Source organism: Saccoglossus kowalevskii, chromosome 5 (genome assembly GCF_978046115.1).
Source record: "Saccoglossus kowalevskii chromosome 5, keSacKowa6.1, whole genome shotgun sequence".
NCBI lineage: Eukaryota > Metazoa > Hemichordata > Enteropneusta > Harrimaniidae > Saccoglossus > Saccoglossus kowalevskii.
The window spans coordinates 35,867,730-35,939,818 of record NC_140645.1 but is presented as its reverse complement, the minus strand read 5'-3'; the positions used below and the strand labels follow the sequence as shown (position 1 = coordinate 35,939,818).

Here is a 72,089-nt window from a genome sequence, read left to right as displayed (position 1 = left end):
CTATCTCAACCGATAGGCTGCTTGTTATCCCTTTCTGAGGGCCTGGAAACTCTGATTGTTTTATTGTAGCATTATTACTATATATTACTACATTTTTTGTGTGTGACCTTCACAGCCATATTGGAAAATCGAAAAATTACAGAAAATGTTTTTCTTCTTCTTCAGAACCAATACATAACACTGTAATTCGTTTACTAGCTTCTATGTATAAAGGTCATTAAAGTTTGCAAAACCCATTGTCACATGGTTTGACCTCTATTTGAATTTATTCCAAACAGGAAGTAGTTTCTCACTGATGCTACAGTTATCTGATTGATTTGAAATTTGTTATGTTACATCTCCACACTGGAAAAAAAATGAAGAGTCATGTGGTTTAGATGCCAGTTTGGATCTCCAGCAAAAAATTTACAAAACGTTCAGCACAAGTGCTTAAACTATCAACTTCATTTTCTGTACATTACATTGATATCGGAAGCTTTTTGTGTGAAAAATAGGATGTCTATTCCTTCAGACAGAGCTTAAATTTTGTTATCTTGCCCTACAGGTTTACAGAGCAATAAACCATTTACTGATCTCGTACAAGGATGAAAAAAGAGGAGCTACGTACATTGCTATTCAGTCATCGTATGGTGAGTATTCTGTCAGATGTTATCATAGCCATGCTGCTTGAATGCAGTTAATAGTAGGACCATCTTATTATGCAGTGTAAATATACATAACATAACAAAACCACTATCAATTACTTTTCAGATAATGCTGATATCGTGAGTAAGATGTCATCTTTTGATGATTTTCCCCTGGTGCGTGTTCATGTTACTGACCCTGAATCACTGTATAGTGTGCTTGACTGGCAGAGACAAGGATCACGAAGACTTATACAGCATTATATGAATGTTGATTACATCGTAGCTGTAAGTAGTGGGCTTATTGGTAAGGTCTTGTACAGATTGATGTGGACTTGTTGGTAAGGTCTTGTGTAGGATGATGTGGACTTGCTGGTATGGTCTTGTACAGGTTGATGTGAACTTGTTGGTAAGGTCTTGTGTAGGATGATGTGGACTTCTTTTATGGTCTTGTGTAGGATGATGTGGACTTGTTGGTATGGTCTTGTGTAGGATGATGTGGACTTGTTGGAATGGTCTTGAGTAGGATGATGTGGACTTGTTGGTATGGTATTGTGTAGGATGATGTGGACTTGTTGGTATGGTCTTGTGTAGGATGATGTGGACTTGTTGGTATGGTCTTGTGTAGGATGATGTGGACTTGTTGGTTTAGTCTTGTGAAGGATGATGTGAACTTGTTGGTATAGTATTGTGTAGGATGATGTGGACTTGTTGGTATGGTCTTGTGTAGGATGATGTGGACTTGTTGGTATGGTCTTGTGTAGGATGATGTGGACTTGTTGGTATGGTCTTGAGTAGGATGATGTGGACTTGTTGGTATGGTATTGTGTAGGATGATGTGGACTTGTTGGTATGGTCTTGTGTAGGATGATGTGGACTTGTTGGTATGGTCTTGTGTAGGATGATGTGGACTTGTTGGTATGGTCTTGAGTAGGATGATGTGGACTTGTTGGTATGGTCTTGTGGAGGATGATGTGGACTTGTTGTTATGGTCTTGTGTAGGATGATGTGGACTTGTTGGTATGGTTTCTGATTGATTATGTGGACTTCTTGGTCTGGTCTTGTGAAGGATAATGTGATGAGATGTTCTTGTTGGGCTGCCTGTTCATAAACAGACACCATTAGTTTGAAACCAGTATATCTATCCATCCAAAATCAGATATTCATCAATAATTTTGTTGTTTTTACAAAAATTAATATGCTTATCATTTCTTTCAGAATTACTTGGAACAAAGTCGTTACTTTCATATTCCTGTCGGAAATCTTCCATCAGATGCAGGGTTATTTGGTGCGGATTTATTTTTTGCTCGATATCTTCTGAAACACAACCATATCTTATGGGCTTCACCAAGTGAAAGGCCAGATCTTGGTGGAAAGGAATCAGATGATAATAGGTTTGTATATTAACATGCAAATCTGCTGTATAACAACAAATATCATATGGCTCAACCAGTTATATGACCCAGAGTAACATAATTAACCGACTTTTGACCATTATAACGTAATTAACGACTTTTGACCATTACAATGTATAACCTAATTAACTGACTTTTGATCATTATAACGTAATTAACTGCCTTTTGATCCATTATAACGTAATTAACTTATACCACTAACCCAGGTGCACTTGGATTTTGTGCAAGATTGTGTATTAGCTTAGAGAACATTGCCAATTGATTGATCTGACAGGGATTGAAATAGAATTTTTTCCCTGCATGCACAGTGTGCATGTTGAATTTGAAATTTACCTGCACTAATTTGTTGTGAAATGTACCACTTTTAAAGTTTTAATAAAATTTATGGGTTCTCGATAGATGTTATCACGAAAGAATTTGCTTTTTCTGAGTTATCTTACAATATTGGTTGAACTTAATTTAGGCTTAGTGAATATAATGAGAAAATGTTAATTTCTATATGCACAGCATGCACATTGTATTTTGAGTTTACTTGCACTAGCTAATAATCTATGTGCATAGTGCAGTGTGCACATTATATTTTGAGTTTACTTGCACTAGCTAATAATCTATGTGCATAGTACAGTGTGCACCAGAGTATTTCAACCCCTGTCTGAGTAATAAATACATCTATTATTGAATAGGAAATATATAAAGCTATATATTGTCTGTGTCTGTGTAGACTTGTTATGGAGTTTGAAGAAAGCAGTGTTGAAGTTAACAATCCAGGCTGCTATCCTTCTGTATGTGTAGAATTGGATATTGCTAGTTTAGCTGTGAATACATTATTACAGGTGTGTTATGCCAACATATTTATATTAACATCCTGAAACAACAACGTGTAGATTTAAATCTGTGTTCATCTATACATTCATGCATGCCTCTGCACATGTATGTGCATGAATCCAATTCAAAATGGCTATTTGGCAGCCATTTTAGTGTAAAAAAATGCATACAAATTATATAGAAATTTATGGGATCTTGTTGGACATGAAAACAAGGACTTATAATTTCTTCTCTGTATGTACATGCTGATGTCCACACTTGTATCTCAGACATTGCTTGACCAATCAAATTTATTTTCACCTATATCTCAGACATGCCAGGGCCAATCACATTCAAGCTTCACGCATATATCATACATCTTCATGTGCTGAAATTTTCAGTGCTAAAATTTATTTTCGCCATTCCAGATCTTGGTCATGTATGCACACAACTCGCTAGATATATATTATGTGACTGTGATATGTGTCATTTTTGCTTTTCATGATAACAACAACTGGTACAAATACAATTGACTTCATTTTTACAGTCTCATCATATCAATGAAATGGAAGGTGGTGCTGGAAATATTGCTTTTGATGTCATTCCTCAAACGTCTTTAGAAGACATGGTAACTGGTGGCACCAATGCAGCAGCTCAGTTAGCCAGTTATGACGAAACTGCACTGTGTTCAGTGGCATTAAAGTAAGTACTGCACTGTGTTCAGTGGCATTAAAGTAAGTACTGCACTGTGTTCAGTGGCATTAAAGTAAGTACTGCACTGTGTTCAGTAGCATTAAAGTAAGTACTGCACTGTGTTCAGTGGCATTAAAGTAAGTACTGCACTGTGTTCAGTAGCATTAAAGTAAGTACTGCACTGTGTTCAGTAGCATTAAAGTAAGTACTGCACTGTGTTCAGTAGCATTAAAGTAAGTACTGCACTGTGTTCAGTAGCATTAAAGTAAGTACTGCACTGTGTTCAGTGGCATTAAAGTAAGTACTGCACTGTGTTCAGTAGCATTAAAGTAAGTACTGCACTGTGTTCAGTGGCATTAAAGTAAGTACTGCACTGTGTTCAGTAGCATTAAAGTAAGTACTGCACTGTGTTCAGTGGCATTAAAGTAAGTACTGCACTGTGTTCAGTGGCATTAAAGTAAGTACTGCACTGTGTTCAGTAGCATTAAAGTAAGTACTGCACTGTGTTCAGTGGCATTAAAGTAAGTACTGCACTGTGTTCAGTGGCATTAAAGTAAGTACTGCACTGTGTTCAGTGGCATTAAAGTAAGTACTGCACTGTGTTCAGTGGCATTAAAGTAAGTACTGCACTGTGTTCAGTGGCATTAAAGAAAGTACTGCACAGTGTTCAGTGGCATTAAAGTAAGTACTGCACTGTGTTCAGTGGCATTAAAGTAAGTACTGCACTGTGTTCAGTAGCATTAAAGTAAGTACTGCACTGTGTTCAGTAGCATTAAAGTAAGTACTGCACTGTGTTCAGTGGCATTAAAGTAAGTACTGCACTGTGTTCAGTGGCATTAAAGTAAGTACTGCACTGTGTTCAGTAGCATTAAAGTAAGTACTGCACTGTGTTCAGTGGCATTAAAGTAAGTACTGCACTGTGTTCAGTAGCATTAAAGTAAGTACTGCACAGTGTTCAGTAGCATTAAAGTAAGTACTGCACTGTATTCAGTGTGTGTTCCACAGGCCTTCAATCTGCACTACATTTTGAAGTTAAATTCAAAAATGAAATTCCGGTGTTGTGATGTGTTGTCTTTGCGTATTTTAGTCTGGGGTTTAACGTAGTCTGTTACCTACATTCAGGTTCATGAGCCACAGTGTCTTACACTATGGACTAGTTGGTTTTTGTTTGTAAAACATGCCCAAATATGTGATATCACATGGAATAAATACTAACACATTCTGATTGCAAATCATAATAACAATAATGGAGTTTGATTCTACATTCAATAATCGGCCTGTCTGCTGCTCTCACACCATCTTGCGTAGGATTAATTCCTAATCCAATATGTCGATGAGGGTTCTCCATTATTGTTATAAAAATGTTCTATTGTCTTACTTCAGAACTGTTGGTAGACTGCCATCCAGCATTAAATTATGTGTTCAAGCATTATAACTTGTTATATATATATATGAAACATTTTTATCTGACAGAATATTGAAAAGTATGGTGCATGGATGGTTGAGAGATGTTACAACGTACAAGAATGTTTTTGCCGATTATCAAATTATGCAGTTCTATAGGTAAGTTATCATCAGAAACGGTTTTAATTCAGATTCCAATAGTTCATTCACATATTTGTTGTTTTCTTACTAACTTAGGTGGTTGCGATCCCCTAGTGCATCATTATATGACCTTGCTCTTCAAGAACTATTAGTTCATTCACATATTTGTTGTATTTTCTTACTGACTTAGGTGGCTGCGATTCCTTAGTTCATTATTATATGACCTTGCTCTTCAAGAACTATTAGTTCATTCGCATATCTGTTGTATTTTTTACTGACTTAGGTGGTTGCGATTCCCTAGTTCATTATTATATGACCTTGCTCTTCAAGAACTATTAGTTCATTCACATATCTGTTGTATTTTTTACTGACTTAGGTGGTTGCGATCCCCTAGTGCATTATTATATGACCCTGCTCTTCAAAGAACTATTAGTTCATTCACATATCTGTTGTATTTTCCTACTGACTTAGGTGGTTGCGATCCCCTAGTGCATTATTATATGACCCTGCTCTTCGAAGAACTATGCATAGCTTGATGCAGAAGTTATTCCTACAGTTAGTGGCAGAATTCAAGCGCCTTGGATCAACAATTGTTTATGCTAATTTTAATCGTATCATCATCTGTACGAAGAAGAGACGCATTGTAGACGCTATTGCGTATGTTGAGTACATCACAAATAGTATTAAGAGTAGAGAATTATTCCATAGTGTGGATATCTCATTTCAACAGTGTTGGGAACATTTAGTATGGCTTGATCCAGTAAGTTTATTTATCTGTTGTACATTTACTCTCTTATATGCATCATTGAATGTCTTGGACATTATAACGTAATTAAATAATTTTTGACCATTATGACGTAATTAACTAACTTTTGACCATTGTAACATAATTAACTAACTTTTGACCATTATAACGTAATTAACTAACTTTTGACCATTATGACGTAATTAACCTAACTTTTGACCATTATGACGTAATTAACTGACTTTTGACCATTATAACGTAATTAACTAACTTTTGACCATTATAACATAATTAACTAACTTTTGACCATTATAACGCAATTAACCTAACTTTTGACCATTATGACGTAATTAACTGACTTTTGACCATTATAACATAATTAACTAATTTTTGACCATTATGACGTAATTAACTGACTTTTGACCATTATAACATAATTAACTAACTTTTAACCATTATAACATAATTAACTAACTTTTGACCATTATGACGTAATTAACTGACTTTTGACCATTATTACGTAATTAACTGACTTTTGACCATTATGACGTAATTAACTGACTTTTGACCATTATAACGTAATTAACTAACTTTTGACCATTATAACATAATTAACTAACTTTTGACCATTATAACGCAATTAACCTAACTTTTGACCATTATGACGTAATTAACTGACTTTTGACCATTATAACATAATTAACTAATTTTTGACCATTATGACGTAATTAACTGACTTTTGACCATTATTACGTAATTAACTGACTTTTGACCATTATGACGTAATTAACTGACTTTTGACCATTATTATGTAATTAACTGACTTTTGACCATTATAACATAATTAACTGACTTTTGACCATTATTACGTAATTAACTGACTTTTGACCATTATAACATAATTAACTAACTTTTGACCATTATAACGTAATTAACTGACTTTTGACCATTATAACATAATTAACTGACTTTTGACCATTATAACATAATTAACTAACTTTTGACCATTATGACGTAATTAACTGACTTTTGACCATTATAACCTAATTTGCAGTGCAGTGCAAGTTATCATGACTATTAGAAAAAATAAAAAAAATCAACATACTATCAGTGTAGTGCCCAACCCACATTACGATTGTAATTGTAATTCTAACTATAACAGCAATTAATGATAATAATGTTAATTAATTTATTCCTTTCAGGCTAACTATGGTGCAATTAAGGGGAAATTACCTAAGTCAGTTGGAGATGATGATGTCAAACCTAATGATGAGGAGGAAAATGATGAACTGGAATTAAAGTTGAATGAAGATGAAGAAGAAGAAGAGGACGAGGTAATAAATAAAATATATTATCATACATCTGTCACCGTAACGCCATAAGTTACAGTGTGCCATAATTTTGCGGTTTGCACTGAGTATTTTCATCCTACCATATTTGGAAATGCAAATTCCAAATATGGAATGATTATGTGCATAAGCATCTTTTAATAATAAAAAACAAACATGGGCTTCCCCAGGGTTTGACTGGACCCCACACAAAAAAGTTCGCTAAACTTTTTGGATTTCGGCATTCACTCGGTGTATTCCTGTGTGTCAGCCGATACTCCCACTGCACTGTCTTCGTGCATACTTTGCAGTATCCTCGTAATAATCTTATAAAGCCACACTCCACAAGGTAACTGTCATATAATAGTGTCTGTTATATATTTATTATTTTCTATTTTTAGTATGAAGTTGAGATGAATTGGAATATAATGCATTACCTTCCACAAGCTGGAGCCTGCCAGACTAATTTTAACGTAAGTCTTGAATGATTTCTATTTCTCATTTGGACAAAAACGGACTTCTAGATTGACAATTTACATCAGTCTATGTGTCAATAATGCACATCTACTAACTAGTGCTAAAATAAAGCATTTTCACATTTCTTGTACCAGTGCTCTGATATGTGACGTTGATAAATGTGTCCTAAAATTAGATTAGTACATAAACATCCCTGTGAACTGCACCAGAAACAAGACAATTGAGATGAATGGCCTCAACCATGTGATCGCCCTGGGGGGGTGACCCCTTAGGCGAGGCATTTGCTTGGAGAATATTACCCTACAGGGTCCATAGCATTGGGGAAATCCTTTGAAAATCTTTGGATTTTTTGAGGTCTGGAATGTCTTTGAGTTGTCTTTCAATTACAGGGAGAATAAAAAAATCTTTGAAAAGTCTTTAAATTTCTTCATAGTTATTAATTCATTTTAGAAAGGCCCGTTTTCTCCAGGGAACTACCATATCCTCAGAACTTTCATGAGCTTTGGTGATGATGTTGGCCCGAATTAAGGGTCAAAATGTCTTTGTAAAATGCAAGAAAGTTTGGGAAAAGGTCTGGAAAAGTCATGGAAATTATTTTGCTTTTGGTGCTATGGAACATTGCCCTAGGGTGTTCCTTTTGAACAAGGGTATATTCTCTAATAGTTTCTGTCGAGACTGTAATCTGTAATTAAGCCTAACAAGTAATGAATAAAATTGTTATTTCCACAGGTTTTCTGGTAGGTATATAAACAAACTGTTTTGTACAACCCTACTAGTTCATAGAGAGAAGCATAGACAATTCAAACAAACACAGAGGCAAATATCTCATTGAAATTATTTCTACATGTGTTGTTTTCAGATGATTATTGCAGGTTATATTTTAGCCGTTTACCAACATTCTAAAGAAGAACAACAACACCACACACCAGGTAATACACCTATACGTAAACGAGGAAATACTCAGACTCAAAAATCTTCAGATACAACAGCTACACCAAGTACGGTCAACTTTGCTCAAGACCTTGTTGCAGGGGAATTATCTCAGCAGCTATTTGGGTAAGCACACTACACTCACTATGTTTCTATACTTGGGAGATAATCTTTGTACATCATGGTGTGAAATTACATGCAGTTTCTTTAAAAATTAATTTCTAATGTCATTCAATAGAATCACACTGAAGATTCAGAAGAAAGTATCAGGTAATCGTAGTAACCATGGCAATGCAGCTGATGAATTTCCCCAGTTACCAGGCTCCCATCTGCCTTTAAATAATCCTGCTTTGGAGTTTATCAAAGCCATCTGTAAGGTAAATTTTTTCCTCATCATCTATTAATCCTGTTCATTCATTGTCTTCTGAATCCCTTTCCTCACTCCCTAAAACCCAAACCCCTCTCACCATCTCCTAAACCTGTTCACTCATTGTCCACTGAACCCCTTTTCTCACTTCCTAAAACCCAAACCCCTCCAAACCATCTCCTAAACCTGTTCACTCGTTGTCTTCTAAACCCCTTTTCTCACTCCCTAAAACCCAAACCCCTCCAAACCATCTCCTAAACCTGTTCACTCATTGTCCGCTGAACCCTTTCCTCACTCCCTAAAACCCAAACCCCTCCAAACCATCTCCTAAACCTGTTCACTCATTGTCTTCTAAACCCCTTTTCTCACTTCCTAAAACCCAAACCCCTCCAAACCATCTTCTAAACCTGTTCACTCATTGTCCACTGAACCCCTTTTCTCACTGCCTAAAACCCAAACCCCTCCAAACCATCTTCTAAACCTGTTCACTCATTGTCTTCTAAACCCCTTTTCTCACTTCCTAAAACCCAAACCCCTCCAAACCATCTTCTAAACCTGTTCACTCATTGTCCACTGAACCCCTTTTCTCACTGCCTAAAACCCAAACCCCTCCAAACCATCTTCTAAACCTGTTCACTCATTGTCTTCTAAACCCCTTTCCTCACTCCCTAAAATCCAAACCATCTCCTAAACCTGTTTACTCATTGTCTTCTAAACCCCTTTTCTCACTTCCTAAAACCCAAACCCCTCCAAACCATCTCCTAAACCTGTTCACTCATTGTCTTCTAAACCCCTTTCTCACTTCCTAAAACCCAAACCCCTCCAAACCATCTTCTAAACCTGTTCACTCATTGTCCACTGAACCCCTTTCTCACTTCCTAAAACCCAAACCCCTGTTTTTCATGGTATTTATGCTTGTTACTTATTCAGTATATTTGAATATACTTACCACATTTTGTCTGTGTCTATTGAGGATCATAGGGAAGATAAGTGAAAACTTATGTTACCCTTATCAAAAAGTTTCAATAAAGTCTATGCACATTAAGTCATAATGCAGATGATGAATGGAGCATTTTGGTGTACATGTACATGTGACGTGAACACTTAGTTCCACTACCTGTAAAACAACACAAGGACTGTGCATTATCAATGCTAGTTAATTTTTAGCTCCATAAATACATTAATATCTTCCCTTTTGTTTTTGTTCTGAAAATGAGGACTTTCTTTGCCTTTCTGTGTGTTCATGTGTCCGCCCGTTTCTAAAAATATCTCAAGTTCAAACTTCACATATACATCAGACGTATGCACATGCATTAGTTTCATGATCCATTGCACTCTGACATCCATTTGAAGCCTAAAGATGAATCAAAATAAAAAATGTTCACCATTCCAGAACCCAATCTTGCATGGATAGATTTTGAATGAATGTGGTACTCAGCAATATCCATAATATTAGCCTTCATTGTTGGTAATATTGATGCAGTATCCAGGGTTTGCGATAGTGTTGCGGCAAGACGAGTCCCACTTTAATACAAAATTTTAAGAGATAGAAATTTTATCCTGGATAACTATTAGAGATTGGACCCCAGCTTGCCTGAAAAACTGGGTCCCTCTTCAATAATTGGAGTCAGGGAAGCAAAATATGGGGTCAACGCAATCCCTGTGTATCTATAATACAAAGTCATTGTGATTGACAATGACTTGTCCTCATCAGTTCTGTACCCTATTCGTACCACTTGTGTGATCTTAAATACAGTCTGTTCATTCAATTTTATTGTAGGTATTATCCTTGGATACCAACATAACCATTCAAGTTGCTAAACTAAACAGGGATTTATTGAAATTAATCAGCGTTGGTGAGTTTAGCGAGGATTCCAACTGGCGTGATCCATGCTTGTCGTATGTCTTACCTGAGGTTATATGTAAAACTTGTAATCATTGTAGAGATTTGGATCTCTGTCGGGATCCCTTGCTTCTACAAGATGAAAACACAGCGTAAGTACAAATGGAAAGAACATAATTACAGACAGTTTACTGCTGTTTATGTAGTTCATGTATTATGTTTTTTAGCTCCGCTGTCGACTTTGTGCCGAGCGGAGCTTATCATATGAGTGATTGTCTGTCGGATTTGTTCATTTGATGATGATATTTTCAATTCTCTAATTTTAATAAATATTTAATTTTTGTCTTTTTTTGGTAAAAAGTGATATTTTCGACTTCTTGTTAAAAAACACAAGTCTGATTGCTTTGATACTATACATATAGGTATCTTAGGTAGACCTCTCTCAGATTTGTTCATTTTGTGATGATATCTTCAATTATCTAATTTTGATGAATATTTTTGTCATTTTTGGTAAAAAGTGATATTTTTGAATTCTTGTTGAAAACAGCAAGTCTGATTGCTTTGTTACTATACATATTGTTCATTTTCTAATGATATCTTCAATTCATCAAAATTGAAATGTGCATTGCTAACAGCAGAGCTATCTCAGCAGAGAGGCTGCTTGTTTATAGATTATGTTTATATTTAGGCAAGATAAACTAAATTATTTTTGATTTCCCTAAAATTTAACCAACTGTCAAATGTCATCTATCAATCATTTCTCAGGTACATGTATGACTGAACCGATTTTATTTTAACTTGTACGTCAGTCAGTTTTGTGGATTATGTCTATATCTCAACCATGATTTGACTGATTTTTGATGAGAGTTGGTACAAAGACCAGTCATAGTGTGTACATGTGCACATAAATTGGTTTCACATTTATATGACAATTGATTTACCGGAGGATATTTTTGTTCCCCAAAAATGCTAAAACAAAACTTAAACATGTCATGAACCGTTTTTTGTTTCCATCTTGTCTTATGTATATAGCAGATTCACATTTGATTAAAAATGACCAACTGGCAGTACTCTTACATTGTTTATAATTGACTGTCAATAAAAACTGACGTTGATAATGTTGTTTTTATTATTTTAAAAGGTCTCCAAAATTCTCTCACCAATTGTATGTGTATTTATTCAACTTTGTGAACAATTGTTGTGTTTTAGTGCTGTGTGGCAGTGTGTGCAGTGTAAGAGTGACTATGATGTTGATGAAATAGAAAGACTACTTATAGAAGCTGTACAGAGGCTATCAATGGCATATGTACTACAAGATGTCACATGTTCCAAATGTAATATGGTAAGTTGTGTATCCCATGTATTATGTCTGTTCCATGTGATTCACCCACATTTTAACTTTAATATCTCATCACAGATATCCTGTGGGTAGTCAACAATTGAAATTGACATGCTGTTGGTAGACATGTACATGTTATGTGTACTGAACACACAGTTCCACTCCCTGTAAAACAACAGGATTGTGCATTAACAAGTTGCATATCTCATCACAGATATTCTGTGGGCTATCAATAATCTGATTAAGACACAATTTGACATCATTTTCAGAAATGCCAAATATGGATAAATTGATGACTTGGTAATATTATATGGTGAATATACCATAAAATCTTAGTTAGGTGTCATTTTTCCTGGATTAGAGTCTAATTCAGGTTTTAAGAGTACCGGTATGATGTTTATTGTGGCTAAACATGAATGGATAAACTGTGTTTCAACACTGAGCTGTTATCACTGTAAAAAATGTTAAATTCTTCTTCAATGCTCAGTTAATCTCTTGATTTAATAACTACATGCCCTTTTCCAATAAAAATCGAAGCCAAAAGATATCACCTGACAACAATTAATTTATGTAAAGTGACACTTAAGGTGACACTTAAGGTGACACTTAAGGTGACAACAGGAGAAAACAAGTTATAAATTTACCTGTGCTTCAGATTTTCTTCCATAGCTACTAAGCATGGTACTATAGCAACCTATACATCATCTGAAAGCTTAGGTTGAAAGCAGAGTTCGTCACTGAATGTTTTCCAATTTGATATGCCAAGTACTTTGGATGGTTCTTTCTCAGATTTGTTCATTTCATGTCAAAATCTCAAATTCTTTATTTTTGGTGAATATTTTTGTTAAAAAGTGATATTTTTGAATTCTTGTTGAAAACAGCAAGTCTGATTGCTTTGTTACTATACATCTTGTTCATTTTCTAATGATATCTTCAGTTCTTAATTGAAATGTGCATTGCTAACAGAGGAGCTATCTCAGCGGAGAAGCTGCTTGTTAAATTTTTGACTTCTTTCTGAAAAGTGCAAGTCCAGTTTGAAACTCTAGACTTTGGGTTGTCTTTGACTTGTTCATTTTGTGCTGATTTAATTTTAATGAATTTTTGGTAAAACATTATATTTTTGACTTCTTCTCAAAAATGATTATTCCAATTGCTTTGACAATCTATATATAAACATACTGAGTGGACATCAAGAGTTGTTCATTTTGTGCCGATACCTAGAATTTAGTCATTGATAAATTTAGTCAACATTTTTCTCATTGTTCTTGAAAACTGCTTGCCTTGCTATTTTATATGTTGATGCCTTGGGTTGACCTCTTAGTTGTGTTGGCACTGGGCTCTTTCTGGAATTTGCTAGGTAATAGTAAATTTACTAATCAAGAAAAAAAAGTTTTATTGAACTTGGTCTGGGACTGCGGAGCATTTTCCCATGGCCGAGTGCAATGGGGGAGAGACAACGAGAGGGAGATGTCCCCTCTGTCGTCCACCAAAAAAAAGAACAGCATGCTGAAAATGGTGCTTGCTGGTGCAACCTGAGCTCTAATTTTGTGTGTAATTTCATGACATCAAATTAGGCAGTCTGCTACACAAAATGTACCATTTATGATGGTACAACAAAACATCACAACAAAATATGCAATCTAGACACCAGAACCTTTATTTGAATAAATCAGTATTAAACATATTCATGATAAGCTCACATTGTTAATAGTGGGAAAAATAGTCATCATTCAAAACTTCACTAAGTTCACTGCCTAGAACACAAGTCATTTTTGACGCAATTCTGGCATGCTTTGTGCAGTAATCTTTAGTCAGATCCACTAGTGAATGAATTCACCTTTCCACTTTTAATGCACCACTGACAGGTCATTACTTTAGTATCCATATTATACTCTAACCATGGAAAAGTAATCTAAAGAAATAAGAAATTTGGTAAATATTACCACATAAAACAATAACACAATAAAAAAAATAAGAATAAATATTTTTGAAGAATAAATACCACTGGCACTAGTAAGTACAAAATTAAGCTTTAATTATGTTTATTATCATTTCTTATAAAATATTTATCCAGCAAATAGTAGACATAAAATTTCAGAGTCACAAAAATAAATAGCAGATTACTGCACTGGACTTATTTGGGCAGTTAAATCCTGTGAATAAACTTTCACGGGAAATTTCTCTATGCCAATCAAAAAGTTGTATATTATTATGAAGTAATCTCCCGTGTTCATTATGCAAACCCGCATGTTGATGTTTATGATGACACAAAATAATTATTTTCATCGAAATTTCTTAATTAAATGAAAAAATAAAGTAACTTTCGGTCTTGTAACTCGATCTCAACTTCTAAGAATGCCCGGTAAGAATGTTACACAAATTATAGTATTTTTTGATCGATTCGCTAACATTGTCTCACCTTACATTATTTCTTGGTGCTGTCAGGGTTAGGACACCCATGGGTTTGTGGTTCTGAACACGATTTAGCGGTTTCTCCATCTCGTCGTGAAAAATACTTTTTTGACGTAGTCTCCATTTTCAATAATGAACAAATCACGTGTTTGATCCAGGGCGACATGAAACCGTCCCATGTTTAACTTTAAAATGGCAATCACTCAAACCGTAACATACGTGATGATCACAGTCGAGTTTTGGCAATTAAATAAGGGCGATTTGCAAAGGATATTTTGTACAAAATGTATTTGTAAATCCTACTAATATATATTTATTTTGTTCGTAAATCTTGTCCAAATTTCGTAATTTACGACATTTGCGAGCGACAGCGAGAGCACAGCTGTTGGCATCATGACGATAACTTTTGTTCCCTAATTTTAGTGAATATTTTTTTAAATTTCAGTAAAAAAAATATATTTATGACTTTTTTTTTTGAAAACCACCTGCCTGATTGTTTTTATATGTTATTGTAGGTACCTTAGATAGATCACTGTCAGACTGATTTATTTAGTGTCAATAACACAAACTTTCTTATTGACTCCCATGTGCGAAGCACAAAATGGGAGTCTTTGCAGTTAGTGTGTCTGTATGTGTGTGTGTATGTGTGTATGTGTGTATGTGTGTCCGACTGTTCCACTGCTATCTCAAGAACCATACATCGGTTTTTGGTGAAACTTGGTGCATAGATGCTCTGGGCCAATGCGCAGATTTGATTAGGTTTTGGTAAAAATCCATGCTCGTTAATTACCTAATTTGCATGATAATTAGCTAATTTTTAGCTGTTCTATGACTGTTCCACTGATATCTAAAGAACCACTCATTGGATTTTGATGAAACTTGGTACATAGATGCTCTGAACATATGCGCAGATTTGATTAATTTTTGGTAAAAATCCGTGCATATTAATTACCTAATTTGCATGATAATTAGCTATTTTTTAGTGGTTCCATGACTGTTCCACTGATATCTAAACAACCACTCATTGGATTTTGATGAAACTTGGTACATAGATGCTCTGAACTAATGCTAGGTTTTGATTAGTTTTTGGTAATAATCCGTGGATACTAATTACCTAATTTGCATAATGATTAGTCAATTTTCGGTTTTCCCACTGATATCTCAAGTACTAATCATCACATTTCAATGAAACTTGGTACATAGATGTCATACGACACTGCACAGACCTGATAGTTTTTATGGTAATATCAGTACATATTAATTACCTAATTTGCATAATTAATTAATTTTCAGCATTTGATACAAGTAGTTAGCATTACATTTCAATGAAACTTGGTACTTACATACTCAAGGACTATGCAGAGATTGATTGTTTTCGATAAATATTTGTGCATATTAATCACCTAATTTGCATAATTAGTTAATTTTCAGCTTTTCCACGGGTATCTCAAGTACTAATCATCGCATTTCAATGAAACTTGGTACATAGATCCTTTAGGACTATGCAGAGACCTGATTAGTTTTAGGGTAAATAATTGTGCATATTAATTACCTAATTTGCATAATTAATTTTCAGCTTTTCTACTGATATCTAAAGTACTAATCATCACATTTCAATGAATCTAGAATTATGCAGACCCAATTAGTTTCCGGTAAATATTTGTGCATATTAATCACCTAATTTGCATAATTAACCAACTTTCACACTGATATCTCAGGTACTATACATCACATATCAATGAATGTACATGGATGCTGTAGGACAATAGACAGACCTGAATAATTGTGGGTTAAAATCTGTACATATTAATTACCTAATTTGCATAATTAACCAATTTTAAGCTTTCACACTGATATCTAAAGTACCGTAAAAACTCCAAAATTTCGACCGGTTTTAAATAATTGGTGTTAGATATGTGACGTGTTTTTAGAGTCAAAATTAAGGTGCATTTTCGGACGGTCGAATTTTTCAGAATAGAAATCAGCAAATGAAAAAATGGGGATGATAGACAGTGTGCTTCATTAGTTTTTAAAAAATGCAATGTCCGTCAATTGACGTAAACTTCCTCATGTTTCACGGTAAAAGCAAAGGTCGTGGCCGAGTTGTAACTCAAAATCTAAACAAAGTCATCAATCAGTGAGTATTATGACAAGCAAAACAAAACATCAAGACGCGGAGAAGAGGTCAGCACAAAACTAATAGGTCAAAAGACAAAGCTGTCTCGCACTACCTAGAAAAACTTGCGAATGTTCGAAGTACAGGTACCCATTGGACAAAAGATGCATGGAAGTTTAGCAAACTATCTCCCCGACCCAGTGCAATGTATCCGGTTAGAATCAAAGCTCACGTGTCCCTTATTTGAGGGACCAAATTCTGCCGTAAATTCGCCCTTGGATTAAAAAATAAAATGGGATTTAAGAAAATAAAATGGGACTTTTAAGGTGTATTTTGGCGTCATTTTTCGGACATTTCAATCAATCCTGCCAGCTAAAATAGTCTAAGTTTTACCGTAGTCATTGACGTTTGTCTATTCAAGAGTACACGTGTATGATTTTTATCGTGACTAGCGTGAGCGGGTAAGCTTCCTTTCGAGAATGAGCTGTTATCACTGTGAACAATGTTAAATTATTCTTCAGATGACCAGTTTATTTTTTAAAAACAACTAATTTTTTTATTTAAAAAAAATCATGCCGTTTTCGCATCCAAATCCAAGCCCAAATATCGTACTACAACATCAATCTCTTCCGCATTGCGTTCAATAACATTAACATATTTAAATAAGCTATGGTAATTTGAACACGTTGGCATCATCCAGCTTTTTGATTGGTTAATTAGCGATTTGACCTATTTGACCTAAGAGAACATGGCGGATATCCTACAGCATCAAACGTTTATACGAGACCGGAATCATTCGCTTACGATGAAACTAAGTTGACTTTTATTTGTATTTCATAACCATTCAACAAATTTATTTTGTGTACATTATTATAATCACTACTGAGTACAGTAATAATCAACAATTCAGAAACACAGCATGCCGAGATTTTTGTGTTCGTTTTTATTTGAAACTTCGTTTATTTAGAATATATTTTCGTTACCAATAAAATAAAAATCTCAGTCAATCAGAAACCCGGATTCATGCCTTCGAGGAAGGTCCCGTTTGAACGCTCACATCGTTTTTTTTTTTCGTTTGGGGGAAAACTAAAACTGGTCGCAATTTTCGAATAAGAATGAGTCGGCAATTTTTAGTGGAGTCGACAATTTGGAGGTAAATAAAACGTCGAAACCCGGCAAATAAATAGGAGGGCGAATTTTTAGAGGGGTCGAAATTTTGGAGTTTTCACGGTACTAATTATTCCATTTCAATGAAACTTAGTACAAAGATGCTCTAGGACAATGTACAAACCTAATTAGTTTGGGGTAAAAATCTGTTCATATTAATTCCCTAATAAGCATAATAATTCATAATTTTTTGGTTCTAATCACATTTCAATTAAACTTGGAGACATAGATTTTCTGTTACATTGCGCAGACCTCATTAGTTTTACACTCAAATCTGGTCATATTAATTTTCTGATTTGCATAATTAGTTTTCAGCTAAGTAATTTCGAATTATATTTAATGTGTCTCCAATACTCTCAGCACATGGGAGTTCTTTCTAAGCTTTCTTTGATTTTAGTGAATACTAGTTATCTTCAAAATGGCTAGACTAATTGATTTGATATTTGTTTCTCTTTATACTTCTTAACAGCAGTGCTTTATCACCCAACATTTAGCGATATGGCTGAGACATGTTCATTAGTGACTCGATATTTAGGGCATTTCACAGCACATACAAGTTGTTTTTATAACCAGAATTCATTCATAGATTTCAAATTTCATGTACGAAGTGACAAAAGCCAGACCTCTGCTTCCCTTCAATTGCACAGGACATTTAAAAGCTGAAGGCCAGATGATTGTCTTTTTTTTCTTACTATGGACATGCTACATACTCTATATATCATTTCAGATAAAAGCCCTCAATATGTCGGCTCATTGTGAATGTGCTGGTGATTTTGATGTTACCATGGCGATATCAAAGTTTGCTGAGAAGATGAAAGTTTTCAGAAACATTGCTATGTAAGTGTCTCTTTGTTATATAGTCCCTGTTCATACTTGTAATCTAAAAACAGAAACTTATAATTTCAACTCTGTGTCTGTCTTTGTCCATCCATTGCTCAGACATGACTGGGTTAAATTAAAAACTTCACACACAGATCACACAAATGCATTTGGCCAAATTAGGGCTGAACAAAAAGCTGAATCAAGCATTTCTGCCATTTCACAGTTTTTATCTTGACCAATCATATTAAAACTTTTTCCTTTTCATAATTCATGATTGACATTCATCATGTCAATTATATGCTCATGCATTTTTCTCCCTGATCACATTTAAAATGATTGACTTTCGTCCATTTTGTTTTAACGAATGCTGTTCCAGAGCTGGAATACTGACATGCCTTGACTGATGACCTCATTCAACAACAAAAAACAAGATAAACTGGATTATGTTTATCATTTCTGTTATACAAGTGTCAGTCATAAACGCTAATAAAGACATTTGAAATCTTATATGCTCTATCAGAGGTACATTACTTGGGGTTTGCAGTGCACATAGTTCTGTATGGTGACATCATGTCAAGATCCCATTCAAGTCTCATTTCGTAGATAGCGAGACTGATGCTATGACCTTCTGACATGACATATATCAATGTTCAAGGTTTGTATTAAAACAATAAAAACTTGTCTTGCCACTATCATAGTGAAAAAATGTAATACATCGAAAATGTGCAGAAAACATAGTTCTTGTAATCCGTCATATCGTGAGCAGCTTTTTTGATCACCTGGACCTCCCAGTATCCTAGTTACCTGGGGCATGCACATTTGCATTGTTCTGAGCTTATGCGAGAGCAAGATTGAAACAGGATTTTGGTATCATGTCATGCTACTTGCAAACCCCAAATAATGTACCTCTGTTTCCATATAAGAATTATTATTTATTATATTATTAAAATAATTATAATAATTTTTTTATAATAATTTTTTTTTTTTTTTTTTAATTAAAATTATTAAAATTATTATTAAAATATAAATGTCTTGTTTTGGCCACTATACCACCAGCAATAACTGTAACACCATTCTACATGTATAATCTAATAACCACACTAACTTCAATTGGCACATTTAAATAGGTTTCTACTAGCTTTCTACTGCAATTGCATGAAATTGTTTTTTTCCTGTTCATACATATACAACCGTATCGGATGTCTGGTGTTTAGCTCATAATAGACCACTTTAAAAAAGTACTTAGTTGGTTTTTCAATTAGTTGTTTTTATACTATCAATAATTGTTACTTTGCATGGCTATGTTCTTATGAAGATGCAGTCTGAAAACTTGAATTTGCTTATGGAGTGACCTCTACATGTATCCATCCCCACCTGTATCTTTCACATGCCTGGTCACAACACATTCACACAAACATTATACATCTTAGTAGACATGCGTGTATAGTATTTGTTTCAAGATCTGATTTAAGATGGCTGCATGGTGGCCATATGTATTCCTAAAGATCATTTCTGTCAAAAACGACTGTAGAACTTTTTGTATTTCTGGTAAATCCAAGGCCATAATCTTCGACATACCATGACTGATTGGAATCAAACTTCTACAACTTCATTTTGCTTGTGTCACATATATTAATATGCATTTGTTCAGATTTTATTAAAGTTTTTTTTTTCGTTTTTTTTATATAGTCACTACAAGATGTCTTTATTAGAAGAAACTGTTACTTGGATATTGCAAGGGAATCCACAGATCACATATTGAAGTTAAGATTATAGAGAATATATTAAAGTGTGTTTATCAAAATAATGATTCATAACACAGCCATCATATGTATTTGTATAAAATGATTTTTTAGTTTTTCCATAGTTATTTATCCTCTTTTTCTTCTGTAATATATTTCAAGACTTTTAACCAGAGATAGATGAAATCTCTTTCAGCTTCGTCCGCTATCGTCGATGATGCCAGAGTGGAAGTAACTATGAATACTGACAAGCATTTTTTTTTAAATTCATTAAAACAACCAGCTGATATATATATTTACCAGCCACAATTTGTAAGAAAATTCACATTATGTATTTCACAATCTAAATACCAAATATTCTTATTTACCCCATCTTGCTATTCATAATAGAAACGTGTATTTTTTGTTTGATTGAGTTGATGTATTATTTTTGGTGTTTTGCATAATTGATTAATGACTTACCTGTATCTCTTTTATTGGGCCTCATTGATTATGAAAAATGATGCATGACATAATATAGTAATAATTATAATAAAATTATATAAAAGCATATAAGGTGTCTGAGTGATAAACTGTCATCTGCTAATTGCCCATCAGTTACCCCAGTAGTTTATTTTGACCACTACACAATTACTTCAATTATTCAATTAATAAAACGCTGTACACATTATAAATTCAAATTATGCATTAAAATATAATCCATCAAGCATCTTGCAATTTTAGTCTCCACAAATGGATAGTGCTTGGATATGATTCTACTCATTTTAACAACAAGAGTTATGCAAAAATTGTCTACACGAAGGGATGTAGTATGCTAGAATTTATTATTGACAACATATGTGTTGAATTTGAAGAATATATTTTTCAAGAAGGTATCGGCATTCTGATGAGAACAAATTGTGCACCCTTGGTGGCTGATTTATTCATATGAAGCTGAATTTCTACAAACATTAGCACTTTCAGATGTGATATTGATGATGTACTTATAAATTTAGTAATACAAAATAAGATTGTATGTAATAATAAAAACAATTCCGAAATAATAAAAATATAGCTAAAATTAAATTATAATCATGTTGTACAAAACATCGGATTTTAATCAGATTGGTATCTTGGAAAAAATTGAGACAATATTGATAAATACGCGTCGGCTGAGTTTGAACCAGCACGTACTGCATTATGGAATGGCTTGTACTAAAAGGGATTCTATATAGCCAGGTTTAACTATGACTCGCATACAAACATGCTATCACATAATAATGATACAAAGTAACAAAAGTAAATCCTCTTTTATGAGACTACAAGCTGTTACATTCCGGTAACTGGTAATACAATCTATGGATTTGAAGACAAAATCAAATTATTATATTCACCACAAAGTTAATCCAACATCTGTTAATAACATGTTTGATACATTTCTATATACCATGTTGCCTTTCCTTGTATGCCATCATTCCTGTTTATCTCTCAAAATAATTGTATACTTTATATTATAGCTGCTATTTGTATTTGGTTGAACATGTGTCACTACTGTCATTCTCATTCCAATTAATAACGCTTTTTTTAACTAAGCCTAATCTGAACTCCATGTTTTTATTTGCGTGTTTTATTTTCATTCATCATTTGGGTATTAATGTCTGTCTCAGTGAAGTCTACCATTTCCCATATTTGACCATAAATTTTGTATATAATTTTGTTATTCTATATAATCTACTTGCGATTGTGAGTTATGCAGAATATTTTTGCATAATTATATAAATTTGAAGGTTAAGAAGTCTATGCCAACCAAGGATACATATGTGATGTGAGTAAGAGTTATATTGTCATAGCGTGTTTATCACTATTCCTATCACTTCGAAAATTTACTTTCCCAGTGTTATCATTTTATCTCACATGAATTAAATTATAATACCATTAAGAGGCAGACCTTTTGATTGTGCATTGCAAATATCGTCCTCTAATTCACATATTAAATATGGAACTCTTTGTTTAACACGCGTAATGTATTTAAATGTTAAGACTACTTAACTTAACACAACTGGCATGCATACATTTCATTTTTTTATATCATATTTAACTTAGTGTTCTTTGATTTACTGAACCAAAACTTTGGGGTAGAAAATTGAATCAGGAAAACTTTGATACCTCATTTGGGATGTTACATTTATGACTATATTCCTGCAGATTTATTGATCGTGCAGGTGTACATGATGTGTAGATAGATTAACACTTTCTAGTTATTCACAGCTATTATCAGTTTTCAATGGAATTATGTCATTCATAGTTTAAGAATTGAAAATGTGGCATATCACAGATTGCCCCGTCAGCCACGAAAATGTTTCATATAACCTAATTGCTTAATCATGTACGATAATGAGGATGTCAAACAAAAAATTACTAAATACGATGTCATCCAGTGTTGTTCTTGTAATAACATCCAATTATTTGTTATGCAACACTTGATCTTGATTGTCCAAGTTCATCGTAAATTCTTTTTCAGTTGACATTGAGTCAAACCTCACCCAGAAAGCACCATGGCAGAGGCATGTCTATATTTCTTCTGTGCAGCTTTGGTGGCAGCAAATGTGTAATATTTAATATTCGAGCCTTATTGGTGAAAATGCAGCACAGAGATGGCAAATCTGAAAGACTGTCAATAATAATAAATCGGACTGAATCATCACCCAACAATACACCCATGACATAATCAAGCTTTTTTGACTCTGTGAATTTTTGTCTGTTCCACTGATATCTCAAAAACCAAAAACCAATCATCAAATTTTAATGAAACTTGGCAAATTTATGCTCTTGGACAATGATTAGTTTTTGATTGAAACCTGTGCATATTAATTAGCCAATTTAAATATTTTCACTTTTTTTTCGTACCATTAAACAGACTTAAATGAAACATAAATGCTCTGGGATATTGTGCAGACTTGATTAGTTTTTACTAGAAATCTGTGCATATTAATAACCTAATTTGCATAGCATTTTCAAGCATTTTCGCTTGTTTCTCATGTACTATTAAACAGATTTCAGTTGAAACTTTATATTTACACATGTACATTGTAGGTGCTTTGGGATAAGCCATATACAATACATGTTCAGTTTAGGGTTGCATTCTGTGCTTACTAATTTCCTAATTTGCATAAATTAACCAATTTATAGTTGCTCCACGGATATCCTTGAGTACCACTGATCAATTTTAATGATACTAGGTAAATGGTCCACAGATCTGATTACTTCAGGGTTGAAATCTATGCATATTTGTTGCATGTGTGTCTTAATATGCATAACTGTAATGTACTACGTACTGTTACGGATAGGAACCAGTGCTATAATTGTGTTGTCTGACAAGCTATATGAGCAAAATATCAAGTCATCATATATGATCATTATTTTGTTAAATATTTATAATTGTAGTATCGCATATATCATAGCTACTTGGAACCACCCTAATTATTGCTTGCAGTTATATTTATAAATACTGTATTTGCTCTATTATAAGCACGTTAGAAGTGCTTTCTGTAAAAATATAGGACAAAGACGAGTCTATGGTTAAAATAAGACATTTCAATGACTGCATGCAATAAACACAATGTTTGCGTATAAGATGCGTTTTTAATACAGTATTTGTACTTCATAGCTCCTATACCTTCAGCACACAGGAGTTCTTTCTAATCTTTTTTGATTTAATCTTGATTTGAAGTTTGGATAATTTATATAATGGTGACCTTGAAATTCATGTATGTGTGCGAGCATGAACAATAGGGACAAACTTGTATGCAAGTAGTAAATTACTTAGTAGTAAAATAAATTAAAGTAAATTACTTTGTGACTCGCCAGTATCCCACTGTACAAGTTAAAACCACTTTTATGCACAGGCTTTGGATAATGCAACATGATTAGCATTAGGAGGATAAACGGCTTCAATAAGAACTAGATGAAAGGGAAAGAGAAGCTTTTATGAATGCACTCAAAGCAGACAGGATAATCAGCTTGAACAAGAAAATGGAAAGGAAGCTCTTAAGAATGCGTTCAAAGCATATTTGGACAAAACTATGTTTTGTAGAAAGCAAAAAGAAAATCTTTACACAACTTAAGAACAAGCCAAGATGCATATACTGTCATTGAATTATGCCTATAATTATAACTATTCAACTAAAATAGTATGTTTTAGCAATTCTCACGAGAAGCAGTTGGGAAAGATTGTGTTATGTAAACAAAACAGCCTTTGTAGGCAAATTAACCTACCGGTATTTGTGTTAATCACAACTTGCAGTTGTTGCTATGCATTTGAATGCTAGCGCGTGAGGTCTAGATCAAGGTCACCAGCTTGGGCTAAAAGTCCAAAGACGCGTTTAATTCGTTCCATGTTGTCAACCAAAAATACAATACAATATCAATGAATGAAGGAAGGAATGAACAGGCCAAAACACCCAAAGTTGTCAGTAATAAATGACCCTGCATTGTCACAATCCTGTACCATCCCACTTGTAGGAATTGAATATTGAGAGGAATAAATGTTCAGTGTGGGGAAAACGAAATCAAAATGTGGGAGCAAAATGAGTGATAGTTGGGCTAAAAATGGATGATAAGCAGGAGATATCCTCGTAAGGTATAATTGTGATATAATTGGTACAATCCTATTGGAAATGAATGAATGAATGAGAGGCCTTATTGCTACTTGGAAACTGACTACATCAAGCTTGGACATCAAACTCTTGACACACTGAACCAATAAATACTTCATAAATAGTAGCATTATGGTGAACTTGTGTAAATTCAAACTGACTGTTCCATATGATACTGTACTCAAGAAGTGCAGTTGGTGCTGACTTTGATTCATTTACAACACAACAGTTGACTAATTAGGCTGATGCTAAGCTGATTTGGACTCGCTGAATTAGACTACAGACAGTTACTTATAAATGTGTCATAGTGGTTTGCATACATTGGGGAGGGAGTGAATCTATCCATGCTCCATCATTGGCTACAGTTAGCATCATCTAAAAGATCCATGCTCCATCATTGGCTACAGTCACCATCATCTATGAGATCCATACTCCACCACCCATTAGTTAATGTCAACTTCTATAAAATCCAAGCTCTATCATCAGCTACAGTCAACATCACCTTTAAGATTCAAGCTCAGTCATCAACAACAGTCACTGTTACCTATAAGATCGATATTTCGTCATTGGCTACAGTAACCATCATCTAGGAGATCTATGCTCCACAATTGGCTAATGTCAACTTCTTCCATAAAACCCAAGCTCTAACATCAGCTACAGTTCCCATCTATAAAATCCAAGCTTCATCAGCTACAGTCACCATCACCTATAAGATTCGAGCTCCATCATCATCTACAGTCACCATCACCTTAAGATTGAAGCTCCATCATCAGGTACAGTCACCATCATCTAGGAGATCCATGCTTCATCATCAGCCACAATCACCATCAACTATAAAATCACTACTCTATCATCGACTACTGTCGCTATCACCTACAAAAACAGAATTAACAGAAAATATTTTATCAAAATAGATTGCCCAAAAGCAATTCAAACCAGTTTTTTTAAAAATGTATGATTGTTTTCACATTTCTTTGAAACCCAGATTGAATGGTACTGTTCATTATTGCTGAACATTAAATTATTGAATAGGAAGAAATTGATGATGGAATGTATAATGACCATGTTGAAATGGTTCATCGGATGTGTAAAGCCAAGGTTTAAATCACTCGTAATCTTTCTCATTGGCGTGGCATTTGGTATATATGTACATGTACTCAGCTTGGTGAGTAACACAATTTGTTTGCTTTAAGTTTGACTAATGAAAGAAACTTTATTTGAGTGGCTAGGTTAGAATAGTATCTCGTATACTGCAGAGACTAACAATCTTCCCAAACCACAATGATTTGCTTATTCATCAAATAAATTAAAAACATTATTCAACCCATGTAAACGTTCGCTTTTACCCACACTGTAATGTGTTAATCCAGGAATCCATGGATACATGTACGAAATCAAGAATTACTATCAGTCATCAGCAAATATGGAATACTTCTGGAAACCACATACACTATACACCTGTAACATACGATACTGCAAAACGGTACATGAATATGAACTCACTCCCATATCATAACTATAATCGTTTTGGAATAGAGTGGGTAAGCATAGTTGATGAAATGAAATGGGAGCATATGCATAGACAGAATCATAAAGGAAGACAAAGTACAGACCTTCCTTTTGACATTGGCAAAGGCTCACTTGGATTAACATCTGTGTCTAGAACGATGTGAGTATATAAAACACTAGGCTTTCAAAGATAACCAAGTACAATCATAAGGTTAGGGTGTTGACCATTGGACGAATATCTTTTGAATGCCATGTCTTTTTGAATAATGACAACATGCACAATATACATTTTTATAATAATACAGACACAAAGTTGTTTCAATCTTTTGTATTTTCCAGTTTGTCATTGTATTACTCAGAAATAATAACTTGTGTGTGTTTACGGCTGTGAAGATCCTTTTTTGTTTCGAACATTGAAATCGCCTCACTGATATGTAAATGGTGTTTTGTCAAGCATACTTATATCCTGTATTACACGTGTAACCAATAGTGGCGTGATATGTGTGTTTATATTTTATAGGGTCTCTCTTTTCAACAACAAAAGTAACATTTATAAAGGTAAATTCGTGCATGTTAGAATTGAAACATTTGATGATAATGGCCGTGAAAGAAATCGAGGTGGTGACTTCTTTTCAGCAGTCATGTCGAATGAAGACTTCCAGAAAAGTACAGCTGGGCGTATTGTTGACTACGCAAATGGAACATATTCTGTATTCTTCTATGCAGCCTGGTCAGGGAATGCGAACATAACAGTTGCTTTGACATTCACCAGAGAGGCAATCAACTTTCTTAGACATGTTATCAAATCAAAGGAAGAGATGACCAAGTTTACTGGTAGATATCGAGATGGCACTTCACAGAACATAAGTCAGTGTACACTTATAAATGAAGGCATATGGCAGAATAAGTGTGAATATATTAATCGAAACTCTTTAGGAAAAACTACATTGATCTGCAATAAACCTACAAATGTTGGTTGTGAAAAACTGGAATACATAAAGGCCAGTGTTGAATCACTGAATAAAGTTACAGCTGAAAAGATTAAAGATTTTGAATATTTGTATAAAAAGTAAGTACTGAGTACACGTAGGAATTTCTCAAAATTCTGCATGCTTGATTTCATGTTTTCATTCTACTCTCTCGAGTCAATACACTGTCTATATCGTGTTGATATACACTGTTTAAATGAGCTGATAAACAGGTGATGTTGCTGTATTTAAATGGCCATCTACTGATTTGAATATAACGATGTATAATATGTATTCATTATGCAAAACTACGCAAATACAGTCATACAAATGTGTTCACGTAAAGAGGTATTCTCAGTCGATTCTTTTCATATAACTCTATTAAGTATACATTTTCACAACATAATGATACTAATGGATATTCTTCTTTCATAAAATGAAAAAAGGCTGCATTTTACCTTTTAGATACATAACATCCAAATGTATTCATATATTTTTCTTATTATCAGACGTTATCACTTGTCACAGTTACATGCGACACCACTTATGATAAATATTAAAGGTATGTGTTATAGATTATTCTATTCAGCATATACCCAAACACAGTGTCTTTGTAAAAGGGAAATAACATAACTAACTTTAGATCATTAAACACAATTCGCATTGTAAACATATAAATAATAAGCACACTATATTTCAAAGCATTGTGAAATTAGTAAAAGAATTTGTACATGAATCATTACAGGTGTTTCAAAACTACCACTAATACATATCCAACATGTTCCTAAAATGCCATTTTTGTGATACAATAACACATTTTAATATTATTTGCATAGTTTTATTTCTATAATAAGTGAGTTGTACTAACTAATAATGTATTTTCTATTCACACATACTTTCGTTCCTATCTCAGAAAATTCATCAACACTTGAACCAATGGTGCCGTGTGGTCCCGATCTACCAGTGCCATTATCAGATGGATACTGGGAAAACCACAAAGTGTTTGTTCCCTTGGTATGCAGCAGTACACAGTGGTCAGATGATGATGTGCGAAAGTGCTTATCGAACACGGTGGTATTAGAGAGTGGTGATTCCAATTTACGACAGTTTAAATGGTTTTTTGCTAAATTTTATGATATTAAGTTTCAACACTATTTTGTGTCACCGCGGACTGGCAACGTAGTAGATCATTTCTGGTCGTCAGTTCTGGAAAGTGACTTGTTAGATCACATCGAAACTGACACGTGTCACTCCAGAAAACATATCGTGATTCTGAACTTCTCATTCCACTTTGGTTTGTGGTCTATGCGTTCATATGTTGAACGGATATTCCATGCAAAGCTAGCCGTGGAAAGATTGCTTAATCGATGTCCGAATGTCAATGTTGTGATTAAATTATCACATCCACGTGATAATATGTACACTGAACAAAACGTCCATAGCAGTAATTGGGTGTTCTATGATCAAAACAGAGTCATTCGATATGTATTTGCTGGAATTGGTGTCATCTTTCTTGATGTATGGGACATGGTAGTATCCTCTGTTGAACGTAATACAGTTCATATGCCTCAACATGTCATACGTCAACAGGTGTATCTATTGCTCTCGTACATTTGTCCTGAAATGGTAAATTGAGATTCAACGATTGCATAACAGTGGACCATGCCAACAGTTGTATATATTACTTCCATGCAAGTCTGTCAGTTGCTTCATATATTTGTCCTAACTGAGATTCAATGCCTGCCATCACATCAAATAGTCTATCTATTTTTTCTTACTTGGTAAACTCTGATTTACACCCAAGCACAATAAGGAGGTGTATGACAATTAGAGAATATGAAAATATAAGTATGTTAAAAATACCAGCGTTTTAAAACCTTATATAATACATGAATCCACAGCGGTTCCAAGTGTTCTAGAGCTTATTATATGCGAACAGGGTAAGTGAGCTGGGATTTGGTCGTTACCAGAAGCAGGTTATACTGCCATTCCACGCTAATGCCATAAACCAACACATTGTACTTTATATGAAATGTACACTATTCAAGATAATGTACTTTTCAGTACTGTAATATTACTCTCAAAATCATCAGTTGTAACAATTTTTGAACAAATGTCTATGAATTGACTTGTTTTACAGTCAACTGACAATTAACTTTGATTAAGCATAGTTCATTTATTAAATTATATTCTGCGAATTTTGTATGTATGCTCATTACATATATTCTGTTCTGTGGGCACAATAAAAAAAATAGAGGCAAAAGAAATAATAAGATTATAACATGTATCTAAATAGACGCGTTTTCGGGGAGAATAAGTCCAATAGCAATATCAAAAATTCGATTCTTGACAAGAAACTTGTGAATTGTGAGTATCGGGGAGATATACACACTACTTGCGCATTTAATGCATATATTAAGAATAACAATAACTACATTGCATGCTTTGTGTGAGGATACCACAAAGTATGCACGAAGACAGTATCGACCGACGCGCAGACGGCGCACTGTCTGAGTGCATACTTTGAGGTATACATCATGGGAATGCCGAAATCCAAAAAGTTTAGAACAAAATCAGCAAACTTTTTTTGTGTGGTGTCTGATCAAACCCTGGCGGCAGCCATGTTTGTTTTTATTATTAGAGAACGCTTACGCGCATAATCATTCCATATTTGGAATTTGCATTTCCTAATATGGTAGGATGAAAATACCTTGTAAAATACCACAAAATTACGGCACGCTCTAACTTGTAGCGTTACTATGACAATTGTATAATAAAGTCTTATATGGCACTGCATGACATTATTGTGGTTGATAATTTATTGAACTATCACGGGGGTAAATCTCTTCTCTCTCTGGGTCTCCACACTTGTCAGGGGGGAATCTCGTCTCGTCTCTCTATCTCGTCCCCTTGAGGTACGGGATCGGGGAAGTCACTTTACTTTACAGTCAAATAAGACACACACAACGAAATACGTTTCAGCTCTCGTCTTAGTCGGTCAATCGAGCACTCTATAAGACACAGCGCCCTGGGGAAAAGTCCCCAAGACTCTCGCAAGGCTGACCCAAGACTAGCCCAAGACTGGACTGCCTCAAGGCTCGCCCCTGGACTCTCTCGGACTGCGACTGCCCAGGACTGCCCTCGACTGCGTCTATCGTGGAGTATTCGCCAAGACCAACTCAAACTCTCTTTATTCATTTTCAAAACTCTAACCAATTACAAAACAGTAAAAAGACTCTAGGGCGTAACCTTCAATCATAAAGCCAATCACACTAAGTACTGAATACGTCATATCTTTTGATTAATCGTTCACTACATTAATAACTACGGATGTCAGAATAGCGACGGTATCTTGTAATTAGTTCCAAACCACTGAGCCAAGTTCCGTCCAAAACTTCAAATAGACCTAAACGATGACAGACATAACACAGCAATTCAGCTAATAATCAACTAATTAAGTCGGTCAAGAGATACGCGAAAACAAATTCATGACACATCCCTTCACCCAAACTGAGATATGCCCCTCGGCATTGCACGTTCACAAATCAAAGATACCGTCAGCCACTCATCGTCATACGGGTTAAATACAATACTAATAATAAAAGGAATAAATCAAAAAGAGTAAAACACACTAATTAAGTACAATGATTATAAAGTCTAAATACAATGGTTATAAAGTCACAAATATCAATGGTTATATATCAAAAACAAGGGAAAGGCTACCAATCGACTCACTTTTCTCAAAACGGTTCACTGAGGTAACCCGTCGCTTCACTTTCTCCGTTACTAAGGTTACAAACTCTATATCAAAAGGTCAAAAAACTAAGGCGTGGCGGTGTAACCAAGCGATCAGCCAATCGCTGCAGTCGACAGCACGATCACGTGATTACCAGGGATGCGTCTCTCGGTTAAAGCATTGCAAAGCGGTAACTAATAAACAATGAATAAAAAGCCATTAATCAAACTCCTGTCACATACGCTTATAAACTTCAACTGAACTCAAAAGTCGTTAATCTAAACAAAAGTCATACGGCGTGGAAACAGAATGCAAAGACAATGTCGCTTTCATAACACCTTACTCCTCTGGCAAAAAGACGGAAAAGACTAAAACGATAGAAACTACTAAGTTACATATAAGCCTGTCAATCATGAACAAAAGCTTGCGTTATCAAACAATACATATATAAGCGCACCAAACTCCCATCTCAAAAAGATATAAAAAAAACCTTACAAAGGTGCTCCAAACTCAAAAAGCGTCAGAAGTATTCCGGAAACAACACGTAAACAAAAACAACTCTTAAAACGTCGGTATCTCTGTACTCGACAAATCTCAAAACTCTGAAAAACTCATTGGGGCATTACTTTCCCCATCATAATCCGTACTCATAAACTCATTAAAACTCCATAAAACTTAACAAAACTCAAAACACTGTGATGCAAATACTTGTCCACTGAGGCGCGCTTAAATCATTATAAAGGACCTCGAACGTCACAAAATATCAGTTCAAAACAAAGATCTGGGCGCTTACATACATACAATTCAACATCACTAAAAGAACACGGTAAAAACAATAGGAAAAGCAAGCAATACATTACATTACTGAGCAATAGGGTTAGGATTCTGGAAAAGAGTTCAACGTCTTGAGTTACACAGTGTCAGTTACAGTGTCCAACGAGCGGTTCTCTAAGCAATACACAGATAGCTAAAGTCAAAGTCTATAAGCGTCTCTTCTCTTGTCGCGTTAGTCCGGGGTCGTTCTTTCATCTTCTTGTCTTTAATGTCGCTCAATTCTTAATTATACAGTCCTATCCGGTACTGGTCCTTCCGAAGGGGTTCTGAAATCTTCATCTCTTCAGCGTTGTACATCGGTGCCATACTGGTAAAGGCGTTAGTCGTCAAGCGCGGTTTCTGAGTCGTCTCTGCCATCGCTGCTAGTTCGGTTCACAAGAAAGACACACCTTCGCCATTCCACTTCTCTTCACAGGATGTCAATGTGTGTAAGACGCAATGCCCAGGGTTCTCACACCACGTATCACGGGGAAATCTCTTCTCTCTCTGGGTCTCCACACTTGTCAGGGGGGAATCTCGTCTCGTCTCTCTATCTCGTCCCCTTGAGGTACGGGATCGGGGAAGTCACTTTACTTTACAGTCAAATAAGACACACACAACGAAATACGTTTCAGCTCTCGTCTTAGTCGGTCAATCGAGCACTCTATAAGACACAGCGCCCTGGGGAAAAGTCCCCAAGACTCTCGCAAGGCTGACCCAAGACTAGCCCAAGACTGGACTGCCTCAAGGCTCGCCCCTGGACTCTCTCGGACTGCGACTGCCCAGGACTGCCCTCGACTGCGTCTATCGTGGAGTATTCGCCAAGACCAACTCAAACTCTCTTTATTCATTTTCAAAACTCTAACCAATTACAAAACAGTAAAAAGACTCTAGGGCGTAACCTTCAATCATAAAGCCAATCACACTAAGTACTGAATACGTCATATCTTTTGATTAATCGTTCACTACATTAATAACTACGGATGTCAGAATAGCGACGGTATCTTGTAATTAGTTCCAAACCACTGAGCCAAGTTCCGTCCAAAACTTCAAATAGACCTAAACGATGACAGACATAATACAGCAATTCAGCTAATAATCAACTAATTAAGTCGGTCAACAGATACGCGAAAACAAATTCATGACAGAACACAGGAAGATAATTCAAACCAGTTGTAGTTCGTAATCAAGAAATAACAAACACATAACAAATAATAAGTTTAGTCAGAAATTATTATGATTGAAAGTGTGTTGAAAATGAAATGATATGTGAGTAACTATTGTCACAACCATAGAAAACAGCTTCAAACCTTATAATTCCCGAATCACTATCGGTCGTACAATGCATTTTCTGATGGTTATGTTCATATAATCTAGTTCATGTGCATATCAACCACTAATAATACCACCATAAGATATTATATTTTCAAAACCTATAATATGGCCAAGTTCCTTGAATTTCAAATATTCATATTGTGATATTTTCTAATCTGTTTGACAATCTTTTGCACATTCACAGTCGTTTGCTGTGAGCTGTTTTAACTGTGTGCATCTTGTACAAACCGCAGCCGACCTGAAATTACGCGCACACGCGCACATTGTTTGACACATGGCTAGACCAGACAAAGCTTGGATTGACATTCGACCTATAAAAACGTTTAACCTCTGTCACCTGCAAATATGAGTTACCCTATTCTGTTTTACATTTAATAGCTTCACCAACATCGAATAATTTGTTACGCATTAACAATATTATCCCAATCGTTTAATTTCACATTCAGATATATTGATACTGTATTTTCCAATTCAATCCAACCCTAAATGTATTGATTTATATGTCAGTGGTATATGCAGCTGATCTTAAGTTTGAGGGGACTACACAGTCTGCCTTCAGCCTAATACTGCCTTCTGCCATTACCTTAAATTTGACTCAAAGGGCCAGCGTTCCGCCAGACAAAAGAGATGATTTTAATTTTACCACAATCAGTTTTATACACGTATTCAGCGATATCCCACTCTCTCCTACATGTAAATGTATCTGTAAGCTAATTTCCCGGGCCTGTGGTACATGTACAAGCTGTTTGAAGACATATCGTTTATTTTAGTCCAAACTATTAGAGTTCTGTAGAGCAGACTTGTCTTAAAGTGCCCGTGAAATGCCTACCCGCAAATTTCCCATTTGGGATTTATGTTCCCCTGAAATAGACAGTTGTTGATTGTTTTTGGTTGAAAATGGTTACTCTTGTCCGAGTAAATTTAAGATTCTCATGTTGTAGCCATGCCCACTTATCATAAAACAGTCGACTGTTTAGTGCTTTCCGACTCTAGCCGAAGTAAAAAGGCGCCACCAAACGCCAAAATATGAGAGGAAGCCATGCTCTTGCGCTATACTTTTATATTACTGCGGCATTTAGCTATTAACGATATATATTTTTTGGTCGGCGCCTTTTTTTGAAACGTATTTTTGCGGACTCAGCAATGCGTATAGTAATAGTGTGATAATTTACGCGTTTCCAAACGATCCGAAGGTGTAGACGAAAGCCGTAAAATGAGAAAAGTTGGGATGGACATTCTCCTTATACCGTCATGCCGCACATTCGTACACCGAACATCTTTCCTCATTTATGAAAAATCAGAATGGATTCAAAAACAAGTGCCGAAAAATTAAACCTGATACAGTACTAACACTTTTCAAAGAACTAGATTTCGGACCAGCCTAAGTTCACCGCGTTGGTGAGTGTTTCAAATGTTTTAGGAATCTGAATAACGTGTTGTAGAGACCATATAGTTATGTTATGTAAGAACATGGTAAGAGGTAGCAATGACGTGACGCGAAAACCAAAGCGTCAGCCAAAAAGGAAAGTACGCAGCACTCACACGTTGGCAATTGTTTTTAATTACGCTGTCTAAAAGTTTCTGAATTGTTTTGTGATTGGTGTTGACTTCACACTTTTGTGAACTTGAAATCTTGCCATTTGATATGCGTAATAAGTGGGCTGTCAATATTTTGCAACCACGTATTTTTAATGCGATGTCGTAATTATGACAATCACGATAACTCGAATCAAAATCATTTTTTGCTGTGTTTCGCTCTCAGTTATTTTTATTATCCAATCAATCGTCGCCATTCACGCACTTTTCCTTGCCGTGACCCGACGCGTTCACCCATTTTAGCAGCTGCATGGAAAACTTTGAAAAATAATCGAAATAGATATAGATATCGTGGAGAGGAGATGGAGATGTCGGCACTTCAACCGACTTCATCGACCACAATACAAGGGACTCTGATTGCGCAGTACACAGTTGATCGCGGCGGCCAGCTACGCCAGAAAGGATATATTTCGTATCTAACTCAACCCTATACAATAAACTTGATAATATGTGTTCTTTATGGTCCACTCTTCCTCGAGAAACAAATACATGAGTGGCAATTTAGTCAAAGACGAGAAAATTTAATAAGAAATGTGCCTTATATACATTATCGACAATGCACGCTGACCAGCAAGCCCCCCCTTAGGCGTCACAAGGGGTATTTGAGTATGCAGATGAGAAGTTAATGAGGAGCCTCCTTTTAACAAATTGTTTATGACTGTTTATGAATAATATAAGACGGATGTCATATGCTAATTCCTTTCACTTGACATCATTTCATGTATACCATTCGGTCAATATACTGATGTACTGTGGTGTATTTCATGTATACCATTCGGTCAATATACTGATGTACTGTGGTGTATTTCATGTATACCATTCGGTCAATATACTGATGTACTGTGGTGTATTTCATGTATACAATCCGGTCAATATACTGATGTACTGTGGTGTATTTCATGTATACCATTCGGTTGTTTGTTTTGTGTTCTTGAACATGTAATTGTCCTGCCAAGTACTATTCAGTACATGTTTGTAAGCTGTTTTTCTTGAATATCGTCTGTATCTTATTTCTACGCTTTGACGCCATGGAGATGTTAGTCATCTCTTGATGAAACTTAATGTTTAGAAATGATATATAACTCAACATTTCTCTGTTGTGACGATTTTTATAATGATCCACATGACGCCTTGGTTATAATTTAAGAAATATATCATATAATATGATGTGGTGAGGGCATTTTACAAGATTCTATTACAAACGTAATTGTATTGATGTGTCGACTACGAGTATGTACGCCGGGTTATAATTTAAGAAATATATCATATAATATGATGTGGCGAGGGCATTTTACAAGATTCTATTACAAACGTAATTGTATTGATGTGTCGACTACGAGTATGTACGCCGGGTTATAATTTAAGAAATATATCATATAATATGATGTGGCGAGGGCATTTTACAAGATTCTATTACAAACGTAATTGTATTGATGTGTCGACTACGAGTATGTACGCCGGGTTATAATTTAAGAAATATATCACATAATATGATGTGGCGAGGGCATTTTACAAGATTCAATTACAAACGTAATTGTATTGATGTGCCGACTACGAGTATGCCTGCCGGGTTGACACAATCCTTGGTTGATGTAATTCCATTCAGACCAGCCATGTAATGATATAATTTCATTGATATATTTTTTTACAAGCCATATTAGAATGTTCTGTATATTTGGGCCAACCTTTCAAACTAATTGTCATATATTCTTGATGATGCATCTTGACAAATCCGGTAGAAAGTATCAAGCCAGTTAGATATTCTCAAAATCAGTCTTTTCCCAATTTTCAAAAACGTTCATATACTGTTGGAAGCGCGGCGATTTCCCTACTCTCGAATTATGTTGCCATGGTAACCGATGGTCATAGTCAACTTGAAAACTTTGTCGGAGTACAGGAACTGGAACAGACGAACCCATCACTTGCTCAAACCTGTATGACGATAAATCATCCTCCCCCTGCTCCAGGTCCTCCTCGTCCTCCCCCGCTTCCTCCTCTTCCCTTAACTCTAAACCGTGGGTGATTGCATCCACAAAGTCTTGCACTTCGTTATTACTATCCAGAGAAATGGCTACATCTTCCTCATTCACTTTTGGATCAAGTTGGATATGTGAAACATCAATATCATTTTCTGTAACTAGTTCTTCTTCTACAGGTATTGTTGGCATAGGATCTTTGTTCACGCGAGTCGCAAACAGAATATCATACTCATTCGCCTGCACTTGACTCTCTCTACGTTGCGTGTTAATGTAACTCGGGATAGGATGTTGCTGGCGATTATGTTGCATTCTTAACTGTTCGGCAATACTCCGAACATTTTCATTGCCGATTCCGTGGTGGGCTAAAACTTCTGTGTGTGATTCCTCCAATTTTCTTTCTAGACCTTGAATCATATCAGTGTGATCCTCAGATTTCTTCAATAATTGTTCTTTTATTACGCTTAGTACGTCAATGTTAATTTTCTCCATCTGTACGAGCCTGAGCACAAGACCATTAATGTGACTGTTTGTAATTGACATGTTTCTCTCGAGTTTTTGCACCATTCCAAGTTGTTCGTATCTGTTATAAATAACAAGGATATTTAGTGTCTTTGCATTAACTAGTGGTAATATAATATATCTCGCTTTTCAAGTTATTTTTTCAGATTTGTATAATTTGCGAAAATAAATTTTGTGGAATCAAATTATGCTTAGGAGCCGAAGTAGTGAAAAATGAAATTAGGTGGAACTGAAGTTTAGGCTAAAATTGAATTGAATATAAAACTGGAACATGGAATATGAATTATGGAATGGAGGTGGGAAGTAGAATTACGATTAGAAAAGTTTGTGTCACCATTGTAATGACTTCTGGTCTGGTTATTTGATGGAAAAAGTGCATCTGGCAATGTGTCTGTTAAAATGATTTTACAAACATTTTCCCAAATAACATCCAATGCCATATATATATCTAATTGTATTATGTTTCATATAAATTCATGTATTGCCAATCAAACATGTTTACTATACCAAAATAATCACGTTTATTGTAATTATGCTTTTTTTTCAAAATATCCATCAACAAATGGCGAAACACAATATTTTTTTGTAAAAAGCTAATTGGTAATAGGTACACCACTATATAAAGCTAAGATGATTAGTATACTTAGTGAGAAAAGAAAGGGAAACTAGTAAGTAGCACAAATTTAAAAATCGTATTAGAAACATTTTATTCTGCCGAAGCTAGATTTGAAGAAAGAAAACAAAACTAAATCTCTTTAACAGTATCTTGCATTCATTTTCAATCTTATGTCACAGCAATGCAAAATGACACATTCTTCACGCAAGATATTTGCAAATGTCAGACAAAACCTGACCAGTATGCCATCATTCTGTACACATCCACCTTTGAAAAGTTTGTAATTTTTATAAAATATTGAAGAACTATTGTTCACTCATACACACACACAGGGACACTGGATATATCTACAAGGCACCGTCTGCTCTCATTGTGTCATATCAGTTCAGAACTTCCTCTGATATATGAACCATTATGCATTGACAATTTAAGATACACACATTACATATAATATATTGTGTCTTTCAAATGTGCTATGGCGTTCTTTGCAAGATACATAAAATTCATTGCTTTGTTCCGAATACATCTTTGCATACTGGTGGAAACGATCTAACTTACCTATATAATTAACTTAATTGTCTACAAGATGGATGCCCGGCTTAGGGTCGCAATTACCTGTTTTTTACGAGTTAACATACGGAAGTGTGTATGGAATTCCTCAATGTATGTTTATATATAAATGTAACTAATTTACCGACTATTAACTGCACGCTGTTTTAAACAACAAGAAGAATTATATAGATATGTTACGTGAATACCTCTTACCTAAAACTTGACATATCTTGCTTGAACTCCATGAACTCTACTTTAGTCACTTTGTCGCCCTGCCCACCACGTCCATGATGTCCAGATGCCACGTTACCAAAATAACGTACGACCAATTGATTTACAATTCTCTGTTAAATACAAAAGTGATACCACGAATCAATCCCCATGCATATCACATACGGATTATTATGGAGGTTTGTGATATAATTTATATTCAAATACTTCACAATAGTGATAACTTCGAACCTGATACTCTTCCTGTTTCTTCACGTTCTTTTGTTGTTTTTTCTAAAACAAAAAAGCAAACAGTTTTAGCGTTTATTTGATAGTGTGGCAGTAATAACAGTGAGAGAACGTTGATTGCATTGATTGGCATTAAAAAAAATGTTTGATATTCAGTTTAGTCGCATAACACGGTTTGGTGATGTTGCAGACAATGTAGTAACGTAGAGTAGGTTGAGTGATGTAGCACTCCCTTTAGTGACACATGTACGTACATAGTAGTGACGTAGCAGTCCATTTAGTGACACATGTACGTACATAGTAGTGACGTAGCAGTCCATTTAGTGACACATGTACGTACATAGTAGTGACGTAGCAGTCCATTTAGTGACACATGTACGTACATAGTAGTGACGTAGCAGTCTCTTTAGTGACACATGTACGTACATAGTAGTGACGTAGCAGTCCATTTAGTGACACATGTACGTACATAGTAGTGACGTAGCAGTCCATTTAGTGACACATGTACGTACATAGTAGTGACGTAGCAGCCCATTTAGTGACACATGTACGTACATAGTAGTGACGTAGCAGTCCATTTAGTGACACATGTACGTACATAGTAGTGACGTAGCAGTCCATTTAGTGACACATGTACGTACATAGTAGTGACGTAGCAGTCCCTTTAGTGACACATGTACGTACATAGTAGTGACGTAGCAGTCCATTTAGTGACACATGTACGTACATAGTAGTGACGTAGCAGTCCCTTTAGTGACACATGTACGTACATAGTAGTGACGTAGCAGTCCATTTAGTGACACATGTACGTACATAGTAGTGAAATAGCAGTCCCTTTAGTGGCACATGTACGCACATAGTAGTGACGTAGCAGTCCATTTAGTGACACATGTACGTACATAGTAGTGATGTAGCAGTCCATTTAGTGACACATACATACATACAAGGTTCAATGTGTTGTTGAGAGGATGGAGTTATTGTAAACGATGAAGTCGTAAATCAGGTTTTATCCTGGGTTTTGAATGGTCAATGTCAACAGATAGTGGAAATTAGAGCATGATTTGTTGATAGAAAAATTGAGTTGACCCTGTCTAGTATTTGGAGTTAAAGCGCGGTAGTCGTCGCGCTGCGCTTGTGCCACATTTGTGTTGATAAACATTGATTTTCCCACAATCCAATGCGTTCTTCAAATGGAAATCACAAGTATGAGGTTTGACCTGGATGCGACTTGCACTGATTACCGACGGTGACTCCTTCGATACCTTCCAATCACATGAAAATTGCCCAATTAAAGCTTGGAAACGTCTCAGTTCGTACTCGTTGATCTGGGCAACAGTCAAAGTCGCCACCTTTGTTTATATGAGACCCATATACCTCGCACATGCGCAGCGCGACGACTACTGCGCTTTAAATTAAAGCAGCCACTGTATGAGAGGCTAACACCATGGGTGCTTCCTACACTCAACTTCATACTCACCTGTGTCTTTACTCTGGCAGCTTTTTTACATACACACAAATACCCCGCCATGAAAGCGTGATAGACAAACTTTGGACTTGGTAAAATGTTGAATGGGGGTGGTATGGTAGCACCTTCGAAATAGCTCATCCACATTTCAGAGCGAAAATATTTCCACTCTGTATCCGAATTTTTCTGAAATAAATGAATCATGATTGTAAAACCATTTGATGTATTTGTTCGGGACCTTGCTTTTTACGCACAATAGAATTGAGCACGCAAGTTTAAAAGGCTGAAATACTAGAACACCATATGTGCATGAAATCGTTTGGACGTGTAAGTATTCGCGAATACAAGCAATATGTATGTTCACTTAAATGTATGAGCGCTAAACTGGGAATGGAAGTACATTATCAGTATTATCTGGTCTTCTTTCAAAAGGAATCCGGTGTTCAGAACACTCGAGACAAGCATGTTGATTACAGATTTGTACTTTCAGTAAATTTGTTTTAATATTTCAGATAAGAATACCCGGTAGAAAAACATGATTACCGTCGGGGTGTATTTATCCCACATGTACAATTAACTTGGTCATTGTGAATGTTTGACGTTATCCGCTGTTTGATGATACAATAGTGACGACATGTTTAACATGTGATTGAATTTGAATATCGATGGTAGTGTGATATATCGGGCAAAGACCACTTTGTTTCATGTAAATAACAATATATTTTACACGCGTTGTGTATGTCGATATGGGTCTGCTCGATCATTATTCACAAATTATGTGAATTTCATCAAAACATATTATCCATGTGTTTATATCATCTTGCATGCACACGCTGAATGGTCATTTTGTGTGCAAGTGATGCATGAGATAATCAGCTATGCTGTATGCAAATGGTGCATGAGATGAACGACCAACCTGTATGCAAATGACGCATGAGATGATCGACCAACCTGTATGCAAATGATGCATGTGGTGGAGTGGAATCCTGTATGCAAATTATGCATGAGGTGATAAGCCATCCTGTATGCAAATGATGCATGAGATGAACAACCATCCTGTATGCAAATGATGCATGAGATGAACAACCATTCTGTATGCAAATGATGCATGAGATGAACGACCATCCTGTATGCAAGTGATGCATGAGATGAATGACCATTCTGTATGCAAATGATGCATGAGATGAACGGCCATCCTGTACGCAAATGATGCATGAGATGAACGACCATCCTGTATGCAAATGATGCATGAGATGAATGACCATTCTGTATGCAAATGATGCATGAGATGAACGACCATCCTGTATGCAAATGATGCATGAGATGAATGACCATTCTGTATGCAAATGATGCATGAGATGAACAACCATTCTGTATGCAAATGATGCACGAGATAAACGACCATCCTGTATGCAAATGATGCATGAGATAACGGCCATTCTGTATACAAATGATGCATGCGATGAACGACCATTCTGTATGCAAATGATGCATGAGATGAACAACCATTCTGTATGCAAATGATGCATGAGATGAACGACCATCCTGTATGCAAATGATGCATGAGATGAATGACCATTCTGTATGCAAATGATGCATGAGATGAACAACCATTCTGTATGCAAATGATGCATGAGATGAACGACCATCCTGTACGCAAATGGTGCATGAGATAAACGACCATCCAAAAGGCAAATGATGCATGAGATGAACAACCATCCTGTATGCAAATGATGCATGAGATGAATGACCATTCTGTATGCGAATGGTGCATGATACAAACGACCATCCTGTACGCAAATGGTGCATGAGATGAACGACCATCCTGTATGCAAATGATGCATGAGATGAACGACCAACCTGTATGCAAATGATGCATAAGATGAACGGCCATTCTGCACGCAAATGATGCATGAGATGAACGACCAACCTGTATGCAAATGATGCATGAGATGAACGACCAACCTGTATGCAAATGATGCATAAGATGAACGGCCATTCTGCACGCAAATGATGCATGAGATGAACGACCAACCTGTATGCAAATGGTGCATAAGATGAACGACCATTCTGTACGCAAATGATGCATGAGATGAACGACCATCCTGTATGCAAATGATGCATAAGAGGAACGGCCATCCTGTACGCAAATGGTGCATGAGATGAACGATCATCCTGTATGCAAATGATGCATGATACAAACGACCATCCTGTACGCAAATGGTGCATGAGATGAACGACCATCCTGTATACAAATGGTGCATGAGATGAACGACCATCCTGTACGCAAATGGTGCATGAGATGAACGACCATCCTGTATGCAAATGATGCATGAGATGAACGACCATCCTGTATGCAAATGATACATAAGATGAACGGCCATCCTGTACGCAAATGGTGCATGAGATGAACGACCATCCTGTACGCAAATGGTGCATGAGATGAACGACCATCCTGTATGCAAATGATGCATGAGGTGATAAGCCATCCTGTATGCAAATGATGCATGAGATGAACGACCATCCTGTATGCAAATGATGCATGAGATGAACGACCATTCTGTATGCAAATGATGTATGAGATGAACGACCAACCTGTATGCAAATGATGCATGTGATGGAGTGGAATCCTGTATGCAAATTATGCATGAGGTGATAAGCCATCCTGTACGCAAATGATGCATGAGATGAACAACCATCCTGTATGCAAATGATGCATGAGACGAACGACCATTCTGAATGCAAATGACGCATGAGATGAACGACCATTCTGTATGCAAATGATGCATGAGATGAACGACCATCCTGTACGCAAATGGTGCATGAGATGAACGACCAACCTCTGTGCAAATGATGCATGTGGTGGAGTGAAATCCTGTATGCAAATTATGCATGAGGTGATAAGCCATCCTGTATGCAAATGATACGTGAGATGAACGACCATCCTGTATGCAAATGATGCATGATATGAACGACCAACCTGTATGCAAATGATGCATGAGATGAACGACCATTCTGTATGCAAATGATGCATGAGATGAATGACCATCCTGTATGCGAATGATGAATGAGATGAACGACCAACCTGTATGCAAATGATGCATGTGATGGAGTGGAATCCTGTATGCAAATTATGCATGAGGTGATAAGCCATCCTGTATGCAAATGATGGATGAGATGAACGACCATCCTGTATGCAAATGATGCATGCGATGAACGACCATTCTGTATGCAAATGATGCATGAGATGAACGACCATTCTGTATGCAAATGGTGCATGAGATGAATGACCATTCTGTATGCAAATGATGCACGAGATGAATGACCATCCTGTATGCAAATGATGCATGAGATGAATGACCATCCTGTATGCAAATGATGAATGACCATCCTGTATGCAAATGATGCATGAGATGAACGACCATCCTGTATGCAAATGATGAATGACCATCCTGTATGCAAATGATGCATGAGATGAACAACCATCCTGTATGAAAATGATGCATGAGATGAATGACCATCCTGTATGCAAATGATGAATGACCATCCTGTATGCAAATGATGCATGAGATGAACGACCATCCTGTATGCAAATGATGCATGATACAAACGACCATCCTGTACGCAAATGGTGCATGAGATGAACGACCATCCTGTATGCAAATGATGCATGAGATGAACGACCAACCTGTATGCAAATGATGCATAAGATGAACGGCCATTCTGCACGCAAATGATGCATGAGATAAACGACCAACCTGTATGCAAATGATGCATAAGATGAACGGCCATTCTGCACGCAAATGATGCATGAGATGAACGACCAACCTGTATGCAAATGATGCATAAGATGAACGACCATTCTGTACGCAAATGATGCATGAGATGAACGACCATCCTGTATGCAAATGATGCATAAGAGGAACGGCCATCCTGTACGCAAATGGTGCATGAGATGAACGATCATCCTGTATGCAAATGATGCATGATACAAACGACCATCCTGTACGCAAATGGTGCATGAGATGAACGACCATCCTGTATACAAATGGTGCATGAGATGAACGACCATCCTGTACGCAAATGGTGCATGAGATGAACGACCATCCTGTATGCAAATGATGCATGAGATGAACGACCATCCTGTATGCAAATGATACATAAGATGAACGGCCATCCTGTACGCAAATGGTGCATGAGATGAACGACCATCCTGTACGCAAATGGTGCATGAGATGAACGACCATCCTGTATGCAAATGATGCATGAGATGAACGACCAACCTGTATGCAAATGATGCATGTGGTGGAGTGGAATCCTGTATGCAAATTATGCATGAGGTGATAAGCCATCCTGTATGCAAATGATGCATGAGATGAACGACCATTCTGTATGCAAATGATGCATGAGATGAACGACCATCCTGTATGCAAATGATGCATGAGATGAACGACCAACCTGTATGCAAATGATGCATGTGATGGAGTGGAATCCTGTATGCAAATTATGCATGAGGTGATAAGCCATCCTGTACGCAAATGATGCATGAGATGAACAACCATCCTGTATGCAAATGATGCATGAGACGAACGACCATTCTGAATGCAAATGACGCATGAGATGAACGACCATTCTGTATGCAAATGATGCATGAGATGAACGACCATCCTGTACGCAAATGGTGCATGAGATGAACGACCAACCTCTGTGCAAATGATGCATGTGGTGGAGTGAAATCCTGTATGCAAATTATGCATGAGGTGATAAGCCATCCTGTATGCAAATGATACGTGAGATGAACGACCATCCTGTATGCAAATGATGCATGATATGAACGACCAACCTGTATGCAAATGATGCATGAGATGAACGACCATTCTGTATGCAAATGATGCATGAGATGAATGACCATCCTGTATGCGAATGATGAATGAGATGAATGACCATCCTGTATGCAAATGATGGATGAGATGAACGACCATCCTGTATGCAAATGATGCATGCGATGAACGACCATTCTGTATGCAAATGATGCATGAGATGAACGACCATTCTGTATGCAAATGGTGCATGAGATGAATGACCATTCTGTATGCAAATGATGCATGAGATGAATGACCATCCTGTATGCAAATGATGCATGAGATGAATGACCATCCTGTATGCAAATGATGAATGACCATCCTGTATGCAAATGATGCATGAGATGAACGACCATCCTGTATGCAAATGATGCATGAGATGAACGACCATCCTGTATGCAAATGATGAATGACCATCCTGTATGCAAATGATGCATGAGATGAACGACCATCCTGTATGCAAATGATGCATGAGATGAATGACCATCCTGTATGCAAATGATGAATGACCATCCTGTATGCAAATGATGCATGAGATGAACGACCATCCTGTATGCAAATGATGCATGAGATGAACGACCAACCTGTATGCAAATGATGCATGTGGTGGAGTGGAATCCTGTATGCAAATGATACATGAGATGAATGACCATCCTGTATGCAAATGATGCATGAGATGAACGACCATCCTGTATGCAAATGATGCATGAGATGAACGACCAACCTGTATGCAAATGATGCATGTGATGGAGTGGAATCCTGTATGCAAATTATGCATGAGGTGATAAGCCATCCTGTACGCAAATGATGCATGAGATGAACGACCATCCTGTATGCAAATGATGCATGAGATGAACGACCAATCTGTATGCAAATGATGCATGAGATGAACGACCAACCTGTATGCAAATGATGCATGAGATGAATGACCATCCTGTATGCAAATGATGCATGTGGTGGAGTGGAATCCTGTATGCAAATTATGCATGAGGTGATAAGCCATTCTGTATGCAAATGATGCATGAGATGAACGACCATCCTGTATGCAAATGATGCATGAGACGAACGACCATCCTGTATGCAAATGATGCATGAGATGAACGACCAACCTGTATGCAAATGATGCATGTGGTGGAGTGGAATCCTGTATGCAAATTATGCATGAGGTGATAAGCCATCCTGTATGCAAATGATGCATGAGATGAACGACCAAACTGTTTGAAAATGAAGTGGAGTTGAATCTTGTATGCAAATATGCATGAGGTTATAGGTCATTCTGTATGCAAATGCATGAGGTGAGGGGTCATCCTTTATGCCAGTGATACACGAAAATCTACAGCAGTTATGTAATCTATATTTTATTGTATACTACTTACTTCTATTTTAGTATATGTGTTACTCATCAAGGCAATTAAGAGATTCAATAGAACGACTACAGCTATTATGTAATACATTCCATATAGTACTGTACCAAACCACTCGGTTGACACATGATTAGAATCAATACGCAGTATATCAGGTTCCAGTAATCCAAACAATGACCAAAATAAAGTTTCCATGCTTTTACTTAATCTGTTGTCAAAACAACAAAATTATGATTTTAATATGACGAGATTTACGAGATATGTATTTAAGTAGAAATGTGCATAAGATGCATGGGATACATAATACACTTTATCACGTGACAGGGGTGTGTAACAATCATTGCAACACGGACTAGTTGGTGTTAAAGGGCGGTGGTCGTCGCGCTGCGCTTGTGCGACATTTGTGTTGATTAACATCGATTTTCCCACAATCCAATGCGTTCTTCTAATGAAAATCACAAGTATGAGGTTTGACCTGGGCACGACTTGCACTAATTATCGCCTGTGACTCCTTCGATACATTCCAATCACATACAAAAATACCCAATTAAAACTTGGTAACGTCTCAGTTTGTACTCGTTGATCTGCGCAAGAGTCAAATTTGCCATCTTTGTTTATATGAGACCCACATTTTTCGCGTATGCGTGGCGCGACGACTACCGCCCTTTAACTAAATGAAACTAAAAGTAGCTTCTGTTGACGAATGAATCACGACTTGCTCTGACAAATTATCCGCTGTACGGTTCGACCCTATTTGCGGTGTTGGGATCTTTTGACAGGTGTTCAACGTGGTATAGTGACTCGAAACATACTGACTAGTTGTCCTCAAGTAGAGTAGAAGCATACATTAAAGGCGTAATTTAGTCCCTCGAACAAAATTGTCAAACTGCTCTGATTGGTTGGACTGTTCGCATTGACTTTTGCGGCCTTGATCTACTCGTATTCCAATTACTAGTCCAAGTTGGTTGCCATATCCAAATGGGTTTAATCATATTTAATGTTCGAATAATTTAAGTCATTTGCTACTTTGTGGCGCAGTTCAAACATTTATTTATTCACAATTGTCCTAAAATCAAGCCAAACCAGTTCAAAATTCAAATGTAAACAGAAACAAGTAATACTTACGATCCAAACGGTTCATATGTACATTCCTTGACAGTTTCAAACCCTTCTTGTAAGCATTGCAACTCATTGTTTGCAGCATACAGCCAGTAAATTTGAGAAATTCCCAAACCAAACGCAACCCACACAAAGAAAAATATGAATAAAAATTTAAAAATGTCATAGTTCATCTTGCTCAATGATATCTGTAGTGGTCCTACAAGGTCGTTCATGACGATAACACGGAGCAGGCGCAGTACGCTCAACACGTTAGCAACTGCAAATGTCACGCTACTGACGAGGGTGGGATCCCATTGGTTCCATTCATCAATGGGTACAGAATAGGACACGTCATCGTAGCCATAGTCAGATGGATCAAGAATACTTGGCTGGTTAGATAGGGAGGCTTTCTTAATATAGTAACTATAGTCACTCAACAAAGCAGTTAGATTTGACACAGTATTCTGAAGTCCACTAGTTCTGTGAAAGTATTCCATTAATGACGTCATGTTGCTAATCATTTGCGTCATAAGATTGTTCAACTCGTCCCGTGTAAAGTTTTTTAAGTGTTCGTGCTCGTCATCAATAAAATTAATAAGTGTATAGTTGTTGTCAAGTGATCTTCTCAAAACTTGAGTCGCCTTTTGACGTTCATTGTTTACCTGCAATATGAAACGTATTTATGTCAACATTGTTTATTTACTCACTGTGAAATACTTTATTTTCGCTTGGAATTAATTTTGCTATTTTCACTGAAGAAATGAATCAATGAAAATAAAATCCAGCGAATATACCATTTTTCCTATATTTTACAATCAACATGTCAAAAATCAGTGAAAATAAATTTCATACAAAACACCCAACAAAAATTAATTGCAGCTAAAATAAAGTATTTTACAGTATTTGACAATTCCGAGTTTATTGTTATGGTGAATAATCTTATATTTGTTTCTGATGGGTTTGGTTGACATTACGTATTTTCTCACGTCTTATTTTGTTCTTCACCGGAAATCAGTCTTCATACGGAGGTGTGTGATATCATACGTTTTTGGTACTTTCAGTGTAATGACATGCATGGTGTGTAAAACCAACTAATGCGATATCACAAAGTACACATACTTTCAGTGTAATGACATGTATGGTGTGTGAAATCAACTAATGTGATATCACAAAGTACACGTACTTTAGTGTAATGACATGTATGGTGTGTAAAATCAACTAATGTGATATCACAAAATACACATACTTTCAGTGTAATGACATGTATGGTGTGTGAAATCAACTAATGCAATATCACAAAGTCACATACTTTCAGTGTAATGACATGTATGGTGTGTGAAATCAACTAATGTGATATCACAAAATACACGTACTTTCAGTGTAATGACATTATGGTGTGTGAAATCAATTAATGTGATATCACAAAGTACACGTACTTTCAGTGTAATGACATGTATGGTGTGTGAAATCAACTAATGTGATATCACAAAGTACACGTACTTTCAGTGTAATGACATGTATGGTGTGTGAAATCAACTAATGCGATATCACAAAGTACACGTACTTTCAGTGTAATGACATGTATGGTGTGTGAAATCAACTAATGTGATATCACAAAGTACACGTACTTTCAGTGTAATGACATGTATGGTGTGTGAAATCAACTAATGCGATATCACAAAGTACACGTACTTTCAGTGTAATGACATGTATGGTGTGTGAAATCAACTAATGCGATATCACAAAGTACACGTACTTTCAGTGTAATGACATGTATGGTGTGTGAAATCAACTAATGTGATATCACAAAGTACACGTACTTTCAGTGTAATGACATGTATGGTGTGTGAAATCAACTAATGTGATATCACAAAGTACACGTACTTTCAGTGTAATGACATGTATGGTGTGTGAAATCAACTAATGCGATATCACAAAGTACACGTACTTTCAGTGTAATGACATGTATGGTGTGTGAAATCAACTAATGCGATATCACAAAGTACACATACTTTCAGTGTAATGACATGTATGGTGTGTGAAATCAACTAATGTGATATCACAAAGTACACGTACTTTCAGTGTAATGACATGTATGGTGTGTGAAATCAACTAATGCGATATCACAAAGTACACGTACTTTCAGTGAAATGACATGTATGGTGTGTGAAATCAAGTAAACATCACTGTGATATCGTAAGGTATTGACACACTGAGTGAAGAATCATGTATTCACGAGTAAACTTCATGGGATCTTACCATTAATATCGATGTGATGCGTAACGATACCCACGACCAATACAGCGCCAACTGAGTAAAGTCTATTAGATTATAAGGATTTTTAATGTACGTTATACATCCCTCGTTGTATATCTCTTTCATTTCACTCCATGTCATAGCTGAAAAAGAATCACAATATGTTACGTCCAGTAACGATGACGTGTACACATTACAACGATGAGGTATTATAGTGGTAATATTTACACATACAGTGATGACGTATGCACATTAGAATTTATACGAAATATCACAAAACTAAGCGAGTACATAGCTTCTTGTCACGCGTTTAGGGAGTTTCATAAACACCTCTATACTGACCTATTAACCACGTGACAATCAATATCTCAATGTTATTTGGGGCTGGTCCGCGTTGACGGTTTCTCAAGGTCAGATGTGACAACTCTTCGATTCGTTCATTGTGTAGTGACGTCAGATCTTCCAGACCGAATGATCCAATGAATGAGGTGTCCGACGAAAAAAATAACAAGACTAAAAATGTCATGTATGAGGCAGTGTTCATCAAAAATTTCACATATCTGTCAAAACAAACATAAAATCCCAATTTTGTCTTCATTATGTAGCTCGTGGATTTCATAAACAACATTATGTGTTGATAAAAACTGGAAAGTTTAAATAATAGTATTATATTTAAAAAAAATAGTGCTGAATTAAAGCATCAAGCATCATCGAAGATGATGTCTATGTGGGTGGTATATATTTAAGGTCAAGTAACAGGTTGTTATTTGTTTTGTAGTGCCATCCACAAGTCAGTGTTGAATGCAGTTAATACATTATTGTCCATATTTGCCGAAAATTCAAAATGGCATCGAAACGATGTGACTGGTCAAATTTATTTAATTTTTGTTCTCATGTGAATCATTGGCGGGATAGGCTACATGCAACTTTGCTGATCGTTTAAAGCACTCATTTTTACCATTTTTGCCGGAAATCCAAGATGGCATTTAAATTGTTACAATTTTCGCAGGAATCCAAAATAGCGGCCAGATCACGTGACTGGTCCACGTTATTTATTTCTATTTTCATAAGAAGCATGAGGTATACATTCTACACGCAAGTTATAAAGTTGAGTGATACCTAGAAACAAGTGACCTAATTTGAAGTCAGAAATCCAAGAAGGCGGCCAAACCAGGATATTGGGCAACAATATTTTCTTTTTCTCATAAGAAGCTTTGGCCGTACATACTACAGTTAGTGAGTTAAAGAACCCATCCCAAACTGTGATCGTTTTGCAGAAAACCCAAGATGGCGACGTAGTCGCTAAATGATTGGGTGGCGCTGAGTACTTATGGGATGTCATTGGGTGGCGCTGTGTACTTATGGGATGTCATTGGGTGGCGCTGTGTACTTAAGGGATGTCATTGGGTGGCGCTGTGTACTTATGGGTAGTCAATAAGTGGTGCTGTGTACTTATGGGATGTCATTGGATGGCGCTGTGTACTTATGGGATGTCATTGGGTGGCGTTGTGTACTTAAGGGATGTCATTGGGTGGCGCTGTGTACTTAAGGGTTGTCATTGGGTGGCGCTGTGTACTTATGGGATGTCATTGGGTGGCGCTGTGTACTTAAGTGATGTCATTGGGTGGCGCTGTGTACTTAAGGGTTGTCATTGGGTGGTGCTGTGTACTTATGGGATGTCAATGGGTGGCGCTATGTACTTATGGGATGTCATTGGGTGGCGCTGTGTACTTATGGGATGTCATTGGGTGGCGCTGTTTAATTATGGGATGTCATTAGGTGGCGCTGTGTACTTATGGGATGTCATTGGGTGGCGCTGTGTACTTATGGGATGTCATTGGATGGCGCTGTATACTTATGGAATGTCATTGGGTGGCGATGTGTACTTAAGGGATGTCATTGGGTGGCGCTGTGTACTTAAGGGTTGTCATTGGGTGGCGCTGTGTACTTATGGGATGTCAATGGGTGGCGCTGTGTACTTAAGAGTGTCATTGGGTGGCGCTGTGTACTTATGGGTTGTCATTGGGTGGTGCTGTGTACTTATGGGTTCTCATTAGGTGGCGCTGTGTATTTATGGGTTGTCATTAGGCGGCGATGTGTACTTAAGGGATGTCATTGGGTGGCGCTGTGTACTTAAGGGATGTCATTGGGTGGCGCTGTGTACTTATGGGATGTCATTGGGTGGCGCTGTGTACTTAAGGGATGTCATTGGGTGGCGCTGTGTACTTATGGGTAGTCAATAAGTGGTGCTGTGTACTTATGGGATGTCATTGGATGGCGCTGTGTACTTATGGGATGTCATTGGGTGGCGTTGTGTACTTAAGGGATGTCATTGGGTGGCGCTGTGTACTTAAAAGTTGTCATTGGGTGGCGCTGTGTACTTATGGGATGTCATTGGGTGGCGCTGTGTACTTAAGTGATGTCATTGGGTGGCGCTGTGTACTTAAGGGTTGTCATTGGGTGGTGCTGTGTACTTATGGGATGTCAATGGGTGGCGCTATGTACTTATGGGATGTCATTGGGTGGCGCTGTGTACTTATGGGATGTCATTGGGTGGCGCTGTTTAATTATGGGATGTCATTGGGTGGCGCTGTGTACTTATGGGATGTCATTGGGTGGCGCTGTGTACTTATGGGATGTCATTGGATGGCGCTGTATACTTATGGAATGTCATTGGGTGGCGATGTGTACTTAAGGGATGTCATTGGGTGGCGCTGTGTACTTAAGGGTTGTCATTGGGTGGCGCTGTGTACTTATGGGATGTCAATGGGTGGCGCTGTGTACTTAAGAGTGTCATTGGGTGGCGCTGTGTACTTATGGGTTGTCATTGGGTGGTGCTGTGTACTTATGGGTTCTCATTAGGTGGCGCTGTGTATTTATGGGTTGTCATTAGGCGGCGATGTGTACTTAAGGGATGTCATTGGGTGGCGCTGTGTACTTAAGGGATGTCATTGGGTGGCGCTGTGTACTTAAGGGATGTCATTGGGCGGCGCTGTGTACTTATGGGTTGTCATTGGGTGGCGCTGTGTAATTAAGGGATGTCATTGGGTGGCGCTGTGTACTTATGGGCTGCCATTGGGTGGCGCTGTGTACTTAAGGGATGTCATTGGGTGGCGCTGTGTACTTAAGGGATGTCCTTGGGTGGCGCTGTGTACTGATGGGCTGTCATTGGGTGGCGCTGTGTACTTAAGGGATGTCATTGGGTGGCGCAGTGTACTTAAGGGATGTTATTGGGTGGCGCTGTGTACTTAAGGGATGTCATTGGGCGGCGATGTGTACTTATTGGATGTCATTGGGTGGCGCTGTGTACTTATGGGCTGTCATTGGGTGGCGCTGTGTACTTAAGGGATGTCATTGGGTGGCGCTGTGTACTTATGGGCTGTCATTGGGTGGCGATGTGTACTTATGGGCTGTCATTGGATGGCGATGTGTACTTATAGGTTGTCATTGGGTGGCGATGTGTACTTATGGGTTGTCATTGTGTGGAGCTGTGTACTTATGGGCTGTCATTGGGTGGTGCTGTGTACCTATGGGTTGTCATTGGGTGGCGCTGTGTACTTATGGGTTGTCATAGGGTGGCGCTGTGTACTTATTGGCTGTCATTGGGTGGGACTGTGTATTTATGGGTTGTCATTAGGCGGCGCTGTGTACTTAAGGGATGTCATTGGGTGGCGTTGTGTACTTAAGGGATGTCATTGGGTGGCGCTGTGTACTTATGGGTTGTCATTGGGTGGCGATGTGTTCTTATGGGTTGTCATTGGGTGGCGACGTGTACTTATAGGTTGTCATAGGGTGGCGCTGTGTACTTATTGGCTGTCATTGGGTGGGACTGTGTATTATGGGCTGTCATTGGGTAGGGCTGTGTATTATTAGCTGTCATAGAGTGGCGCTGTGTACTTACGGTATTGTAATAAACTTTGCAAGACGACCACATGGAGCCAATATATACAGGAGTGATAGTAGAGGATAAGCGAATCCTATTGCAATGGAGATAGGCACTGTTTGTAGCATTGATTTATCCCTCCAATTTGATAACCCATGGTACCACCGTTCTATAAGCAACTGTTGGCAGTGTGGGTGTGCTACAAACTGAAAGTCATACAGTATGTTATTCTGAAGCAAATGTTTGATAATAAACACTCGTACACACGTTTCAGTACCGCCTTTGTGACATTTTTTCTATACATCTGCATCTCACCTTTTTTATTGAAAAACTTTTAAAACTATATAACTAAATTACTCAAACAAAATAATAAGCAATATGCATAAATATGTATTTGTTGACATTGCATGTTGATATGATATTTTGACATTGCATATTAATATGATATGTTGACATTGCATGTTGATGTGAGTATATTGCATGTTGACACGTTGATACGAGTAGGTAGACATTTCATGTTGATGCATGAATAAACAAATATGACCTCACCAGTTTCTGTTCGAGCTTGACGGCATGGAATACCTTGTATGGCAGATCACTATCGCCTTGGCTTGTTTTACCATGTGTTAAAATAGTTGTCAATTCTTGTGTGTCACGCGTCTGTCCCAGTAAATCAGCGGCGAATTGTTCACACCTTTCAGAGAGATCGATGTAGTCTTGTCGAAACTCATAGTCCCGTGTACTCATGTCTCGTAATTTAACACTCAACTGAAACAAAGTACCATATATATATATACCATGTACAGATTGTTGTCCTACAATATACTAGTATGTATATGTACTGCTGTGATTTCAGATACAACTAATGTGAATATTACAATTTCTGTAAGTGTATCTAGATCTCAGATACAAATAATGTGAATATTACAATTTCTGTAAGTGTATCTAGATCTCAGATACAACTAATGTGAATATTACAATTTCTGTAAGTGTATCTAGATCTCAGATACAACTAATGTGAATATTACAATTTCTGTAAGTGTATCTAGATCTCAGATACAACTAATGTGAATATTACAATTTCTGTAAGTGTATCTAGATCTCAGATATAACTAATGTGAATATTACAATTTCTGTAAGTGTATCTAGATCTCAGATACAACTAATGTGAATATTACAATTTCTGTAAGTGCATCTAGATCTCAGATATAACTGTTCCTCTGTGGTTGTCGACAGTAGTATGGCTGTGCACTACCGTATTCTCCTATATCTAAGATTTCACATGATGTATAGGGCATATTAGCATGCTAGATAAATCTTAGAGAATAATTGAATCACAGATAATTTTTTAACTCGTGTTTTCCTCTGTTGCTATAGATACTTTCGTAATTATTTTGATTCCAAATTTACCTTAAACGCCTTATCTATTGGATCTTCATTGGTGAGTGATATGTAGGCTTCACTTGCCAATGCCTTGTACACATTAAGTGTACCCAGTGAATGTTGCAATGTGTGTTTCTCGGTCACTCTGTTAATACTTTCAGGATCATCAATACTTGCGCTATGTCGAAGTAAAATCTACCGAAATATAACATTTAACAGATATATGAAATACGGGTGTTGTAGAAATAACACAAACACGCATTTTTTACTTTCAGAGGAAACATTTGAAACCAATTGTGAAATACATAAATGTAGAGATACCTTGATGATGTCATAGTTATTATGGTGAGCAGCTAACACTAATGGCGTGATATCTGGGTGAAAGTCTTCGTTATCTGAGCGGCAGTTAATAATATTAATAGAACGACCCTAAAATAAGAAAGGTGTATGTAAAACCAACATGTAGGTAATATATAAATTATTTTTTAAATAGCTGTCATAAAAACCTGAATTTTCCGAATATTAAATTTGGAAAACGTAAATTTATTTATCATTGAGTTCTTTGTACTTGACTAACAGCATATCTACTAAAGTATTGAAAGTTTGACTCGTGTTACTGAGGTATAATATTTGTTGCCATGGAGATCTGTTATTATTATGTACACAGAACTTATGAAAGATTGTTCAAATATATTGTCATGTATTAGTATCGATGTAGCCTGATGAGGTCGCGTGAGTTGCGCCCTCTGCGGTGCTCCAAACCAAACACACGTCTGACAGAACGATGTAGTTTTTGACTTCTGCAGACGATTTTTTGTCGGTACCAATCAAATTGCAGGAACGTCAGATAGTGACAGCCGTCAAAGAGTAACCATTCACGGCAGAGTTTGTTGGCATAATGTGTGATAATGTGCTGAAAAATGTCCGCCCAATGTTTACCATCTTGTTGAAAACAGTCTGTGATATTTGTCGACATTGCAAACACGGCTTTGATTGACGGTGTTACCATGACCACCAACATGAATATTCATTGCAAAGGGCGTGAACTTCGCGAATTCGCAGTATTGATCTTGCCGACGAGATGTACACTATTCTGTCAGTCGTTAGTGAGGTCTGATGCCGTTCAGCCGGCGAGGGCGCCACTCATGCCTACATGACAGGCGAGCATCGATGAAAACGCACCTTGAAGGTTTTAGAGTATTCACATAATATCTGTACCCCACGGAATGTTTGCACATCAACAGCTCGTAGTAGCGAGTCACCAATGTAAACATCGTGACGTAAGAGGCATTTCATCGCATCTGTAAATAAAAAAAAATTGATTGATTGATTGATTGATTAAGCAGTAAATAAATACACAATTTTACAAGTCAAGAGTTGAATCAGTTGGCTGATCGAATAAGAGGAAATGTCGAAGATAGTTACAAGAATGGAGTGCGACTTAACCAGGAATATATACTCCGTCGTGAGTATGACTTTGATAATAACAATGAACCAACACGCCACCGTTAGTAGGTTCGTATTTTATGACAACATACCGACATGTCCATGTTTTATTGCAAGGTTTAAAGCCGTATTTCCTTTCCTGTCTACGCAATTAACATCCAGAGATTCAATCTTCAGTACATACTCCAATGTGTGCACATCACCCTTCTCAGCTGCAGCAAGGTATAACTTTTCAACATCTTCTTCTTCGCCGAAGATACGTTGAGCTGCAAGACATATCAAACACATTTAAAGCGGGAGGGTCGTTATCTGCGCACGCGCGGGAATTGAGTCCCAAGCGACGATGACAACACGCGCTAAAAACGCAAAGGCTCATGGGTAGACGCTTGTTTGTAAACAATGGCACGCCATGGCCATCTGACACATGCGCAGGTGACGACTCCCCGCTTTAACGTATTTACACTTTGTACACCGACCATTATGCAAATCAATATAATTGTAGGTGTTTGTAGATGTCTATGGATGTTTAGAGGGCACGTTATCAGTCATGTCAGGATGTAACAAAAAGTAGTTATTTGATGGCAACCTTGTGTGAACTTTGAACTTACATTTGCATAATGTCAACAACCCTAATACATGTATAGTACGCGCTAGCGACATTCCCGTCTCACGCATGTGACCTCTGACCTACACGTTATCCATATAAATATTGAAATTAATAATTACCTCCACCACCATCATCACCACCACCACCACAACGCCCACATTTCACTAAACCGTACAGACATTACCTTCAGTGTAACAGAGGAAATTCTCAAAGAGTTTACGACCAAACAGGTTTATGTTGCGGTAAGCAAATTGCAATTGTAAAAGACTACTTTACTGACTACTACACCCTTGCATTAAACTCCAAACTTTACCCTACATTCACAAATGAATACTTGTCTTTGTAGTTTTCTCAAGCAGATATTTGTTTGAGTGAATGTGTCGTTTTAACAAAGCCCTACTTTGGCACGCGGTTCTTGACATACACTAGTGTAGTGATCAATCACTTTAACGCCAACACGAGTTATATTTTGCAGTAAAACAGAATAATGCGAGAATAAATCACACTTCCGTTCAAAAGCCATTAACAGTCTTACAGAGGTGGTTGATTTTGTGCCATATACCGGTAGTTGATATAGATACTAATCACTTGATATTACAACGATCCACATGGCACATTTGCTCTAACCATTATAGATACGACGTTGAAATCTGTAAGCTGCGTATTGTTATAGATTTGGGGTTTATAGAAGGAAGTCATCTGATCTGCATGACTTATTCCAGGATATTGATTGAGTAGCATTAGTGTTAGAAACACCGCCCCTGGGTATAAAATCTCGTAATAATACCACTCCTTAACAATTAGAATTCTTTCAAACAATCACAAGGTACATTTATGTTTCGTTTAAGAGTAAATACACTGTATGCCACAGGCAGATTAAGAATTCCAATTTGTAGGGTGAACGTATATAGTGATATGCTTATGGTGTGATTAAAGTTAGTCAAATGCAATCATTACAATATTATATATTTGTCATGGCATTTAGTATAGCCTAGTCGACGCTACCTGTTTTCACCCTTTACCAAACTAGCCTACTTTTACGTACTAGGTCAATTGGCCTTAATAAAACTATAGTTATAGGGAATATATATATATATACAGGACATGGAGTCAGCCATTGAATTTACAGACGTGGAGAACTCAATTGGTGTCATGCGATATTACGGGTCTTGATCCATGTGTGACGTTGTGGCTAGCTATGTGGCTACCTAACCCTTACAGAAAGAATGCTTTGACATATTCAAAATGTGTCTCCCACACCCAGTTCATTACTTACCGTCATATTTCAAACTGTCTCCACAACGTCGTAGTCCGTACAGACAGTTTAACGTCGACATTAAAGTGACACTGTTAACCAACATTTAATTTATTTCAGCAGATACTGTTTATTAAAACCATGGAGACGGTAAAAGTCAGACCATGGCTACAGTGGTGATATAAAGAGGGTTTCGTTTCCATGGAATAATCTCATGTACACATTGCTTTGTATAAACTACAATAAAAAAGCTTTCTATAGAATATAACAGAAAGCTTGTTGTTATTACGCTGGTTTATCTGTACACAGAGTAGGCCTCGTGCTTTTAACTAATTGGCACGCATCAGTAAAACCTGTAAATACAGTGTCATTGTTAATATGCTATACCCTTCACTTTGTTACATGAATGAATTAATCAATGAATGAATGAATTTTAATGTATACTGTGTTCAAAATTGAAAAGTTTGATGCTGGGTCCTGTTTTTAGTTACAGTTACTTACCTTGACTTTTCTGTCGTCTCGTTGGTCCATTCATGTTGCATAGACACCGGAAGTGATTGCTAGCTGGATAATTTCAATACATACATAACCACATCCACAGGAATTACAGACCAAAGACTGTGAAAAGCAAATATGGACATTCTTGTTTATTTGAACCTGAGTACACACAGAGCCACACGATTGGTCGAACCTGTGTACGCGCTTATAAACGCGTGATTGGTTGAACCCGTGCACGCGCATCGCCACGTAATTGGTTGAATCTGACTGTTCGAATCAGTGATTTTACTGTTCTAATATACGATGTTATTTTTACCCCGGGGTGTTTGACCTATATACAGAATCGGTTGACAAAATGGCGTAAGTATTTGAAATAACGTACAGTTTAAAAATAACCCCGAATTCTGTTTAAATCTTTCGTTTGTTATTCAGTTTTTGTTTTGTTTTTTGACGGGAATGTAATAAAATGCGCGTGAACCACGTGACATGTGTACCGAATGGGTCCATCAGACTGGGTGTAGTAAAGGAAACGACGCCAGTCAGTCAGCGTATCAGTACATGCGCATGCATACACAGTAAGGACAAAACTCTCATGCAACTAAAGATAAATACAGTAGATGGAACTAACCTGTGGAGTAAGTGTTTCTACCCTGACTGAAACGCAATTGAGATGATTCACCACAAACGAAGTATTGTCAAATATAGTAGACGAATATTTAATTCATTTATTTATTTTCACCTCTGCAATTTACACCGCCGGGGGAGAGTTACAAGTTTTTCAATTCTGAAGCCTTTTTTTCTAATTTACGAAGATCACTTCCGAAAATTAAATTTAAATTTGACTGTTAAAATGGCATGTTATATAGTGAAATGGTTTTCACTGATATGTCTGGTATTTCAATATATTTGTTGAAGACCATGTTAGTTTGATTACTGTGAAAACACTGCACCCAAGTAAGAAACGAGAATCGCTAGTTATACTTGTGACAAACATGCTTTATTTCTGGTAGTTATGTTATGTTTTCAGTCAGTGTTATGTTTTCTGATCTTGAAAATGGTTATCTGTGAGTTGTGAAACAATAAATAAAAAAGATCAGTAGAGAGAAGACTTGAAGAGAAGACGATACGATGAGATCAGATAAATAAGACGAATCTTCCTAAAACAGTATAGAATACTTTAGAGTTTTAGTCTTTAGTGTGAAAAGCAACAAAGTTATTCCTAAGATACACAGTTGCAATGTGAACCAGTGCTGTTTTGCGAACAGAAACACTCACTTCGTGTTACTGCATTGTATTTTGCAATACATGTTTTTATAAGATGATTAAGAATATTTTTAGTTCTATGGTTTGCTGTTTATTGTCGTTGAATTAATAAAAAAAAACATTACCATTAAGTTACATTAAGTTTCTACTTACATCCATTTTTCTTGTTGATTAATTTTCATTTTCTGTCCATAAATGCAGAGTTTCAACAATTATAATTCAAAAAGATATTCAAGAAATTTGGGAGCATACTTCGTCTTACAAAATACACAAAAGTGCAAAGAAATCAGAAATTGTGTACATGCATGATTTAACACGTGTGTTCAAAAGAGTTTCATATCTAACTCTTAAAATACAAAGAGTTATAAACTAGATTATATTTACCTTTACAATGTACCGCGAACAGCAAATGAATATGTGAACTCTGACCTTAGTAGAAAGCTTATATAGGACCACAGTCCCTCTGTGATAGGACCAATGAGAAATGGGTTTGGCTATATTTGAGATGAACTTGTCACTCATAGTCTACTGTATTACGCAGTCTTCAGTTACAATCTGATTAAAATCTGATGTATTATACGGCGTGTATTTTATATATTTATTTTATATTACTATTTTTTTTATTATTATGTTTGTTTTTTATGTTTTTGTTACGCACTTGTGATAATGTATTTTTTAATATCGCCACAGTTTGGGATTTGATTGTTACATTGTTTACTATAGCTGTTTACAGTGTTCTAATCATTATGGTTTACGTATTTTTTTCTTATTCTAGTTAATTATGCACAGTGTTTGGTGTAAAGTTGAAGCGATGACTGAATGGAACCGTGACTTGCGAAGATGTATCAGGAAGTGTACACATTTGATGGATATGAAAACAAATATTCAATGTAATGAAAAAATTGTAAAATGCTGGGAAATCTCTTTTGTAAATAAAAAAATACTAGTAATTTTCTATTAAGTTATTGAGTTGTACATGTCGAATTGGTGGGCAAAATATAATGTATAGGAAGATTTCCCGTAGAGTATTTCTAAACTAAAAAATATGAATTGTACGAGTATGAATCCAAATTCCCACTCATAAGTTGTGAGAATTATCAAAGGTCAATGAAAAAATTGCGAGAAAGTGTATCTACATGGCAGGAACAAATTATCACCGATGATGAGAACATGAAGAAGCGAAATGTGACCGCTTCTCATGCTTTACAATTTGAGGTGCGAGTGACAGTAATAATACTGAAGTCAATCTAAATGTTACTGCAAATCAAGCACGCAATAGTTACATTTAAATAAATTCTTTATGCCGAAGAAATTTTAAATTTGCAGTTGTATTTTTGTGTTTGATTGACAGAACATGAATTTTTAGCTTTCAAGGGCAATTGGAAAAATTACCCTAGTATCTAACCACATTTTCCCTGGCCACTTGAACCTGTGATTGAGATGATTGTTGCCACGCAACACGATCTTTTTTCTTGTACATTGTAATTGTTTGTTAATTATTTTCTCCAATGAGTACGCTGTCGGCCAATATACGAGATTTGAACAAGATTCATATGGGCATTGGGTCAGATTCTTGTGTGCTTTCGAGATTACCAAAACTTTTAAAAAAACTCCCAGCAAATAAATAATAAAAAAAGAAAGTAAAAAAGTGTATAATAAAAATAAATAATTAAACACATATTAAAAAAACAGAACTAGGATCTTATTTTAATCTGATTGCAAACAGTTGTATCACTTTAGGTTTTATTTTGCAACGCTCAGACACTAAATTACTCACTAATATTTGTTAAACATTTACAGCGGCTGGGAATACTTTTCTCAAACAAAATCAAAAATGTAAAAATTAAAGCCGTCTCTACGTACTTCTATAGTTAGAGTCGATATGCTTTACCGCATGGGCGGTATCACTATGACACTTTGTAAACTGGGAGAATATTAGGGTGGCAGCTGATGTTAGTGAAGGTCAGAGATCGTATTATTGTATGTATTCAGTGTACCGTACCGTGTTTGTTATTGTTGTTTGCCGCGATATAGACATCACTAAACAAATCAAATGACGGATCATTGAAATCAAAGTTGTGTGACCTTGTTTGAACGCTTCCATTACAGAGAATTCAAGACTTTTACTTGTGAAATCAACAGATTACACTTCTTCAAATACATATCTAGGAACTATATTTGAAAGCAGTGAGTTTAGTCACTAAAGCAACTCGTGCACTAGGTATATGTTGTGGGTTGTATTCACTGCATAATTCTTCAATTGTATTTATTGGATCTACGCCCTAAGAACGTACAATAGCCATCACTTTGACCACCAAGTGAATGTGTAATATTTAAAGGGCGGTAGTCGTCGCGCCACGCATGCGCGAGATATATGGTTCTCATATGAAGAAAGCTCATGGCGACTTTGATCGTTGCGCAGATCAACGAGTACTGAGACGTTTCCAAGCTTTAATTAAGTAATTTTGGGTGATTGGAAGGTCTCAAAGGAGTCACCGGTGGTATTCAGTGCAAGTCGCGCCCAGGTCAAACCTCATACGTATGATTTCCATTTGAAGAGCGCATTGAATTGTGGGGGAAATCAATGTTTATCAACACAAATGTCGCACATGCGCAGCGCGACGACCACCGCGCTTTAATGTGTTGAATTTGTTCAGCACATTATATGTGACTCTGTCTTTATATGTTTAACATCAACGCTCAACTTTGTGAAAGACGGATCTATGTTTAGCCTGCCTATAGTAAACTGGATAGATACACTGTTACTATGAAAACAAATCATATTTAAAGTAGTATTTTTGTTTCAATAAATATTTACCACGTAATACTAAAACACGGCTTTTATCGAGGTTGAGTTATAACTGCATGTATTTGTTTGTTCGGTATTTGTTTACATACACGTTGGATTGTTATTGATTTGTCATAAACTAAAAACCAGAATGAAACAATTACTCCAATAGATACATTGCCTGTGCATACTGTTACTTTCAAATAAAAATGCATTTTCAGTACATTATTTGTTCCAACCTATACTAACGATGAAAATCTATATGTATATAGAGAACCGAACAAAAATAAAACATAAACCTTTTTTAAAAGAAACAGGATTTAATCGACCTTAATCGAAGCAGGAATTATAGCAAGTACTTATGTATATACGTAATGGATATTGCATTATGTGTTCGAGTTGGAATGGCGTGGCTTTCTGTTCATACACAAATGTAATATCTCGGAAAATGAACACATCGCATTGTGTAACACGATGACTCATTGAAATCACCAATCATTGTAAACTGCAAAACATTAGTCGATGTTTGAGTCATTTGCATACGTCATTGACAAGCAATATAGTCGGTATTCTATCATGTGAATACGTCATTGACAAAACAAAAGTTGGACTTGCGAGTCATTTCCAAATGCCTACAGACGATTTAAGTGTGCCAACGGAATGAAAGAACATGGCGCTTAAGTATCATATACAACTAAATTTAATGACACATTGAATCGTTCACGGAAGCAGGAAATAAATGTCTTTTATTGCCATACTGTATGTAAAACTACGGGTAATGGGTTAATGGTATTCATATAGTAAAAACCGGAAAGTACTGTCGATATTTAATACTAAAGTCAAAGTTCACCAGTAGGAATTAGTACTTTGTTTGTTGTGACTTTGTATACAAGTCACGTGATTAGTGTGTTTTTACGCAGTAAAACGATCTTTGATTTATGAAGATTAACTGTACATTGTACAGCAGACTATTAGAAATAACCGATTGGTGTACGATGTTAAAATGTAATTGTTTTCGAATGACCAGGTACGCGACCCATCTTAACGTATTTCACTGCCATTACAAATATATTCAAAAAATCCTTGAAATCCAACAAAAGTGGTAGGGTTACAGTATTGTTTAAAATTCTGAAGTAAAAATACATGGTCATCGAACTAAGTTTTCCACAAAATGACCTCGAAAATTGATCAAAAATGCGTGTTTTAAGTAATTAACAAATAGCTGATAAGGCAGAAACAATGTGTCATATCTCAAACTTTTTTGTATATATTTTCTTGAAAAAAAAAACATGCTTCGTTTTCGAAAAAAACTTTAAATACGAATGACTTGTTGGTGTGTTGCAGCTAACAGCGAAGATTGCTGGAAGATGTACGATCATTCTATCTATGCTTCAATGATAGCGAACAACCTTAGCATCTTAGTCACAAGAATAAATCAGTAAGTACACCGTGACAGTGTCACTGTGTATATTTATGTACATTGTTTTGTGTATTGCCACCTATCCTTAATTTTAGCAATGAAATGGCTTGTCTTGTTGTCACATTGGAAGTTGACTGAATTCTACTATATAATGCTTGTATGTCAATTCGCGTACAATAGGTTACCTACCACGCACCTCGTTGAAAATAATATACTAGTACATCAATGTTCCTCCGTAACAAACAAGTCAAAAAGAGTCAGGTCTGTTTCGACTTCTCTAAGTACTTCGTGAATGTCGCGGAGATCTCTCTACATGTCGCATGTAACGTAGAGCGAACCCGGGCATGCGTCACGAGCCACTACACGTCAGGTCCAGCATGGCACACATCACGTAGCAATGTCTACATTGTGAATGTCTTTTCAAATAAATCAGTTACTATGTCGACACTGATGATGGAAGGAAGGAACTGTAGAATTTCATGTTGGTGTAAGTCGTTAGAGACTTTGCGGAGAAAGTAATGAAAAATGGCGTCAGTCTGAGGCACTTGTACAATAGCCCCCGGTCCCTGTCAACCGTGCAGTTCCTCTTAATTTACGTAATCATCCACTATTGATACTATTGCAGACACTGTACCGTGTTATGCAACCAATGTGTACGAATTACCTGACGCATTCCAAGTGGTGCGGTGTTAACGTTGTGACGGAGAGAAGAGCGTTGTAAGTTAGATGGACCTCGTTTTAGTGATTTACTTTAAAACTTACCTGTCTTTGGTGTGTATACGGATGCAGTGATGTCCCGTCGCGCCCCAACCTGTGAAATATGTATGTTTTTGTTGTAAACACGGGGTTCAGTGAGATCACAGTGTGATTACATACACCATGTATTTGTGTGTAGTCGAGTGGAACGTAGTGAAAATAGGAGTTACAAAAGGCATTATAGTTCATGATGACCGACTTGACAGCCACTGGTGGCGCTATAACTGAGACATTTGCATGGTATCTGGACGTTCTGACGTCGTCATGAGCAAATATGATGTAGTGCAGCTTTGTCGGCGACACTTGTTGGAGTAACCTGTACAGCGCCACCACGTGGTGGTTTGTTGTCATACGTTTCATGTTAATCATAGCTATCGTGGATACAAAACAGACACACTTTTGCAATATAAAAAAAAAAATCAGATTAATTTGTCCATGTTAACGAATCGCACTTCATCAGAAATACACTGAAGTCCACAAGGCTGTGTATTTTATAATTTATTTCATAAACAAAATATTTATATACCCAATGACAGTTAGAGCTCTTATCTTGTTTGTATTAGGAAGTGTTTAAATATTTGAGTATGTACAATATTTTCAATCTTTAAATAGATGACGAGTTTCATTTTCAACTTCATTAGAGCATTAGACAGAAAATTTAATAAACACCCTAAACTGACAATCACTCCAGCTTAATAAGTACCTAAAACTGATAAATCATATTCTGGCACTAAATGATATGAAGAAGGACGGGAGACACTTGAAAATAATGTATATATTATTCAGAGACTGGCTGCATATTTTATTTGCAGTTCAATCACGTTCTAGTACTTATTTCTGAGCTTTCTAAAATGCGTATATTTGGAATAATATATATTTAATCGATTTTTCCAACATGTGCGTTATATAAGTCACGTGCTTTCCGTCTTAATCATTGGTCACATGACATCATTTTGTATATGCAGTGTGTTCGCCGATCATGTCGTAATGGCCTTCATTAGGCAACGATGCCTATTAATGTGTCTAACAGCAGGCGTGTCTGTGATTGTTATTTATGCCGCCACCTACTTCAAAACGCATTGATTATGTGGTTACTAACGCTCACTAAGGATTATTCATATGCAAATGAGGTCCGCCACTGTGGTGTGTTGTTGCCGAGCCACATACCCATCTTGAAGGACTTTTACAAGTCTGATCATTCTATTAATTTATCGACCTGCTGCTTTGTCACGCAAGGTACGAACTAGCAGTGACATAAATGTGAAGATTTTACGTCCAGGTAGGTTTAGACTTGTTTATTTTGTAAGCTGTACCCGTCTTGTTGTGACTTGTAGCGGTACATAGGAGTTTGTGTTCTATTTGCTAAAGCCCCGGGTTCCATACACCCGTCTGAAATCTCTTATATGCGTTCATGGTTTACGACTACCTCAACATTTTCAAAATGTTAGCCCATTTTATCAGCGAATACCCTTCACCTTTATTTCTGAATTTAAACCAGTGCATAGTCTGGTACTTTATTCAATGGTAATGAAGTTAATGACCTTCGGCACTATGACCATCCCTTTGGTGAACTCGTTTTAGTACAGTGCCACAGCTACCTTCTGTTTTGAGCTGCAGTTTAACCACATGATGATACATGTTGAGTCTTGATGATGGCTGTGTGATTTGTATTGTTGTACACTACAAAAGTTACGTATATACAACGTACATTTAGTAGATATTATACGTATTTTTAGGAGGAAATAAACATCATGACTTCATTGAGGATTGAGGTCAGTATTGCCACAGCTGCCTATCATTATCGACCGGCGAATCTCTTGAAATTCACTAAAACAATGGGAAATCAATGTGTATTAAAATACGACGAGCTGATTCCAATATATGAAGAGGTTAAATGTTAATATATAGTAAGATGAAGGTTACAATGTAGGAATTTATGACAACGTTTAATGTCATAATAAAGTATCCACCTTCCTTACACTTTCAAATTACAGAAGCATTTGGTCAGCTTTACGCATAAAGTCTACTGAACTAAATTTGTTCGACACAGAACATAAAAGTTCGTACAGAAAATAACACGATCTTACTAACTCACTCACTCACTCACTCACTTACTCACTCACTCGCTCGCTACACTTCGTCACGGCTTTCCGTATTATTACTACACAAATAAGCAATGCAAGATATGCTCCGTGTAAATCCGGATATTCGGCTTGTGAACTCTTGTAGAATAATTCTATTTTTGTCTTCACGTTGAAAAAAAGTTATTATTCTCCAAAGAACCACAATCGTGGACAACAGATTGTTCATTACACACCGAGTTAACGTTACCCCTTTAATAAGGCGTTTGTTTATCATGGCGAATACCAAAGAGGTCATTTCCTTAATGGCTATGAAGTCTATGTACTCCAGAAATTATTTAAAGCCAACCAGCTAAATTAATGTTGCCTGGAATTTAATTACGATAGAATTGGCGTTGATTGCTTTTCTAACAGTTGAAGATTATCGTCCGGAAAGATTCCAGTGTACCGGTTGCCATGGTCACCAGTAAGTCCTTCAAACTACTACACTAAGACTTAAATCAGTCTATTGCTGTCGATTTCATATCGATGACACGCATGCGCCGCTGAACATCCGCACATCTTTCATTGAAAAAATCAAATATATCTATTACGTAATGCATTTTGTTCTATCGGAGTCGTGAATATAATTTATCTATTACCCATCTCTCATCGTTTCCATGGCAATATCGGAACATACAACCCAGTACAGTCTACACAATCATATGACTTCTTTGCACCCTAAAATAAGCGTAATTCCTATATAGTCCAACATACATTCAGCCCTCGACTTCATTCCCACCAATAACAAATTGATTGGCATATCGCTACACGAAAATCATACGGTGTCTATCATCATAGTTATTGCCCGTCCCCATCGATGCTTTAGTCATGGTTATGTAAGGTTGTACACGTGATACTTGTGACGACATACTAACCTGTTGGCATATCTAACCTAAGTAAGCGCTGTATGCCCAGGCCAGCGAATTGTGCAAATCAAATGAAACGTGCTGTGAATACGCTGTGGAATCTTTTAGAAGAATAAAAGTCCATTCCCCTTTGAAGTATTGCATAGCGTGTATTTGTTGTCACGACAACGAAACCATATAATGTAATATGTGCTACTCTATACCTACTTGTACGTGTCCTTATAATGGGTTGCACTTGCTCAGCCCATGTTCAAAACAAATTGTAGTGCTCAACATTGAGAGGATATGAAGAGAATTTCCTTTTCATTGTGAAAATACGGCTATATCTTACCCAGGTATAGTGGTACAGACTGCGTCAATACACTGCACATTGTTGCCAACTACACCAAGGATTGAAAGGTTGAACACAGATTAATATCGAACCTTTACTTTAACCCTAATATAGTGAATATTAATTTTCCTTGGCATACTCTACGTGGCCAACTATGTATAGCGACTATATTTAGATAGACGTATTGTAATTCATAACGCTGTCAGATTACTGCCAATTTATATCATATTTACCAGGAATTTGTCAGTGTCCAAGTCCTTTACTGTGCAGGCCTCGTACAACTAAGAAGTTGAGTACAATATAGAAAATTTACTAAACATGTTATTAATTTCAAGTGCATGTACATTTCAGCGCAATTTCCAAATTTCTTTACTTCCTTAACTTAATTATTGACAATATAAATGACAATCTTATAAACAGATACTTACACACGTTTATCTGGTTAAGACTCAACAAAGTTACATGGGATATTGTGATAGAAGATATTGCCCTGGGAGACATATTGGGAGATATTGCCTAGGAAGATATGTTTGGAAATAGTCCCTGGGAGACATAGCCTTGCTTTGGAACAAAAGGAGTCACACGTTTTCTCGTTATGAATATGATCCACCATTAGAAGAACAATCATAATTTTTTTATATTATCGTTCTCATAATTATTCGTACGGTATCAACGATATCAACAGAACATGCAGTCAGTATTACCTCCTTTATGACATTGAGATCTGATCTGTTCATAGTTCGCAGAGCAGCGATTTATACAATTCAAACGAATATACCTTTTGGCTAACACTTTCCCTGTGAGGGCAGTGTCCCACGTACGTCTTGCGCGCATTGCATGTCGGTACACTGTCTGATATAGCATATTTCCATAACGGCGTGTGTTGTAATTATACTTGGAATATTCGTGTATCGTGTGCGTAGTCACGTGGTACAATCTCACGTTTTTAGCATTAACTATTAAGCATATTTTTATTTGGATGGCGCTTCTGATCTTCACTTGTACTTCGTTGTTTACTTTGCATCATGAAATCGTTATCCCGTCAGATGTATTTCAACATCTCTGAAATTGCTACAGCAGGTTTCATTAAATCGTGATCAATCACAAGCCTTAGGGGATGAATACTCTGTCCTATATAATTATATTGCGGAAAGTTAACTTTCAATCGCTCCTTTGACACTGGCTCGCTTTCCGTGCCCAAAGATAGTGAAACTACTTGTCAATCGTTTTAAACGAATTTGATGCGTTCTATTTTTTGTGTTCAGTCAATCATTGAAGAAACACTGCAAAGACTCATGGGTAATGGGCGTTACTAAACGGTTCTACAGCCAATGAATGAAGCGCGAGAATCTTTCGGAATAAAAGTTTTATAAATATTTGTAAATGTTCATAAAACAAATTCACGCCTTCGTGAAACCCAGTGTGCTGTATATATCAAGATATTTATTATATACCTTTTCACTTTTTTTGCAGTTCAGACCAACAAAGTATGAATTAACATTTTCTGACACCGGGAAGAAATAGACATGGATATGACTTATATATTTAGCGGAAGAAGGCAGACGAAAAAACCGTCCACGTTGAGAAAGAAACGCGATGAACCTGTGCCAAAATACATCGACAAAGCTCGCGCTATCGCGATTGCCCGACAACTGAAGATAACGCGAGTTGGCAAAGTGAGTCTGCGCATAAATAGCAAAAGTAGTCTGGATTCTGAGCTGCCCCAAGTTCCGCTATCCGATACCAGAATGACAACCAGAAAGGCCATTCTAGAGAAAGAGAAAGGTTTAAAGACAGCGATTTATACGAAAGACAGTGCAGTAGGTAAATGCATACTAAAGACCAATGACTACTCGGAACGACAGCTGAGGCGATATGTACAATGTATTGATGACGATAAAGACAAGACAGATTATAACATGAATCAACGAAAACGAGAGTTCATCGCAAAGAAATGGCATTTCAATCATGAACCAATTACGTCAGTTGATGATGAAATAACCGAAATATATCAATCACACCCGGGAACTCCTATTTTTGAAAACGAAGATGAGATTGGTCCTGTCAATGTTTATAAATCTCCCTTTAATTTCATGTTACCAAGAAAAACTGCGTCCCAAGGCAGAAGGGGAAGCCGTCTTTCCGGAGTGTTTCTCACTCAAACTGGATTACAGTCACCAGGAAACAAGGTAATACCAAATCTAAGTCAGTCGACAGAAGGCAGGACATCGGCAACTGGATCAGCAATGGTAAATACTCGCGAAAACTCTGCATCTGTTTTCCAGTCGAGACCATCCACTATCGGCAAAGCATTTGGAAGTGACACGGAGGACGAGCATGAGCAGAAACGCGTCACAAAACAAGTGTCAATTTTGGAAGTGAAAGCTGACCCCCTAACTCGTAGAAAAGGACGACGTTGTATCTCCGTAGTTGGGTTAATTCCAAAACGTACTACGACGCCAACAAAGGGGAGATACGGTACTAAGGCACGGTCTATAACTCCCGTCATCAAAGAGGAAGAGCCACTTGATCAAGTCAATGACGAAAGATTCACGGCTCTAACTGGTTTATTGGTACCCGATTCCAACCATGAAGCCAAACTAATTGCCACCCAATACGCGGCACGATTCGCATACAAACCAAAGTTTTCTCACAGAAGACCAAAAGACAGCGATCAAATAAACACCGAGGAAAACTCGAAGAAATTTGACGATTTTCTCAATAAAAAGACACTTGCACGAAGACGAAAGACATCAAATAAAAGTGAAGACTGTTGAGTTCTAACGCCAAATACAATCACACATGCCATTGATAATAATTGATTTTACTTAATATTTCAAAAAAGTTGCCACATTACCATTCTTATGGAACATTACGGTATATATCTTAATCAACCCACTAACACCTATAAATTGTGAAACACTAATTTACAATCTACGCATTTAAATGTTTCCGCTGGGATGCAATTACCCCCACTTTTGAATCGCAATACTAATAACAGGTGATTGTTTCTATGGAGCCAGCATTGAGCGCTGAAAACTTAATTGGTACCCGACATTGTGTCGGGCTGAATGAAATGCCCGGATGTGCAATATACTAGGCACTCTCACAGTTGCAAACAATTTTGGTGTCGTGTATATACATTGTGTATAACGCACGTGTTCATTACGTTGATAAGATATGGTGTGGAATGCTACAATATAAATGACAATCATTCAATATTACTCATTGGATAGCAATATTCTTATTAAGTGCTACTTAAAATTATTTGAAGATCCAATTGCTTTCTATCAATCATTTTCATACTGGATTATTATTACCTGAATGCGACATTTACC

At 36.7% G+C, this 72,089-nt stretch overlaps 4 protein-coding genes across 4 annotated transcripts in view; 3 read left to right on the top strand and 1 right to left on the bottom strand.

Annotated features, from left to right (window-relative positions):
* The window catches only part of LOC100367259 (DNA polymerase epsilon catalytic subunit A-like), a 74,952-nt gene extending 54,029 nt beyond the window's left edge, over nt 1–20,923 (top strand). The window contains exons 35-49 of the mRNA XM_085499371.1: nt 545–629; nt 751–911; nt 1,842–2,017; nt 2,760–2,871; nt 3,390–3,544; nt 5,009–5,098; nt 5,552–5,840; nt 7,028–7,159; nt 7,555–7,626; nt 8,490–8,686; nt 8,799–8,937; nt 10,708–10,922; nt 11,980–12,112; nt 18,532–18,641; nt 20,316–20,923. Coding sequence (XP_085355497.1) covers nt 545–629; nt 751–911; nt 1,842–2,017; nt 2,760–2,871; nt 3,390–3,544; nt 5,009–5,098; nt 5,552–5,840; nt 7,028–7,159; nt 7,555–7,626; nt 8,490–8,686; nt 8,799–8,937; nt 10,708–10,922; nt 11,980–12,112; nt 18,532–18,641; nt 20,316–20,388 — 2,139 coding nt within the window. The 3' untranslated portion in view covers nt 20,389–20,923. The remainder of the gene's footprint in view (nt 1–544; nt 630–750; nt 912–1,841; nt 2,018–2,759; nt 2,872–3,389; nt 3,545–5,008; nt 5,099–5,551; nt 5,841–7,027; nt 7,160–7,554; nt 7,627–8,489; nt 8,687–8,798; nt 8,938–10,707; nt 10,923–11,979; nt 12,113–18,531; nt 18,642–20,315) is intronic.
* Nucleotides 20,924–26,495: 5,572 nt separating this feature from the next.
* Nucleotides 26,496–29,114, top strand: LOC144349672 (NXPE family member 4-like). Its single transcript, XM_078008184.1, has 4 exons — nt 26,496–26,671; nt 27,032–27,580; nt 27,989–28,041; nt 28,393–29,114. Exons 1-4 carry the CDS (start codon nt 26,496–26,498, stop codon nt 29,112–29,114), a joined length of 1,500 nt encoding a protein of 499 aa, XP_077864310.1.
* A 6,934-nt stretch (nt 29,115–36,048) lies between these two features.
* On the bottom strand, nt 36,049–65,487 carry LOC102807607 (short transient receptor potential channel 4-like). The gene is made up of 16 exons (XM_085499370.1): nt 65,438–65,487; nt 59,208–59,324; nt 56,937–57,110; nt 56,581–56,699; nt 55,720–55,827; nt 55,426–55,593; nt 54,565–54,783; nt 54,034–54,221; nt 50,475–50,692; nt 50,136–50,275; nt 47,901–48,538; nt 46,788–46,983; nt 40,562–40,735; nt 39,088–39,129; nt 38,839–38,969; nt 36,049–37,518 (listed from the first exon to the last, which is right to left on the bottom strand). Exons 2-16 carry the CDS (start codon nt 59,239–59,241, stop codon nt 36,714–36,716), a joined length of 3,354 nt encoding a protein of 1,117 aa, XP_085355496.1. The 5' UTR covers nt 59,242–59,324; nt 65,438–65,487; the 3' UTR covers nt 36,049–36,713.
* Nucleotides 65,488–66,580: 1,093 nt separating this feature from the next.
* Nucleotides 66,581–71,663, top strand: LOC100367411 (uncharacterized). The gene is made up of 2 exons (XM_002733509.4): nt 66,581–66,710; nt 70,225–71,663. Exon 2 carries the CDS (start codon nt 70,278–70,280, stop codon nt 71,526–71,528), a length of 1,251 nt encoding a protein of 416 aa, XP_002733555.1. The 5' UTR covers nt 66,581–66,710; nt 70,225–70,277; the 3' UTR covers nt 71,529–71,663.
* Nucleotides 71,664–72,089: the final 426 nt, after the last annotated feature.

Excerpts from the sequence above, each read along its gene's own strand:
- LOC144349672 (XM_078008184.1), top strand. The coding sequence starts at position 26,496 with ATGAACTCACTCCCATATCATAACTATAATCGTTTTGGAATAGAGTGG. Across the intron at positions 26,672-27,031 it reads ACATCTGTGTCTAGAACGAT|GGTCTCTCTTTTCAACAACA; the intron begins GTGAGTATATAA and ends TATATTTTATAG. Across the intron at positions 27,581-27,988 it reads TTTGAATATTTGTATAAAAA|ACGTTATCACTTGTCACAGT; the intron begins GTAAGTACTGAG and ends TCTTATTATCAG.
- LOC102807607 (XM_085499370.1), bottom strand. The coding sequence starts at position 59,241 with ATGAATGGACCAACGAGACGACAGAAAAGTCAAG. Across the intron at positions 55,594-55,719 it reads ATAACTATGACATCATCAAG|ATTTTACTTCGACATAGCGC; the intron begins GTATCTCTACAT and ends ATATTTCGGTAG. Across the intron at positions 54,222-54,564 it reads TCAAGCTCGAACAGAAACTG|TTTGTAGCACACCCACACTG; the intron begins GTGAGGTCATAT and ends TATGACTTTCAG.
- LOC100367411 (XM_002733509.4), top strand. The coding sequence starts at position 70,278 with ATGGATATGACTTATATATTTAGCGGAAGAAGGCAGACGAAAAAACCG.